Raw genomic sequence first — 72,089 nt, 5'->3', positions numbered from 1 at the left:
TGTAAAGTTAATGTCATTTTATATTTAGATAAAATTGGAGATGATGACACGTGACATTGCTAAAGACTAATGACACATTATTCATCTAGGCAGATTTGTGGAACCCCCATAAATTTCCATTTCTATGTCTGAGAGAATGTTGTCTATTTTCTACTTAGAAACCCAACAAAAAAGTCTCCATTTCATATGCATGGAAATAGTGCTTGATTTACCCAAAAGTAATTGGTTGGTCTTCCATTCATTTAAATGTACTCTTGTCAATAATTAGTACAGTAGTCATATAGTGGAATTACATGCAGATTTTGTTTCCATCTTTAAAACTTTATATATCTTTCCTGTCTTTTAAAAAAAATTCCATGCACATTAACCCAACTGTGAGTTTGTTAGCATGCAGGTGTGTAAAAACAATTTTGTCACACAACGTGTTATCAATACCTAAGTCTTACTTAATATACTGTGAATTAACTGTGCTAAAAAATATGGATGCAGGAAATAATGAGGGGACTTAAGTGTCTCTCACACTGGTTCTTAAATACTATTTCATAATTCATTTACTTTTTATCAGTTTTGATTTATGAACATAATGATGGCCACATTTTTTCCAAAGAAATTCCTTCTTTAATTGTTGATCAGATTTTACATTGATTAAATTCTATGATCTTGTTACCTCCAAATTATTCACTGTGCTATACAAAAGCAAATCAGAGTACATCTTTACCAGTATTAGGTGAATACTGATGCTTTTAAACACTGTTTAATATTTAGGTGGATATAATGTTTTTAAAACATAGCAAAAGACTTCTCTAAATGTATTAACATACATATAATGATATTTACCAGTTATTTTTGTTGTCAGAATGTTTATCAGTTTTTCTTTAAAAAAAATACCATTCACAAGTCCATTCCAGAATTTTCTTTTCCTCAGATCTCTCTAAGGTTTAGAATGAGTAAGAAGGTTGTAGAGACTGGTTATGACAAGAAGCATGTCTCTTATTGTACTCTTCCAATGTTTATCTGTACTCTTCTAATACTTTTTGAAAATAGAAAATAAAGCTACTTCGCTCTCAATTTATAAATATTCCTACCATTTTTTTGACAATTACCTGTGATTTGTGAAACATCTCACCGCTTTTGTAAATCACTATTTTAAGAGCCAACATATAATGTGAATAAAGGAATATTCACATTGAATTGCTTCTATGATGGTTATAGAAAGAAAACTAAGGAAGTGGAAATTGCACTCACCAGAGCATATTCAAGAACTTCTTCCCTCAATAAAAATGAATTGTCAGTGTGAGCAGCTCACACTTAACTCTAAGTCCTGATCTCTGCAAATCAGTCACATTTGAAAATGTGAACTGTAGAAAAAGAAATAAGTCCATTTCAATCCTTTTTTATTGGCCTCTAGAGATAAGGTTAGAAGATCTTCTTGGCACAAGCAGAGTTTCTGGGTGCAGTGGGTATTTGGTGTTCTTGATAAATACCTTGGGACCAAAACTTGCAATTATATTTACTGTGGAGTATTATCCTGGTGAAAATACCTAGTTACTTGAAATTTCATTGTACTTGTGCTTAATGGATCAAATTATTGAAAAATATTATAACATATGAATGAGCTAGTCATTAATTTAATTTTAGATAGATGATATTGTATTGTCTAATAAACATCCCCATTTTCTGAAACTGTGTAAATATCATTGGATGACTACTAATGATGCATCAAATTACTCCCTAATCTTAAACCACTGACAGGCAATCTATTTCCTTTTGAGTGTAGAAGAAACAAAGAGTCAATTATTTTTCTGGCCATATACACATTCATTTTATTTGCTTTTCCAGGTCCAACTGAAGGTTGTTTTTGGTTCAAATACCTTTCAAAAAGTGGAATACACATCTTTTTGAACAGTTTGCTGTCAAATAAAATGAAGTGAAAAAGTGCTGTTATGAGAAATATTCATCAGCTGGAAAGGAATTGAATTTCAGAGCAGGGCAACACTGGATGGAAGATATGACGGGTGGTTTTTAGTAATTTAGTGTGTGGTTTAGTTTATTTTTTTTTTTTTGGCTACCTTTAGCTTTTTTTTTTAAAGATTTATTTTATTTATTCAAGAACCAGGGTAAAGGCCAGATGCATGGGAGGGTGAGAGGATTTACCAGAGATAAAGTGGGGAACAGAACAGGCAAATTGATGACATACACTGCTCAGGGGAGCAGTGGTCGAGACGGGAGAGGTCTACTCTCCATGTGGGTTGCTCCCAGGCCTGCAGGGATTGAACTGGCACTGCAGAGGCTGTGGACAGCTTCACAGTACTGCCCTCAACTGCCTGTGCCACCAGGGAGGCCCCAGGTTATTTATTTTTTAATGTTCTCACATTATTGCTCATTTTTTAAATAATTTATTTTATATAATTCTTACATAATTTTTCATTTTTTTTGTACAATGTTTGATTTCTCCCCTCAGGTGTAGTTCCCATAATTCTTCCACCATATCACCTGTGACAAATCACCATAGTCCCCTGTGCTCTTCCCTCCCTTGTTTTTACCCCCCTCACACTCCCTCCACTGAAAATGTCTCAGATCTATGGTTTGTCTGTGATTTTTTGTCTTTTTTCCTGATCCTTTGTTAAGTTTCCCTATATTTCCCCTATAAGTGAGACCAGCTGATATATTCCTATTTCCTTCTGACTTACTTCACTGAGCATAAACCCTTCCATCTCCATCCATGTTGCCACAAATGGTATAACTTTGTCTTTTTTTGATTGCTGAGTAGTATTGCATTTTTCATACAAACAACACCTTTTTTAAAAAAATAAATTTTATTTTTATATTCCCCATACAATTGCAACCCCCTTATTTTGACCCCAATCCCTCCCCTCCCCGCCACCCACCTCACCAAAGAGTGTCTCTGGTTCATAGCTTTTTGTTGATTTTTATTTTCACTTTCTTATAGTTATTCATTTTCCTGGTCCCGTATTTAAATTTTCTAGATTCCTGCTATGAGTGAGACCATCCGGTATTTATCTTTTTCTTTCTGGCGTATTTCGCTGAGCATGATCCCTTCCAAATCCATGCACGTTGCTAAAACTTGCATGTGTTTATCTTTTTTGAATGCTGAGTAATATTCCATGGTGTATATGTACCACATCTTCTTGATCCAGTCATCTATTTTTGGGCATTTGGGGTGTTTCCAAAGCTTAGCTATTATAAACAGTGCTGCTATAAACATAGGGGTGCAGGTGTTGTTTGGAATTGATGTTTCTGTGTCCTTTGGTAAATACCTAGGAGTGGAATTGCTGGATCATATGGAAGCTCTATGTTTAGTAGGTCAAGAAATCTCCACACAGCTCTCCACAGTGGTTGGACCAGTTTGCACTCCCACCAGAAATGCAGGAGGGTTCCTTTGTCCCCACAGCCTCGCCAACATTTGTTGTTGCTAGATTTTTTAATATGTGCCATTCTCACTGGTGTAACATGGTATCTCATGGTAGTTTTGATTTGCATTTTCCTGATTACAAGTGACATTGAACATTTTTTCATATACCTGTTGGCCATTTGCATTTCCACTTCTGAGAAGTTTCTTTTTAGCTCTTCTGCCCATTTTTTGACAGGATTATTTTCTTTTTTGTTGTTGAGTCTCATCAGCTCTTTGCAGATTTTTATGATCAATCCTTTATCATTAGTGTTGGGTGCAAAAATGTTCTCCCAGTGGTTGGAGTTTCTCTTTGTTTTTGTTATTGTCTCTTTTGCTGTGCAGAAGCTCTTCAATTTGATGTAGTCCCAGCTGTTTATCTTTGCCTTCACTATCACTGCTTTGGGTGATGTGTCTGTAAAGATGTCTTTGATGTGCATATCACGTAGTGTTTTGCCTATATTTCCTTCGATATATTTTATATTTTCAGGTCTTATGTCTAGTTCTTTAATCCATTTTTGAGGTTTTTTTTGTGTATGGTGTGAGGTAGTGGTCAAGCTTCATTCTTTTGCATGCAGTGACCCAGTTTTCCCAGCACCATTTACTGCACAAACTTTCTTTGCTCCAATGCATAGTCTTTGCTCCTTTGTCAAAGATGAGTTGACCATAAATCTGCAGATTTATTTCTGAATTTTCTATTTTATTCCATTGGACTGTGTGTCTGTTCTTGTCCCAATACCATGCAGTTTTGATGATTATGGCTTTGTATTATAGTTTGAAGTCTGGGAGGGTGATGCCTCCATTCCCTTCTTTTTTTTTTCAGGAGAGCTTTGGCTATTCGGGGTTTTGGATGATTCCATATGAATTTCATCAATACTTTTTCTATTTCTTTGAAGAATGACATTGAATTTTTTTTTAAATAATAAATTTTATTTTTATATCCCCCCATACAATTGCAAACGCCCCATTCTGACACCAATCCTTCCCCTGCCGCCCCCCACCCCCCAAAAAGTGTCTCTGGTTCATAGTTTTCTGTTGTTTTTGATTTTCACTTTCTTATGTTCATTTTCCTGGTCCCATATTTAAGTTTTCTAGATTCCTGCTATGAGTGAGACCATCTGGTATTTTTCTTTATCTTTTTGGCTTATTTCGCTGAGCATGATCCCTTCCAGTGCCATCCATGTTGCTGCAAATTGCATGTGTTTATCTTTTTTGAATGCTGAGTAATATTCCATGGTATATATGTACCACATCTTCTTGATCCAGTCATCTATTTTTGGGCATTTGGGTTGTTTCCACAGCTTAGCTATTGTAAACAGTGCTGCTATAAACATAGGGGTGCAGGTGTTCTTTGGAATTGATGTTTCTGTGTCCTTTGGGTAAATACCTAGGAGTGGAATTGCTGGATCATATGGAAGCTCTATGTTTAGTAGGTCCAGAAATCTCCACACAGCTCTCCATAGTGGTTGGACCAGTTTGCACCCCCACCAACAGTGCAGAAGAGTTCCTTTTTCTCCACACCCTCGCCAACATTTGTTGTTGCTAGATTTTTTAATATGTGCCATTCTCACTGGTGTGAGATGGTATCTCATGGTAGTTTTGATTTGCATTTCCCTGATTACAAGTGATGTTGAACATTTTTTCATATGTCTGTTGGCCATTTGCATTTCCTCTTTTTAGCTCTTCTGCCCATTTTTTGACTGGATTATTTTCTTTGTTGTTGCTGAGTCTCATCAGCTCTTTGCAGATTTTTGTGATCAGTCCTTTATCATTAGTGTTGGGTGCAAAAATGTTCTCCCAGTTGGTGGGGTTTCTCTTTGTTTTTGTTATTGTCTCTTTTGCTGTGCAGAAGCTCTTTAATTTGATGTAGTCCCAGCTGTTTATCTTTGTCTTCACTATCACTGCTTTGGGTGATGTGTCTGTAAATATGTCTTTGCTATTCCAATCAAAATCTCAATGGCATTCTTCAAAGAAATAGAACAATTATTGATGAAATTCTTATGGAATCACCAAAAACCCCGAATAACCAAAGCTCTACTGAAAAAAAAAGAAGGAAATGGAGGCATCACACTCCCAGACTTCAAACTATACTACAAAGCCATAATCATCAAAACTGCATGGTATTGGAACAAGAACAGACATACAGACCAATGGAATCGAATAGAAAATCCAGAAATAAACCCACAGATTTATGGTCAACTAATCTTTGACAAAGGAGCAAAGACTATGCATTGGAGCAAAGAAAGTTTGTTCAATCAATGGTGCTGGGAAAACTGGGTCGCTACATGCAAAAGAATGAAGCTTGACCACTACCTCACACCATACACAAAAATCAACTCAAAATGGATTAAAGAACTAGACATAAGACCTGAAACCATAAAATACATAGAAGGAAATATAGGCAAAACACTACGGGATTTGCACATCAAAGACATTGAAATTTTTATTGGCATAGCATTGAATCTGTATATTGCTTTTGGTAGGATGGCCATTTTAATAATGTTAATTCTTCCAATCCATGAGCAGGCAATGTCTTTCCATTTCTCTGTGTCTTCTTCTATATCTTTTAACAGTGTTTTGTAGTTTTCTTTGTATAGCTCCTTTACATCTTTTGTTAGATTTATTCCCAAGTATTTGATTTTTTTTTGTTTTGATAATAACAGGGATTTTTTTTTTATTTCTTCTTCTTCAGATTTATTGTTTGTGTATAGGAAGGCTACTGACTTTTGCATGTTGATGTTGTATCCTGCCACTTTACTGAACTGATTGATGAGTTGAATTAGTTTTTCTGTGGAGTTTTTGGGGTTCTCTATGTATATTATCATATCATCTGCAAATAGTGATAGTTTGACTTCTTCTTTTCCTATTGAATTCCTTGTATGTCTTTCTTTTGTCTTATTGCTCTGGCTAGGACTTCCAGTATTATATTGAAAAGCAGTGGTGAGTGTGTACATCCTTGTCTTGGTCCAGATCTTAATGGAACTGCTTTCAGCTTTTCACCATTGAGAATGATACTGGCTATTGGCTTGTCATATATGGCCTTTATGATGTTGAGGTATGTTCCTTGTATCCTAAGAATTTCAAGGGCTTTTATCATGAATGGGTGTTGCACCTTGTCGAAAGCTTTCTCAGCATCTATTGATGTTATCATGTTTTTTTTAATTAATAAATTTTATTTTTATATTCCCCATACAATTGCAATCCACCCATTCTGACCCCAATCCTTCCCCTCCAGTCCCCCACCCCCCAAAAAGTGTCTCTGGTTCATAGTTTTTGTTGATTTTGATTTTCACTTTCTTATAGTTATTCATTTTCCTGGTCCCTTATTTAAGTTTTCTAGATTCCTGCTATGAGTGAGACCATCCGGTATTTTTCTTTTTCTTTTTGGCTTATTTCACTGAGCATGATCCCTGCCAGCACCATCCATGTTGCTGCAAATTGCATGTGTTTATCTTTTTTGAATGCTGAGTAATATTCCATGGTATATATGTACCACATCTTCTTGATCCAGTCATCTATTTTTGGGCATTTGGACTGTTTCCAAAGCTTAGCTATTGTAAATAGTGCTGCTATAAACATAGGGGTGCAGGTGTTCTTTGCAATTGATGTTTCTGTGTTCTTTGGGTAAATACCTAGGAGTGGAATTGCTGGATCCTGTGGAAGCTCTATGTTTAGTAGGTCCAGAAATCTCCACACAGCTCTCCATAGTGGTTGGACCAGTTTGCACTCCCACATATGGTTTTTATATTTCTTTTTGTTGATGTGTTGGATAACGTTGATTGATTTTCGGATGTTGAACCATCCTTGTGTCCCTGGAATGAATCCTACTTGGTCGTGGTGAATGAGCTTATGGATACATTGCTGGATTCTGGTAGCTAAAATTTTATTGAGGATTTTTGCATCAGTGTTCATTAGGGAGATTGGCCTGTAGTTTTCCTTTTTTGTGTTGTCCTTGTTCGGTTTTGGTATTAGTGTAATGTTGGCTTCATAGAACGTGTTTGGTATTGCCCCTTCCTTCTAAATTTTTTGGAAGAGTTTGTGAAGGATAGGCACTAATTCATCTCTGAATGTTTGGTAGAATTCATTTGTAAATCCATCAGGTCCTGGGCTTTTGTTTTTGGGGAGGTTTTTGATTACCATTTCAATTTTGCTGCTTGTAATTGGTCTGTTTAGGTGTTCTATTTCTTCTTTCTCTAGCTTTGGGTGATTGTAGAGTTGTAGGAATTTGTCCATCTCCTCTAGATTGTTGAACTTGTTTCCATATAACTGTTCATAGTAGTTACTGATTATTCTTTTGATTTCCGCTCTGTCCTTGTGATTTCTCCTCTTTCATTTATGATCCTGTTTATTTGTGCTTTCTCCCTTTTTCCCTTTCTGAGCCTGGCTAGGGGTTTGTCTATTTTATTGATTTTTTTGAAGAACTAGCTCTTGGTTTCATTGATATTTTGGATTTTTTTTTAGATTCAATTTCATTTATTTCTGCTTTGGTTTTATTATTTCTTTTTTTTTTAATTTTATTGTTATATTCCCCATACAATTGCAGCCCCCCCATTCTGACCCCAATCCCTCCCCTCCTGCCCCCCTAAAAGTGTCTCTGGTTCATAGTTTTTTGTTGATTTTGATTTTCACTTTCTTATAGTTATTCATTTTCCTGGTCCCTTATTTAAGTTTTCTAGATTCCTGCTATGAGTGAGACCATCCGGTATTTTTCTTTTTCTTTTTGGCTTATTTCGCTGAGCATGATCCCTTCCAGCGCCATCCATGTTGCTGCAAATTGCATGTGTTTATCTTTTTTGAATGCTGAGTAATATTCCATGGTATATATGTACCACATCTTCTTGATCCAGTCATCTATTTTTGGGCATTTGGGTTGTTTCCAAAGCTTAGCTATTGTAAACAGTGCTGCTATAAACATAGGGGTGCAGGTGCTCTTTGGAATGGATGTTTCTGTGTTCTTTGGGTAAATACCTAGGAGTGGAATTGCTGGATCATATGGAAGCTCTATGTTTAGTAGGTCCAGAAATCTCCACACAGCTTTCCACAGTGGTTGGACCAGTTTGCACTCCCACCAGCAGTGCAGAAGAGTTCCTTTTTCTCCACACCCTCGCCAACATTTGTTGTTGCTAGTTTTTTTAATATGTGCCATTCTCACTGGTGTAAGATGGTATCTCATGGTAGTTTTGATTTGCATTTCCCTGATGACAAGTGATGTTGAACATTTTTTCATATGCCTGTTGGGCATTTGTATTTCCTCTTCAGAGAAGTTTCTTTTTAGCTCTTCTGCCCATTTTTGACTGGATTATTTTCTTTGTTGTTGTTGAGTCTCATCAGCTCTTTGCAGATTTTTGTGATCAGTCCTTTATCATTAGTGTTGGGTGCAAAAATGTTCTCCCAGTTGGTGGGGTTTCTCTTTGTTTTTGTTATTGTCTCTTTTGCTGTGCAGAAGCTCTTTAATTTGATGTAGTCCCAGCTGTTTATCTTTGCCTTCACTATCACTGCTTTGGGTGATGTGTCTGTAAAGATGTCTTTGATGTGCAAATCACATAGTGTTTCGCCTATATTTCCTTCTATATATTTTATGGTTTCAGGTCTTATGTCTAGTTCTTTAATCCATTTTGAGTTGATTTTTGTGTATGGTGTGAGGTAGTGGTCAAGCTTCATTCTTTTTCATGTAGCGACCCAGTTTTCCCAGCACCATTGATTGAACAAACTTTCTTTGCTCCAATGCATATTCTTTGCACCTTTGTCAAAGATTAGTTGACCATAAATCTGTGGGTTTATTTCTGGATTTTCTATTCGATTCCATTGGTCTGTATGTCTGTTCTTGTTCCAATACCATGCAGTTTTGATGATTATGGCTTTGTAGTATAGTTTGAAGTCTGGGAGTCTGATGCCTCCATTCCCTTCTTTTTTTTTTCAGGAGCTTTGGCTATTCGGGGTTTTTTGTGATTCCATATGAATTTCATCAATAATTGTTCTATTTCTTTGAAGAATGACATTGAAATTTTGATTGGAATAGCATTGTATCTGTATATTGCTTTTGGAAGGATGGCCATTTTAATAATGTTTATTCTTCCAATCCATGAGCAGGGGATGTCTCTCCATTTCTTAGTGTCTTCTTCTATTTCTTTTAACAGTGTTTTATACTTTTCTTTGTATAGGTCCTTTACCTCTTTTGTTAGATTTATTCCCAAATATTTGATTTTTTTTGTTTCAATAACAAAAGGGATGGTTTTTTGATTTCTTCTTCTTCAGATTTATTGTTTGTGTATAGGAAAGCTACTGACTTTTGCGTGTTGATTTTGTATCCTGCCACTTTACTGAACTGATTGATGAGTTGAATTAGCTTTTCTGTGGAGTTTTTGGGGTTCTCTATGTATAATATCATATCGTCTGCAAATAGTGATTGTTTGACTTCTTCTTTTCCTATTTGGATTCCGTGGATGTCTTTCTCTTGTCTTATTGCCCTGGCTAGGACTTCCAGTATTATATTGAAAAGCAGTGGTGAGAGTGGACATCCTTGTCTTCTTCCAGATCTTAATGGAATTGCTTTCAGCTTTTCACCATTGAGAATGATACTGGCTGTTGGCTTGTCATAGATGGCCTTTATGATGTTGAGGTAGGTTCCTTGTATCCCAAGAATTTCAAGGGCTTTTATCATGAATGGGTGTTGCACTTTGTCAAAAGCTTTCTCAGCATCTTTTGATATTATCATATGGTTTTTATATTTCTTTTTGTTGATGTGTTGGATAACGTTGATTGATTTTCGGATGTTAAACCATCCTTGTGTCCCTGGAATGAATCCTACTTGGTCGTGGTGAATTATCTTATGGATACATTGTTGGATTCTGATAGCTAAAATTTTATTGAGGATTTTTGCATCAGTGTTCATTAGGGAGATTGTCCTGTAGTTTTCCTTTTTTGTGTTGTCCTTGTTCGGTTTTGGTATTAGTGTAATGTTGGCTTCATAAAACGTGTTTGGTATTGTCCCTTCCTTCTCAATTTTTTGGAAGAGTTTGTGAAGGATAGGCACTAATTCATCTCTGAATGTTTGGTAGAATTCATTTATAAATCCATCAGGTCCTGGGCTTTTGTTTTTGGGGAGGTTTTTGATTACCATTTCAATTTTGCTGCTTGTAATTGGTCTGTTTAGGTGTTCTATTTCTTCTTTATCTAGCTTTGGGTGATTGTAGAGTTGTAGGAATTTGTCCATCTCCTCTAGATTGTTAAACTTGTTTCCATATAACTATTCATAGTAGTGACTGATTATTCTTTTGATTTCTACTGTGTCCGTTGTGATTTCTCCTCTTTCATTGATGATCCTGTTTATTTGTGCTTTCTCCCTTTTTTCCTTTGTAGCCTGGCTAGGGGTTTGTCTATTTTATTGATTTTTTCAAAGAACCAGCTCTTGGTTTCATTGATCTTTTGTATTGTTTTTTTAGTTTCAATTTCATTTATTTCTGCTTTGGTTTTTATTATTTCTTTTCTTCTACTGGTTTTGGGGTTTTTTTGTTGTTCTTTTTCTAGATCTTTGAGCTTCGAGATTAGGTTGTTTTTTTGCGTTCTTTCTTGTTTCTTGATGTGAGCTTCTATTGCTATATATTTTCCTCTTATTACTGCTTTTGCTGCATCCCATACATTCAGGATATTGGTGTCCTCCTTGTGTTCAATTCAAAAATTTTTTTAATTTCTTCTTTGATCTCCTCATTAGTCCAATGGTCTTCCAGTAGTGTGGTTTTTAATCTCCATGAGGTAGGAAAGTTCCTTGCCTTCTTTTTATGGTTTATTTCTAGTTTGATGCCTTCATGGTCAGAAAAGATGGTTGATATTATTTCAATCTTGGTGTATCTGTTGATGTTTGTCTTGTGCCCCAGTATGTGATCGATCCTGGAGAATGATCCGTGTGCGCTTGAGAAAAATGTGTACTCCGTTTTTCTGGGGTTTAGTGTTCTATAGATGTCTGTTAAGCCCAATTGCTCTAGGTCCTTATTTAGAGCTTTGGTTTCTTTACTTATTTTTTGTCTTGTTGATCTATCCATTGTTGATAGTGGTGTGTTGAAGTCTCCCACTACGTATGTGTTTTCTCTGATGTCTGTTTTCAGAGAGGACAAGAGTTGTCTGATATATTTTGGTGCTCCTTCGTTTGGTGAGTATATGTTAATGAGTGTTATTTCTTCTTGAAGTATTGTCCCCTTGATCATAATGTAGTGACCATTGGGGTCTCTTTTTATCTTTTTGAGTTTGAAATCTGTTTTATCTGATATAAGTATAGCTGTTCCTGCTTTCTTTTTTGGTCCATTTGCTTGTAGGATTGTTTTCCATCCTTTAACTTTGAGCCTATTTTTATCTTTTGTAGCTAAATGTGTTTCCTGGAGACAGCAAAAGGTTGGGTTTTGTTTCTTAATCCAGGCTGCAACTCTGTGTCTTTTTATTGAAGAGTTTAGTCCATTTACATTTAGAGTTAATATTGATATGTTAACATCTGTATTTGCCATTGTGTTTGTCTTTCCTTTGATTTTATTTATTTATTCTTTTAATAACTTTTTTTTTTGGCCTTCTTTCATTGTTATTTATCCCTCTGAGGTTCTGGCTTTAGGACTCCCTGTAGCATTTTTTGGAGTGGGGGTTTAGTCGTAATGAAATTCCAAAGTTTCTGTTTGTCTGGGAAAGTCCTTATTCTTTCTTCATAGAGGAAGGTGAGCTTTGTGGGATGGAGTATTCTTAGTTGGCATCTGTTTTCTTGGAGTCTGTTGACTATGTCCCTCCACTCTCTCCTTGCCTGATTGGTTTTCCTTTGAATGTTATCTTTTTCTTCCCTCTTGTCAGCTTCATTATTTTTTCCTTGTCCTGTATTCTTGGGAGCTTTACTATTATGTGTATTGCCATATTTTACCTTTCGTTGTGGAAGTTTAGTGTTCTTCTTGCTTCTTGTATATCAATTTTCAGCTCCTTCTTCACGCTTGGGAAGTTCTCTTCAATTATCTCCTGGAATATTTTCTCTGTTCCTACATCTCTCTCCTCTCCTTCTGGGATTCCTATAACTCTTATATTTCCTTTTCTCATGGAGTCGGATAGTTCCCAAAGTCTTTCTTCAGTCTTATTCCTTCGTACTTCTCTTTCCTTTTCTGTTTTGGTTCTTTTCATTTCTGTGTCTTCAAGAGTACTTATTCGTCCTTCCATTTCATCTATTCTGATTTCATTGCTTTTCCCAGAGTTCTTTAGTGCCTCCATTAATTCTTTGATCTCCTGCATTTCTGTTACTTCCCTCTTTAGGGGCTCAGTTTCATTCTTCTGATGGTTGATTATTTTTCCCTTATCATTGTTTTCCTTTATGACTTCTGTCAGTTTTTTAATCATGGCAATTTTAAATTCTCTTTCTGGAAGGCTCAGAAGTTCTTCCAAGTTACTGTCATTGCAATTTGGGGGGCGGTTTTCTTTTTTTGGTGTGCTTTTTTCCTGAGGAGTTGCTAGGTTGAGTGTGGTTCTTCTGCTCCCTACTGTCTGTTTTCTAATTTGCCATATGCATTGGGACACTATTGCTGGGACTGGCCGGCATCTTGGGTGAACTTCTCTGCTCCCCTCTGGCTCCTCTGGGAGCCATCCGTGGGTTTCAAGCAGTCTTTACTGAAGAAATGTCCCTGTTCTAAAATGGCGATGCGGGACGCACTCCCTGTGCACCTGGTCTGCCCCGGCGGTGGGTTCCCATTCCCCCTCTGGGCTCTGACTGCAGGCCAAAAGGGGTCTGGCATGGGGGAACTTCCCAGCTCAGCTCTGGCTCCTCCGGGAGCCTTCTGCTGGTCTAAAATCACAAACCACACCTTCTTGATCCATTCATCTTTTTTAGGGTATTTAGGCTATTTCCATATCAGCAATTTAAATAGCACTGCAATAAACATAGGAGTGCAGGTTTCCCTTCAGATTAGTGTTTTATTGACCTTTGGGTATATCCCCAGGAGTGGAATGGCTGCATCATATGGTAGGTCCATTTTTAGTGTACTAAGTAACCATTGCAGAGATTTTATTGTGGCTGAACAGTTTATTCCCACCAGCGGTGTTCAGAGGGTTCCTTTATCTCCACATCCTTGCCAGTTATTTTAATATGGGCCATTATCACCTCTGTGAGTTGGTATTACTGTGTTTTTTATTTGCATTTCCCTGATTATAAGTGATATTGAACATTTTTTCATATATTTGTTGGGTATTTACATTTCTTCTTTTGAGAAATATTTTTTTAGCTCTTCTGGCCATTCTTTGACTGGGTTGTTTGCTATTTTGTTGAGTTGTATAAGCTCTTTGTAGATCTCTGGTTTAAGTCTCTTCTCAGTGATATGGTGTGGAATTATTTTCTCCCATCCCATGGGTGTCCCTTCATTTTGGTTACTGTCTCCTTTGCTGTACAGATTTTCACTTTGATGTAGTCCCAGCTGTTTTTCTTTTCTCTCACTTTCTTTGCATCTGAAGATGAGTCCTCAAATATATTTCTGAGTTGTATGTGATGGAGTGTTTTGTTTATGTTTTCTTCTATATATTTTATGGTTTCAGGTCTTACATGCAAGTCTCTTATCCATTTTGAGTTTGTTTCTGTGTATGGTGTGAGGGAGTTGTCTAGTTTCATTCTTTTGCGTGTAGCAGGTCACTTTTCCCAACCATTTATTGACAAGACTGTCATTTTTCCAGTGTATATTTTTTGCTCCTTTGTCATAGATTACCTGCCCATATATATGTGGCTCTCTCTGGATTTTCTTTTCTATTCCATTGGTTTATATGTCTGTTTTTGTTCCAGGACCATGCTGTTTTTGTTTTTATGGCTTTATATATAATATGAAATCTGGGAGTGTAATACCTTCATTTTTGCACCTTTTAGTCAAGAGAGCATTGACTATTGAGGTTTTTTTGTGTGATTCCATATGAATTTCAGTAATATTTGTTCTATTTCTTTGAAGAATGTCATTGAGATATTTAAAGGAATTATGTTGAATGTGTAAATTGTTTTTGATAGCCATATTGTTTAATCTTTATGTGTTTTTTGTCTGGCTAGTATAACTATAATAATTATTATGAAAATACATCATTGTTTCAAGGTTAAGCCCAAATTGAATATTTAACTGGCATCACTACATTATCACAAAATAGGTCTCTATGCCTTGCTATCATTTCACAAATGCAAGCTTTTCCATTTCTTTAAAATAGAAATGGTTTCTATGTAAACTATCATTTTAACACAATAATTCACCTACCAATCTATTGCACAATTGTGAACTCAGAATACCATGCAAAGGTATAATTTAATTCTTCCATTGTGCATATGTATCTGTGTTCCCAATTCAGAGAATAAATCTACTCTTTAGTTGATTTGAAAATTATTTGTAGATATATGATGGCATGGAACAACAAAAATATGTCTTTGAAATAATCACACTCTAAAAGTGTGTAGACTTGCAAACTGTTGACCTCATTTTAAAGGACATACAGATTAAAACTAAGAAAAACTGAAAAATTTAAGTCTCTTTCAATACATAATTGGCTATGGAAAATCATGTGGTTACTTTCCCATATCTGAAGGGTAGATATGGATTTGCAGGATTGTATCTGACTTTTCACATATTGAGAAAAGAAATATTAAAATTGCAAATAGCAAAGAACTCTAAAATATTTTCATAGCTGGATGATAGAGAACAACCACAACAACAACAACAACAAAAAAAAAACCTGAAAAAACCTAAACCAAAACTCACCTTAAAAATATGACTGGAGAACTAGGGCTACTAGAAGTAGTGAGAGGTAGAGATGGGCACTCACAGATTATTGTGGTATTTAAACATTCATCCCACATGAGTGACAATTAACCCATTGCAAAGAAATGATTTAATGAGATTTTTGCCATGTGGCCTCAGTAAATAGCTCACAGAGTATTTTGAGATTCATAGAGCCTTAGTGGTGCTCTACATGGTTGTTGGCTGCTGAGAATCTGGTTGTTCTCATCCATTCATAGATGTCAGGTGATAGCCCAACTCCAGGTAACTCAGGACAAACTGAGAAAAGAATCATGTTTTTTTTTTTTTCTTTCCATCATCCTGGCAGAAATGATCACTGAAGGGATTATGTTGACTTTGTTGAAATTGTGGCAGGTTTTTTCCCACATGATTTCATGGGATGAGATATTAATCTATTATATTTGAAGAAGTAACATTTATAGAGCTTTTGTGTGAGTATTTTTGTTATTTAGATAGCACATACTTATGACAATACTCTAATATGACAATTTTCTTTATGCTCATTTTCTTTATTGGCTTTAAAATTTTGATTGACTGTATTATGTTTGGTTAAACAAAGCTAACAATCAAGTGGTCACCCATCACCCTGGCCCCACCCAAAGAGCACAGTAGAGAATTACCATACAGCTGGGGCTGGTCCTGTAGAAATTCTTCCCAGGAAAAATTGTTTCCTGTGAAAAAAGCAATTTAGAAACTACTGCCTCTGGACAAATCAGTAACTTCAAAGACACACTACCTTCATGGGTATGGCAGGGCCAAAAATTCCCAGTGTCCCAAAGATAAAACCTTAAATAAGGAAAATCTTAACAACTGTTCCTTTTTTCCTCAATGCATTGAAGGCATCACATAAATACATGAGATCAAACACTATTCAGATCTTGAAATGTTATCATTACAAATTAGACAAAATCCTCTTCAGAGGATACAAGTTCAGGCAGCTTTTCTGGAATTATCTGGAGGTTGTTCCCAGCCTTGAGTCCTCAGTCTTCATTCTTTCATAAATTCAGTTAACATTTGCTTGTCTCAATTTATTTATGTCAACAGTTTTCCAAAAATATTTTGAATTTTTCTCCCAGTGTAGAAATTAACAGAGGTGCTTCAACAAAACAGGTCAGCTTTTGTCCTCTGGAAAACTTTTCTGAGAGCTGCCTTCATGGGTTTATTTCTCAAGCTGTAGATCATTGGGTTGAGTGTTGGGGGTACAACTGTGTACATAATAGTGAGAAAAAGGTCCAGTGCTCTTGGAGAGTCATAAGGTGGCCTGAAAAATTCAGAGGCACAAGTAGAAATAAATAAAGTGACGACAGTGAGGTGGGGAAGGCAAGTGGAAAAGGCCTTAGCTCTGCCCTCAGCAGATGGCATCCTCAGCACAGTAGAGAATATCTGTGTGTAGGACAGTCCAATGAAGATAATGCAAGGAAAGGCCATAAAAGCCAAAAAAGCAGTGACCCCAACCTCATTGATATAGTCATTGGAACAAGAGAGTTTCAGGAGCTGCGGGATGTCGCAGAAGAATTGGTGAATCTGGGAACCACAAAAGTGCATGGAGAAAGTGCCAGCTGTGTGCATGGCTCCAGAAATGACCCCACTGATCCAGACACCTAGGACTCCATGGACACATTTGCTGACATGCATGATGATTTCGTAGCGCAGTGGAAAGCAGATGGCCACATAACGATCATAAGACATCACTGTGAGCATGGACAGCTCAGCATTACCACAGAGAGTGAAAGCAAAGCACTGCACTATGCATTCCCACAGGGAAATGTAGCCACTGTGCGTGAAAGAGTTGTAAATGGACCTTGGCACAGTCACAGAAATGTAGCACAGATCCAGAAAGGAGAGATGTTTCAGAAAGAAATACATGGGTGAGTGGAGACTATTGTCCATGGAAGTTGCAGTGATAATGAGGATATTGCCGGTTAATGCCATCATGTATAAGACTAAGAATAGAGAAGCAAGGCCAAGTTCTAGCTCAGGCTTTGCTGAAAATCCCACCAAAAGAAAGCCACTCATAGTGAAATTAGCCATAGTCCTTCTTAATTTCCCAGTGATGTTGGCTATAAGACAAAAAATGATCCATGAAACAATTTCTGTGACTTAACCTATTAACCTTCCCTGTACTCAATCAAGTTTTGCAAGAGGCCAGTTGAAGAAATCACCACTTCAGCACAAATGTGAAATAGTTTTGAAATTCAATAATAATGTCAAACAATCTTAAAATACTTTGACTCAATTATGGAAATATGTATAACGAGTTTCTAAAATTTATCATAGCCCATTTCAAAGAAAATGAATGATGAATGTATATAATATAATTAATAATATATCTCTAAAATATATCCTTGTTAACGGAGCTGTGGAACATTGATGTTGGTTTACATTAAAATGTTTTATATAGTCCATGCTGAATTTTTCCTGAGGATTGACTAGATGAAATCAGGAGACTGAACAGCTGGTTGTGACAAGAATCATGGTCTTATTATGCCCTTTCTTTCTTATTTTTATATATTATTTTTGAACCCTTGTGAACATGGAATATGTGGTTATTTTGTTCTCATTAAAATATATGATCCATCTGAATATTTTAATGTTTCTATCCCATTTGAACAAGTTATTCATGATCTCTGATGTGGAAAGCGCCTCATATTTCTAAAGTCGCAATGATAAGAGTCAATAAATAATATGAACAAGGAATATCAGAGAGTGTCATCCCATCACACATTTACACTGAATTATTGCTAAGATGGTTACATAAAGAGAGGCATTGCTAGGAAGGCAGAAACTACTCTACAAAATATTTCTGAAAACTAAGAAGCCTATATGCTTCTCCCAGATTCCTCATATCCATTTATTCTCATAGCTCATTCAAAGTATTTCATATTTTACAAGTAAATACCAGTGGCTGGTTCTCTCATCCACTCAAAAGCAGTAACTTCTTGGCTTTCTAACTTGGCTTAACTTCTGGCTTTCTTCTTGGCTTTTTTTCCATGTAATCTATCTTTTGAGAATCTAAGAAAACTCACCAGAGCATATTCAACAGAAGGAGAAGCTGTCAGTGTGAGCAGCTGACATTTAGCTTAAAGTACTGTCTCTGAGTTCAGTCACATTTAGAAAAATCTGAAGGTGTAGGAAAAAAAAAGTCCATTTCAACCCTTGTTTGGCCTCTGGAGCTTAGACTATGAAATCTCTTTGGCACAAGCAGAGTGTTTTGTTGCTGTGGGTATTTGTCATTCTCAGTAAATACCTTGGGACCAAAACTTACAATTATATTCATTGATCTTACAGAGTATTTCCCTGTTGTTTGACTTAATCATCATACCTACTTACCTGAAACTTTTACTTATTACAAAAATATGTTCATAATAGATTAAAACCTTGAAGGGGGCATCTAAAACATGTGGGAAAGCATAAACCATAAATTCACTGACATCTCCCTTAGTGAGAACTTGAAACCAAAAATTACAAACAATAGAGAAACAAAAAGTTTATTGATATCAGCCTTAGAGATGACTCTGAGACTGGACTCCAACATAAAGGGAAACTGAACACATAATCAGACCAAAGAGCTTCTGCTCAGTGAAAGAAACCATTAGAAGAAAAAGACATCCTACTGAAAGGGAGAGGATATTTGCAAGCCATATGTCAGACAAAAGATTAATATCCAGGGTCTCCCTTGGTGGTACAGGCAGTTGAGCGCAGCGCTGTGAAGTTCTCTGCAGCCTCTGCAGCACCGGTTTGATCCCAACCAAACAGTGAGTGTCCCACATGGCGCAGCAGACCTCTCCTGTCTCGCCCGCTGCTCCCCTCAGCAGTATATTTTGTCAGTCTACCTGTTATGTTCCCTACTCTGTCTCTGGTGAATCCTCTCTCCCTCCCGCACATCTGGCCTGTACCCCAGTTCTTGTATAAATAAATAAATTAATTTAAAAAAAGAGATTAATATCCAAAACATATACACAACAAATACAATTCAAAATAAAAAAATCTTATAAAAAGAAAGCAAACATTGTAAAAAAATGAACAATGATATAAATATATATATATATAAATTATTTTAACAAAAGGCCAGATGATCTGAATAGGTTCTTTTTTTTTCTCAATAGTTTCTTGTCACACAAGACAGATCCAACAGTCTGATGAAAAGATGTACACCTCTGTTTTGTGGGGAACACATATCAAAGCTGCAATGACATCTCATCTCACACATCTGAGAAGCTATTATCCAAGAGACTGAAAACTACAGATGCTGGAGAAGAGGCAAGTAAAGAGAATCTTCATAAACTGGTACATTGATGCAACTACCATGGAGAATAGGATGCAGGATGTTTTCTCCAAAAATTAAAAATAGATCTACAGTATGATCCAGTAATTTCACTTTTGGTTTTCATTCAAATAGTATGAAATTTCTATTTTGAAAAGATACATGTACCTCTATGTTCATTATAGCACTGGTTACAACAACAGCAAAGTGGTAGAGATAACATAAATGTCTATCAAAGAATGAGGACTGAAAAAGATGTGGATATATATACAACAGAATATAACTCAGTCATGACCATCCAGGTGTTAACATGTTTCCTCCAAGAGATAAGTTTATATTGACAACAGTACCTTTGAATTGTATATAATACAAGACAAGAAGAGCTCTTATAACTGAGCCAAAGGAAAACAGAACATGAGACTGAGGTAAGTAAGGAGCTGATAGAGAGTATGGGGGAAAAAAGATGGGAAATGCTATAGTATTAGAAAGTTACAAAGCAAAAGTAGAATTAAACTGTCATTAGAAGTCATAAAAGAACAGAACCTCCACTGCAAAACCTACTGTTGGTGTGCAGAACACACACTAGAGAAGCTCACAGAACAGGAAGGAATTGGACAGAGAAAAAAGTAGTCAGAGAGTAGTGCTGGCTAAACCAGAGCTGGACTCAGAATATATGCATACTGATGTTTCTCAACAGATGAAAACAAAAAGATTTGCTTGAATATACAAAATAAGTACTCATTTGGGCAGAGAAAGAGCCAAGTCCTCATAATACAAAAAACTATCAGCTAATTATTTATCCTTCTCTCAATCTCTATCTCAGTTTCTCTCTCATTCATTCTCTGTCTCTCTCCGTCTCTCTCAGCACTACAGAATTCTTACTCTGTCAGGAATTATTTTAAGAAATGGATCCACATATATCTCTTGAACCACTATCTTCATAGTCTATCTACCTTTTTGTTACAGTTTTCAAGGGTAAGACTGAAATTACATGCTAAACTTAAGTATATAATTAAATTTAGTGTTAGTAGTATTCAGATCATAGCACCAGGAGTTTCACTTTCCAAATTCATGTCCTAGTTTCTCACTTTAATAGCTAGGTGGATCTTGCACTAACTGCTTACCTCTTTCTAGTTTAGATTCTTTGTGTAAAATAATGGGAAATATTAATAACATAATTTAAAAATTATTAAAAAGAATTAATTATAATCTTTAAGTATGTAGCAATATTCCTTACCATTATTAAGCCCTTATTCAAGGTTACCTTTTTATCATATTATTATCATAACTATTTATACATAAGTCACTATGATTCCAATATTTCAATTAGAAAGATTGTGACCCAATTTATTATTAACCACTGCCAACCAAGGATCATTAGCTTAGAGTACCTAGTCAGCATTAAAACATTAAGTATTAAAGCATGAAAGGAAAAATGCAAATGCTTTACTGACAGGTAATGGTGTGTGACTAGAAATCAAAAGAACCTATAAAGTTTTGTAATTTGTAAGCTAGTTAAGTGGTCCTTGAAAAAGTAAAATGAGTAATTCCACATGATCCAGTTATCCCATTTAACCAAAATATGCAAAAACACAAATCCAAAGGGATGTGCACTACCATCCTTATTTCAGTGTTATTAACAGTTGCTGAGACCTGGAAACAACCTCAGTCCCCAGGGGAAGACAATTGGCAAAGAAGATGAGGTCGATGCACATGATAAATCCCTCAGGTATAAATGGCTGGAAACCTGCCCATATCACAACCTTGTGGACCTTAGATTATTATGTTTAATGAAGTAAGTCAGAGATAGACAAACACCAGACGATTTCCTACGTGTGTTATATACAGAGAAAACAAAGACATGAACTAAATAAAACAAAAATAAACTTTAGGAGTAACTAGTGGTTAGCAGAAGGGAAGGGGAAAGAGGGGAAGGTGAATCAGGTAAAATGTGTCAATTATGCGGAGGACAGAATCAGAGCTCTAGTGCTGACCTTAATGTAGTATATACACAAGTTGATTTTTAATGGCGTACACCTGAAATATTTATAATATTATAATGCAGTATTATTACCATTAAAGAAGTGGATTTTAATATTTTTTAAAAAAAATATGTGCAAAGCCATTACACTAAAAACCATATATTATGGAGGAAAGAATTTTTAAAGACATAAGTAAGTACAAAAAATCTTGGTCATGTGGGAGACATGATCTTTTCATTTTCCTGCTCAATCTATAAATTTAATGTAATTTCAGTCCATATTTCAGCAAGTATATTTTGCAATGGGTAAACATTTTAAAGCTTATAAGGATATAGAAAGAATCAGGAAAAGCATAGACAATCCGGAAGAATAGAGTAGGAAACTTAGTCTTTAATATACCAACCTACTGTGAAACTACAGTTATTAACAGCTTCATATTATAAGCATGAACAAATAACGTCATCTGAGCAGATTAGAATCCCACACCTATAACATCGTTTGACATAACACAGGTGAAATGCATCAGAAAACAACAGTTCTCCATAATACTGTGTCAGTGGGATAGCTCTTTGAATAAAATGAACCTACACTTTATGCAAAAATAATTTTAAAAAGGATCATTGAATGTGAAGAATAAAGCAGTAACCATTTACTGTAACTATTAATTGTCTGTTATTTATAGTTTCAATAGGATATTCTATTTTTTAATTCATTTTACATATTGCCCAAATTTTGATTTGTTTCTGATTTCTGAAGATTTTTTCTTTATTAATTTGGGGGGGCATATTTTTTTCAATATTGCCTATTGACAGTGACTTCAAAGCATGGGAAAACAGATCAAGTAGAATAACTTTTAACATTAATAATTTTTATACATTAGTCCTTTCTGTTCTATCACTTATTATTCACTCTCTCATATTTTATCACTTTGTTTTATTTTTTTATTTGATGGAATCATATTTTTGTGTTAGAAAAACTATCAGTTCACTGATTCTATTTTTTATGTACTGATTAATTTCTACATTGATATTCAAATTTTGAACACTTCCCATTATACTCATATAAGTACTTTCTACCTATTTTTCAATATAACTATTCTGGGGGTAGCATATTATTCTTTTAATAATAATTGTACTTCTTTGAGTTATTTATCATTTAGAAACATGTATTTCTGAGATGCTCACAGATCTTGTATTATTTAAATGTCCCGCCCACATAGTAGCAATTAATGCATTGATCTTAACAGACAAATAAATGGTATAATGAGGGTTTTGCAGATTGTCCTGGACACTTTGATGTTGACAGACCTTATGGAGCTCTGAATGGCCAATGGGTGCTGACAGTCAGGTGGTTCTCATCAGTATAAAGATATCATGTGAAATCCCAATACCAGTGCAACTCAGGAAAAAATGGAAAAGAACTTCATATTCACTGTTGTCCATCATTCAGACAGAGATGGGATGAAATTGTCTACTGCTTTAAATTTATGGAAATTTCCTTTTCTCATGCCTGACTGTGGAAATTTTAATCTACTATGTTTGCAAGTACACTGTTTAAAAGCTGTATTTGTGTATGTGTGGCTATTTCTGTTATTCAGATATCCCGTATTTTTGATAACTTCTCCACATGAGTGCTTTCCCTATACTCATGTCTCTATTTAACTTAAATTCTTGCTTGGTTACTTTACACTGGTTAACCAATTTAGCAATTAAATGGTCCCAATTAAATGGCACAAGTCTAGAGTTAAGATGCATCTGCCTTGGTCTGTGCCAGGAAAAATGCTCATTAGGGGTGGTGGGGGTGGGGGTATGGGGAATTCCACTATATACAAAGAATTATAGAAACTGCTGCTTCTGTGAAAATTCGTAAATTCAAACAATAACAGACTTCAAGTTTTACCGCATCGCTAAAACTCCCAGCCCAGAAAATAAAGCTCTCAATAGGGTAAATGTTTACAACCTTCTTGTCTTCCTCAGTGCACAGAGAATGTCAGCTACATACACCAGATAACAGCCCACAACTCTGAAATATTTCCCTTGCATATTGCATACAATCCTCATTGAGAAGCTCAACATTCAGGTAACTTATCCAGAACTATCTGAAAGTTGTTACTGGACTGTCTTCAGCCTTGATCTTTCATAAACTCAATTTTCTCTTGTCTCAATTTATATGTCAACAGCTTTCCCAATATATGTCGAACTTTTCTCCTCACCAACTATCAACAAATGAGCCTCAACAGAAGAGTCAGGCTTGTCTTCTCTGGAAAACCTTTCTTAGAGCTGCCTTCATGGTTTGATTTCTCAGGCTATAGATCATTGGGTTGAGAGTTGGGGGCACAACTGTGTACATAATAGTGAGAAAAATGTCCAGAGTACTTGCAGTTTCAGAAGGAGGCTTTAGATACTCAAAGGAGCCAGTGGAAATAAATAATATAACAACAGCGAGGTGTGGAAGGCAGGTAGAAAAAGCCTTAGCTCTGCCCTCAGTAGATGGCATTCTCAGCACAGTAGAGAATATATGTGTGTAGGTCACTCTAATGAAGACGATGCAAAGAAATGCCTTAAGAGACAAAAAAGCACTGACCCCAACCTCGCTGATAAACTCATTAGAACAAGAGAGTTTCAGGAGCTGGGGGATGTCACAGAAGAACTGGTGAATGACATGGGATCCACAGAAGTGCATGGAGAAAGTGGCAGCTGTGTGCATGGTTCCGGTTATGACCCCACTGATCCAGATGCCTAGGACTCCATGGACACATTTGCTGACATCCATGATGACTTCATAGTGCAGTGGAAAGCAGATGGCCACATAACGATCATAAGACATCACTGTGAGCATGGACAGCTCAGCATTACCACAGAGAGTGAAAGCAAAGCACTGCACTATGCATTCCCAGAGGGAAATGTAGCCACTGTGCATGAAAGAGTTGTAAATGGACCTTGGCACAGTCACGGAAATGTAGCACAGATACAAAAAGGAGAGATGTTTCAGAAAGAAATACATGGGTGAGTGGAGACTATTGTCCATGGAAGTTACAGTGATAATGAGGATATCGCCAGTTACTGCCACCAGGTACAAGACTAAGAACAGGGAAGCATGGACGAGTTCTAGTTCAGGCTTCGCTGAAAATCTCACCAGAAGAAAGTCACTCATAGTGAAATTAGCCATAGTCCTTCTTAATTTCCCAGTGATGTTGGCTATAAGACAAAAAAGGATCCATGAAACAATTTCTGTGACTTAACCTACTAAACTCCCTGTACTCAATCAAGTTTTGCAAGAGACCATTTGAAGAAATCATCACTTCATCTCAAAACTGAAGCTGTTCTGAATATCAATAAGAACATCAAGCAATTTTAAAATACTTTGACTCAGTTGTGGAAACATGTGTAATGAATTTCTAAATTTTAGTATTGACCATTTCAATCAAAGAAAATGAATGATGATGGATGTATATAATAAAATTAACAATATATCTCTAAAATATATATATTTTTTAATATATTTATACAAGAACTGGGGTACAGGCCAGATGCACAGGAGGATGAGAGGATTCACCAGAGACAGAGCGGGGAACAGATCAGGCAGACTGATGAAATACACGACTGAGGGGAGCAGCGGTCCAGACAGGAGAGGTCTGCTGCACCATGTGGGATTCTCACCAGCTGGCAGGGATTGAATCCACACTGCAGAGGCTACAGACAGCTTCAAAGTATGGTGCTCTACACCTGCACCACCAGGGAGACCCTAAAAAATATAATTGTTAATGGAACTGTAGGCATTGCTGTTGGTTTATATTAAAATGTTTTATACAGTCCATGCAGAATTTTCCCTGAGGATTGATTAGAAGAAGTCAGGAGACTGAGCAGTTGGTTCTGACAAAAATCCTTGTCTCATTAGGCCCTTTCAATCAAATATTTATATATTATTTGTGATCCTTTGTGAATATTGAATATGTGGCTATTTGGCTTTCTTTAAAATATTTGATCCATCACAATATTTTAATGTCTCGGGGCCTCCCCAGTGATGCAAGTGGTTATGAACCGCACTATGAAGAAAACCACAGCCTCTGCAGCACAGGTTCGATCCCCGGCCAGCCAGGGAGCAACCCACATGGCAAGGCAGACCTCTCCTGCCTTGCTCACTGCTGCCCTCAGCAGTGTGTTTCAGTCAGTGTGTTTCAGTCAGTCTGTGTGTTTCAGTCAGTCTGTTTCAGTCAGTCTGTTCCCTACTCTGTCTCTGGTGGAATCCTCTCACCCCCCCGCATCTCTGTCCTTTACCCCAGCCACTATGATAAGAGTCAATGAATAACAGGACTACAAGGAATATCAGAGATTATCATCCCATTACACATTCACACTAAATTATTCCTGAGATGGTTATATAAAGAAATACATTGTGCAAAAATGAAAAATGATGTAAGAGTTATATAAAATAATATACTAAAAAAAGAAAGAAAGGTATTGCTAGGAAAATGGGAACTGCACTCCACAAAATGTTTCTGGAAAGTAGGGCGTGTTTATGTCTTTCCCAGACACATCATATTCATTTATTCTCATAGCTCATACATAGTATTTCCTATTTTACAAATAAATACCAGTGACTAGTTCTCTCATCCACTCAAAAGCAGTAACCTCTGGGCTTTCTATTTTTCTGCATAATCTATCTTTTTAGATTCTAAGGAAACTCGCCAGAGTATAGTCTCAAACTGTTTCCTTCAACTGAAGAAGATGTCAGTGTTAGCAGCTGAAAATTAGTTCGAAGTCCTGTCTCTGAATTGAGTCACATTTGAAAAAATCTGAAGGTGTAGAAAAAATTAGTCCATTTCAACCCTTCTTTGGCCTCTGGAGGTTAGACTATGAAATCTCTTTGGCACAGGCAGAGTGTCTTGTTGCTGTGGGTTATTTGTTATTCTCAGTAAATACCTTTTGACCAAAACTTGCAATTAAATTCACTGATCCTACAGAGTATTTTTCTGTTGTTTGAAGTAATGATTACACCTACTTACCTGAAATTTTGACTTATAATAAAAGTATGTTTATAATAGATTAAAAACTTGAATGAAATACCTAAAACATGGGAAAAAGCATACACCATAAACTCATTGACATATACTTTAGTGATAATTTGAAACTATAAAATACATGGGGAAAGAGAGACAAAAAGTTTATTGATATCAGCCTTAGAGATGACTCTGAGGATTGTTCTCCAACATAAAGGGAAACTAAAACAAAAACAATCAAACTAAAGAGCTTCTGCTCTTAGTCAAAGGAACCATTGGAAGGAAAGGGCATCCTACTGAATGGGAGAGGATATTTGCAAACCACCTATGAGACAAGAGATTAATATCCAAACATATTCTCAAGTAATACAGTTCAAAATTTAAAAAAAAAAACCCTACAGAAAATTGCCAGATGATCTGATTAGGCTTGTGTCACACAGGAGAGATCCAACGGTCCAATGAAAAGATGTGCATCTCTGTTTTGAGGGGAAGGTATATTAAAGCCACAATGACATCTTAGCTCACACTTGTGAGAAGCTATTATCCAGGAGACAGGAAACAACAGGTGATGGAGAAGAGACTCCTTGGTTTCCACATGATGTGTCTAACAGCAAGGAGATATTCAGCAGGAGAAACCAGTACAAAAGACACTCATTTGTGTGGAAACACCAGGCTGGGAGAGCCTTTGCTCAGTCAAGGTATAAATGGAAAAAAAAAAAAAAAAAGAAAGGGCATGAAAAGATTTTGCAGCTCAAAACAAGGAAAGGATTATAGTCCTGACCATCCAGGTTTTCAAATATTTCCTCCAAGAGATAACTTATATGGACATACTGGCTTTGTATGTCCAAATAACACAGAAGAACTGGCCTCCCTGGTGGCGCAGCAGGTTGAGCGTTGTGCTGTAAAGCTGTTCGCAGCCTCTGAAGTGCTGGTTCAATCCCGGCCGGCCAGGGAGAAACCCACATGGCATGACAGAACTCTCCTGCCTTGCCCGCTGCTCCCCTCAGCAGTGTCTTTGGTCTGTCTGCCTGTTCTTTCCCCTCTCTGTCTCTGGTGAATTTTCTCACCTTCCCAGGCCTCTGACCTGTACCCCAGTTCTTATATAAAGAAATAAAACTTTAAATAATAAATAAATAAATAAATAAATAAATAAATAAATAAATAAATAAAAAGTAAAGTATGGTAAAAAACAAAAACAAATAACACAAAAGAAGGAGGGCACTTATCCAGGAAAAGAGGAAAAGGACACAAGACTGAGGTAGGAAAGGAGCCGGTAGAAAGTCAAAAAAGGAAAGGAAATAAAACTGTTATAAGAATTAAAAAGCAAAAGCAGAATTATTAGAAGTCATAAAAGAACAAAAGTTGAAAGAACAGAACCTCCACTGCAGAACCACCTTTGGTGGGCAGAACACACATGAGAGAAGTTTCACAGAACAGGAAAGAAATGGACAGAGAAAAAAGTAGAGTAGCGCTGGCTAAATCAGAGCTGGACTCAGAATATATGCATAACTGATGTTTCTCAATAGATGAAAACAAAAAATCTTGCTTGAATATGCAAAATAAGTACTCATTTGGGCAGAGAAAGATCCAAGTCCTCATAATACAAAGAACTCATCAGCTAATTAATTATCCTTCTCTCAATTTCTGTCTCATTGTCTCTCTCTCTCTTTCCTCTCTCTTCCTATCCTTTCTCCTCCACTTCCCACCCTCCCCCACTCTCTCACTCTCTCTTGCTCTCATAGCCCTACAGAATTCTTACTCTGTCAGGTATCCTTTTAAGAAATGTAACCACATGTATCTCTTGAACCACTGTCCTCATATTCTAGCTCAAGAGTTAGATAAGACTGAAATTACAATGATTTAAACTAAATTTAAGTCTGTAATTAAGTATAGGGTTAGGGCTAATATTCAGCTCACAGCACCTGGAGCTTCGCTTTCCGAATTCATATCCTACTTCCTCACTTTAATAGCTATGTGGCTTGTCCACAAACTGCTTCCCTCTTTCTAGTACAGATTCTTCATGTAAAATAATGGGACAATATTGATAACATACTTTAATGTATTATTTAAAAGAATTAATTATAAACTTTATTTAAGTGTGTAGCAATATTACTGACCTTTGTTAAGCCGCTATTCAAGATTAGCTTTTTATCACATGACTGCCATAGCTATTTATATAAAAGTAACTATGATTCAAATGTTTCAGTTAGAAAAGATTGTGACTAGTTTAATATTAACTACTTCTATCCAAAGAGCATTAGCCTAGAATACCCAGTCAGCAATAAAACATTAAGTATTAAAGCATAAAAGGAAAAATGCATACCCTTTACTGACAGGTAATGGTGTGTGAATAGAAATCAAAAGAATCTATAAAGTTCTGGGCCTCCCTGGTAGTGCAGGGGTTAAAGACATCACTGTCAAGCTATCACCAGCCACTGCAGCCCAAGTTTGATCCACAGCCATCCAGGGAGCTACCCACATGGCACAGTAGACTTCTCCTGCCTTGCCTGCTGCTCCCCTAAGCAGTGTATTTAAGTAGATTTGCCTGTTCTGCTCCCCACTCTCTCTGGTCAATCCTCTCACACCCTTAACCTCTGGCTTTGATCTCAGTTCTTACATTCATAAATAAATAAATCTTTTTTTTAAAAAAATGAAACTATAAAGTATGGATGTTATAAGTAAATTAAGTGAGCCATTGAATAAGTTTAAGGAACAAAAATTGATTAGATATCTAAACACTAGCTAGCAATAAAAGGTAGATTAATTTTAAATGCAAGTGAGAATAACGTGAAATATGTGGAAACAAATATTTTTGAAAAATGTACTGTAGAAGAAAACAGACTATGCACCTTGTCATCAGCATTAGAAATATATATGAGGACTCAGATCCAATGGTGACTGAAGGAGAAACAAAGATAAAGAAATGCAGCAACATGACATGACTTGTAACTTACAAAGAAACTATATTTAGAAAAAAGTCTTTCCACTGGATGAGAGAAGATATTTTCACCTCATTTGCCAAAAAGAGTTAATATGTACAATGTAAATTACTCAAAACATTCAAATATAAAATATTGACAACCCAATTAATAAAAGGGAGAGGATCTGAATAGTAACTTCTCCTAAGAAGACAAACAGTTGGCCAATACTTTCATTAAAAGTGGATCATCATATGATATCAGTAAGGAAATGCTCTAAAGTAAGGAAAAACTCTAAATGTAAGGAAAAACTCTAAAATGTTACAACATTTAAGGGGTAAATGTGGTCTCCTAGAGATGTAATGAGGTCCTATAACTCTTCAGGTAGAGGTTTCATGACAGCTACATAGAAGTTAAACACATATTTTTAATTTAGGTTAGATCTTGCTCATAGTGAAATCTAAAATTTTCTCTAACACTTTATGTATAAGTTTATAGTAATATAAAAATTATTAATATGAGGGCCTCCCTGGTGGTGCAAGGGGTTAAAACGCAAGCTATGAAGCTATCCGCAGCCACTGCAGCACGAGTTTGATCCCCGGCCAGGGAGCAACCCACATAGAGCAGCAGACTTCTTCTTTCTCACCCACCTGTTCCCCTCAGCAGTGTACTTAGTCAATCTGTCTATTGTGTTCCCCACTCTGTCTCTGGTGAATCCTCTCACCCTCCCGCACATCTGGCCTATACCCCGGTTTTTAAATAAATAAATAAATCTTAAAAAAATAAAAAAAGATAGTATCTGCTAACTGCAGATATATGAATTTTTCTTTAAATTTGAATACTTTGATGGTTGGGGTGTGTGTGTGTATCCTCTCAATGAATTGATCTCTATCATTATTTAAAAATGTTTTTGGCTTCTAATGCGTTTTTTATGTAACGTCCCTTTTACTTCACGCAAATATCACTACCTATGTTGTCTTTTGTTTTACATATGCATAGAATATAATTTTCCATCTTTTTTGTTTCACACTATGAGAGTCCTGGAATCTAAAGTAAGTGTTTTGCATAAAGCAAAGGTTGGACATTGTTTTTAATCAAAATTTATTGAGGGCCTCCCCTGGTGGCACAGGTGGTTGATCACCATTACTGTGAAGCTGTCTGCAACGTCTGCAGCAAGGGTTCAATCCTGGCCGGCCAGCAAGGGTCCCACATGGTTCGCCAGGCCACTCCTGTCATGCCCGCTGCTCCCCTCAGCAGTGTATTTCATCAGTTTGCCTGTTCTGTTACCTGCTCTGACTCTGGTGAGTCCTCTCACCCTCCCACGAATCTGGCCTGTACCCCGGTTCTTCTATAAATAAATAAATCTTTAAAAAAAGATGTTATCTGTATACATAAGAGAATATATTCAACTATAAAAAAAATTAACTCTTGCAATTTGAACAGCATGGATGGAACTTGAGGCGATTTTGCTAAGTGCAACATCAGAAAGAGAAAGACAGAAAAACAGAAACATAATATGTGGACAATAGAGAACAAAATGTAAAAGGAATTGACAAATATAAACCAAAACCAAGCCCAGATATATCATTGGAGAATTGGAGGGAGGATGGGGATGGGACTGACAGATTATTGTGTTATTTAAACATTCCTCCCATGTAAGCGACAATTATTTCAATGCAACTTAAGTCACAAAGAAATGATATAATGAGTTTTTTTACAGAGTGACCTCAGTCTATTGCTCATGGAGGACTTTGAGGCACACAATGGGTGTTTAACAGGTGCTGAGAGCCGGCTGTTTCCACCCACATGCTGCTGTGTTGTAGTAGCCCAACTCCAGTGTAACAGGATAAACTGAGAAAAGAACCTCATGTTTACTATTTTCCATCATGCTGATAGAAATGATCCCTGAAGGAATTACACTAGCTGCTTTAAAATTATGGCAATTTTTTCAATCTGGTTTCATGGGGTGAGATTTTAACCTATTGCATTTGAAGCAGTAATGCTTATAGCACTGTTTTGTGAATATTTTTTACTCGATACGCTATACTTACAACAACTGTCTGATATGATGAATTTCCATAAGCTCATTTCTTCATGAGCTTTGAATATTTGCTTGATTGTGATATGTTTGGTTCACCAAAGCTGACAATTAAGTGTGTACCCTCCTCCCTCATCCCACCTAAATGGCACATGTCAAGAATGAACATGCAGTGGCCTCGTACGGAAGAAAGTGTCCCAGGAAAATACTTCCTGTGAATAAAGTGATTTATTCACAGGAACATGTAGCTGAAACTACAGTCTCAAGACAACTCAGTAACTTCAAGGAAACACAGCACTGATGTTTATGGCAGGACTGAAACTCCCAGTTCCCTACAAATGAATCTTTAAATAGGGAAAATTTAAAAAAACTTTCCCGGTATTCCTCAATGTATAGAGGATTTATCATGTAAATGCATACATCAGGAACCTATCCATACCTTGAAAGGTTTCCCTGCAAATAAAAAATAGTCATCTTTTCTAGAGGTTGCTACTGAGCTTCAGTACTCATCTTGATTCTCTCATAAACTCAATTATTTGCACTTGTATCACAAAGTGCTCCAATATATTTTTAACTTTTCTCAAACAAGAATTAACAGATGTGCATCAACAAAATAGGTCAGCTTTTCTCCTCTGGAAAACCTTCTGAGAGCTGCCTTCATGGGTTTATTTCTCAGGCTATCGATCATTGGGTTGAGTGTTGGGAGCACAACAGTGTACATAATAGTGAGCAAAATGTCCAGTGCACTTGGAGAGTCAGAAGGTGGCTTGAGAAACTCAAAGCCACTGGTTGAAATACACAATATGATGACAGCGAGGTGGGGAAAGCAAGTGGAAAAGGCCTTAGCTCTACACTCACCAGATGGCATCCTCAGCACAATAGAGAATATCTGTGTATAGGACACTCCAATGAAGATAATGCAAGGAAAGGACATAAGAACCAAAGACACTGACCCCAACCTCGCTAATATACTCATTAGAACAAGAGAATTTCAAGAGCTGGGGGATGTCACAGAAGAACAGGTGAATGGCACGGGAACCACAGAAGTGCATGGAGAAAGTGCCAGCTGTGTGCATGGTTGCAGAAATGACCCCAGTGATCCAGACACCTAGGACTCCACAGACAGTTGCGGACATCCATGATGATTTCACAGCACAGTGGAACGCAGATGGCCACATAGCGATCATAAGACATCACTGTGAGCATGAATACCTCAGCAAAAGCACAGAGAATGAAAACAAAACACTGCACTATGCATTCCCAGAAGGAAATGTAACCACTGTGCATGAAAGAGTTGTAAATGGACCTTGGCACAGTCACGGAAATGTAGGACACATCCAGGAAGGACAGATATTTCAGGAGCTATACATGGGTGAGTGGAGGCTACTGTCCATGGAAGTTGCGATGATAATGAGGAGATTGCCAGTTACTGCCATGGTATATAAGACTAAGAACAGAGAAGCATGGACGAGTTCTATCTCAGGCTTGTCTGAAAATCCCATCAGAAAAAACCCACTCATAGTGAAATTAGCCATATTTCTTTTTAATTTCTCAGTGATGTTGGCTAGAAGAAAAAAAAGGATCCATTGGCACAATTACTGTGACTTAACCTACTAAACTCCCCAGACTCAATCAAGTTTGGCAAGAAGCCAGTTGAAATCACCACTTCATCTCAAACATGAAGTGGTTCTGAATATCAGTAATAATTCAAGCAATTTTCAAATACTTTGACTCAGTTGTGGAAACATCTGTAATGAATTTCTAAATTTTAGTATTGCCCATTTCAATCAAAGAAAATGAACAATGAATGTTTATAATAAATTAATAACTCTAAAAAATACAATTGCTAATGGAGCTTTGGAACACCAATGTTGGTTTACATTAAAATGTTTTATAAAAACCATGCAGAATTTTCCCTGAGGACTGATTAGAATAAATCTGGGGGTCCTCCCTGGTGGCAAGGTGGTTGAGCACAGTGTTGTGAAGCTGACTGCAGCCTCTGTAGTGCTGGTTCGATCCCCACCCATGGCAGAGCAACCCAGATGGCTTGACAAACCTCTCCTGTCTCACCCGAGGCTCCCCTCGGCAGTGCATGTCAGTCATTCTGCCTGTTCTGTTCCCCTCTCTGTCTCTGGTGAATCCTTTCACCCTCCCACACATCTTGCCTGTACCTGGTTCTTGTATTAATACAAAATACATCTTTGAAAAAAAAAAAAAGATGACGAAATCAAGAGGCTGAACTACTGATTGTGACAAGAGGCATGGATTACAATGCCCTTTCAATCAAATATTTATATATTACTTGTGATACATTGTAAAGATGGAGTATGTGGTTATTTGGCTCTCATTAAAATATTTTATTTATTTATTTATTTATTATTATAAATTTTATTTTTATATTCCCCATACAATTGCGGCCCCCCTATTTTGACCCCAATCCCTCCCCTCCCCGCCCCCCACCACCCATAGAGTGTCTCTGGTTCATAGTTGTTTGTTGATTTTGATTTTTACTTTCTTATAGTTATTCTTTTTCCTGGCCCCTTATTTAAATTTTCTAGATTCCTGCTATGAGTGAGACCATCGGTATTTTCCTTTTTCTTTCTGGCTTTTTTATCCATCTCAGTATTTTAATGTCTCTAGCCCACTTTGACAAGTTATCTATGATCTCTGACCTGGAAAGCACCTCATATCTCTATAAGTCAGTATGATAAAAGTCAATGAATAATATGAACACAAGGAATATCAGAGTGTGCCATCCCATCACACATTCACACTGAATTATTGCTGAGATGGTTACATAAAGAAAGGCATTGCTAGGAAGGTGGGAACTACACTCATCAAAATGTTTCTGGAAAGGAAGGAGAATTTATGTTCTCTCCCAGATTCGTAATATCTATTTATTCTCATAGTTCATACATAATATTTCATATTTTACAAGTAAGTACCAGTGACTGGTTCTCTCATCCACTCAAAACCAGCACCTTCTGGGCTTTCAATTTTTCTGTGAAATCTATCGTTTTAAATTCTAAGGAAACTCACCAGAGCATAGTCACAAACTGTTTCCCTCAACTGAAGTGTCAGTGTGAGCAACTGACACTTAGCTCAAAGTCTGTCTCTGTATTCAGTCACATTTAGAAAAATCTGAATGTGTAGAAAAAAATAAGTCCATTTCAACCCTTCTTTGGCCTCTGGAGGTTAGACTATCTCTTTGGCACAAGCAGAGTGTGTTGGTGCTGTGGGTATTCGTCATTCTTGGTAAATACCTTGGGACCAAAATTTGCAATTACATTCATTGATCCTACAGAGTATTTTTCTATTGTTTGAAGTAATTATTATACCTATTTACATGAAAATTTTACTTATTACAAAAATATGTTCATAATAGAAAAAAAAAAGCTTGAAGAGAATACCTAAAACAAGGCAGAAAATATAGACCCTAAATTCACTGACTTATACCTTAGTGATAATCTGAAACCATAAAATACATTGGGAAAAAGAGACAAAAAGTTTATTGAAATAGGCCTTAGGTTCTCCCTGGTGACACAGGTGGTTGAGCACGGTGCTGTGAAGTTGTCCACAGACTCTGCATTGCGAGTTCGATCCCTGTCGGCCACGAGACACCCACATGGTGCGGCAGACCTCTCCTGTCTCGCCCCACTGCTCCCCTCAGCAGTGTTCCAATCAGTCTGTCTGTTCTGTTCCCTGTTCTTTCTCACATGAATCTTCTCACCCTCCTGCACATCTAGCCTGTGTCCCAGTTCTTGTATGCATAAATAAATAAATCTTTTAAAAAAAAAAGGAAAAGAAAAGGAAAGAAATAGGCCTTAAAGATGACTCTGAGGATTGGACTCCAAAATAAAGGGAAATTAAAACAAAATCAATGAAACTGAAGAGCTTCTGCTCTGTCAAAGGAACCATTAGAAGGAAAATGCATACTACTAAATGGAGGGGACATCTGCAAGCCATATGTCAGACAAGAGATTAATATCCAAAAACATATACTCAACTAATACAATTCAAAATTTAAAAAAATCTAAAAAGAAAGAAAACATCGTTTCAAAAAATGAACAATGATGTAAAATATATATAAATAAAATATTTTTAAAAATATCCAGATGATTTGAATAGGCTCCTGTCACACAAGACAGATCTAACAGTCTGATGAAAGATGTGCATCTCTGTTTTGTGGGGAAGGCGTATCCAAGACACAGTGACATCTAATTTCACACCTGTGAGAAGCTATTACCCAGGAGACAGGAAGCAACAGGTGCTGGAGAAGAGGTGAGAAAAGAGAAAAGTCATACCCTGGTATATTGATGCAATTACCATGGAGAACAGAATGAATTTTTCTCCAAGTTAAAAATAGATCTATAGTATGATCCGGTATTTCCATGCTTGGTTTTCATTCAAATAATATGAAACTATTATTTTGAAAAGATACATGCACCTCTATGCTCATTATAGCACTACTTACAATAGCAAAGAGGGTGCCTATCAAAGAATGAGGACTGAAGCAGATGTGTTTATATATACAACAGAATATTACTCAGTCATTATGAATGAAAGTCCTCTCATTGCAACAAGAGACATTGACCTTGAGGGAATTATGCTACATGAAATAAGTTAGAAAGACAAAGATCAGTAAAAAAAAAAATTCTAAATATGCTGTAAACCCTCCATTAGAAGAAAACAAAAATATGAGCTTTGACAAATTATCCTGCATTATACTGAAAAGTTAGTATATGTTCATTTAACAAGAATATCCAAAACTATTTTTACTCTGAAATCTAATCACTCAGTCTTACTAGCTTTGTGTTACTAAAGATGGTTGTTAAGATTAACTGAAAATGCACAAGATAAAACTTTTGAATATAATTTTATACCTTTCTTCTACATCATAACTAATAAAATTAAGTTAGTCTTTTAGAAAGCTAAACAATTGAGCTGGAGCTACCTTATTGAATTCTTAGGATTATAAATTTATCTGACTTGTGGTAACATACTTTTGGTAACATACTTTTGTGGTAACATACTTTTTCTATCTGAGAGATAGAAAAAATGTGTGAAGCAAAGGACTCTCATGTTCAAATCAAAAGGTTGGGAACAGACCAGGATAAGATGCTCACACTTCAAACAGTATAATAGAAAAAAAAGTGTATTAAAGGATGAGCATTAGAGGACTCTCAGTTTGGGGAAAGGGATTGTTATTTTCAGCTCACAGGATTTGGGACCAAAACCAAACAAGGACAACACAATAAAAGAAAACTGAAGGCCAATTTTGCTAATGAACACAGATGCAATAATCCTCAATAAAATTTTAGCTATCAGAATCCAACAATGTATCCATAAGATAATTCACCGTGACCAAGTAGGATTTATTCCAGGGACACAAGGATGGCTCAACATCCAAAAATCAATCAATGTAATCCAACACATCAACAAAACAAAATATTAAAACAACCTTATAATATCAATAGATGCTGAGAAATCTTTCGACAAAGTACAACACCCATTTATGATAAAGGCCCTTGAAATCCTTGGGTTGCAAGGAACATACCTCAACATCATAAAGGCCATATATGACAAGCCAACAGAGAGTATCATTCTCAATGGTGAAAAGCTGAAAGCATTTCCATTAAGATCTGGAACAGGACAAGGATGTACACTCTCACCACTGCTTTTCAATATAATACTGGAAGTCCTAGCCAGAGCAATAAGACAAGAGAAAGACATACAAGGAATCCAAATAGGCAAGGAAGCAGTCAAACTATCATTATTCACAGATGATATGATAATACACATAGAGAACCCCAAAAACTTCACAGAAAAACTAATTCAACTAATCAGTTTAGTAAAGTGGCAGGATACAAAATCAACACACAAAAATCAGTAGCCTTTCTATACACAAACAATAAATCTGAAGAAGAAGAAATCAAGAAAACCATCCCTTTTATTATTGAAACAAAAAAATCAAATACTTGGGAATAAACCTAACAATAGAGGTAAAGGAGAAAGAAAACGATGAAACACTGTTAAAAGAACTAGAAGAAGACACAAAGAAATGAAAGACATCCCCTGCTCAGGGATCTGAAGACAAAGGAACAAAGAATATGCCCTGGAGCCAAGAAAGTTTGTTCAACAAATGGTGCTGGGGAAACTAGGTCACTACATGCAAAAGAATGAAACTTGACTACTACCTCACACCATGCACAAAAACCAATTCAAAATGGATTAAAGAACTAGACATAAGACCTGAAACCATAAAATATATAGAAGGAAATACAGGAGAAACACTACATGACATGCACCTCAAAGACATCTTTACAAACACATCACCCAAAGCAATGATAGTGAAGGCAAAGATAAACAGCTGGGATTACATCAAATTAAAGAGCTTCTGCACAGCAAAAGAGACAATAACCAAAACAAAGAGAAACCCCACCCACTGGGAGAACATTTTTGCACACAACACTAATGATAAAGGATTAATCACAAAAATCTGCAAAGAGCTGATGAGACTCAACAAAAACAAAGAAAATAATCCAGTCAAAAAATGGGCAGAAGAGCTAAAAAGAAACTTCTCCCATCTGACTGATTAGCTGAAATGCTAAAGTGAGTGCAATTGGAACCTCATGGCCAAGCAAGGTTTACCGAAGTTAAGATCTTTATGTCCTTTCTGATAAATTGATCCTCCATATTCTGTCCCATCATTGAAATTAGTGTGTATCCGGAAGTCCCAGTCTTGTGAACCACTGCAAAATTGTTCCTGGCCACCTTTGGTTGGGCACTATCAAAGGTCATTTTGTGCCTAGCACGACTGCCATCAGAACCAAAGACCCTTGAGCCATGGGCTGCAGGTCCAGCCAAGTCAAATCAACACCACAACCAAGCTGTATTATATTCCCTCCTGTAAGAAGACTTGATTTTACCACTTCTTTCCTGGGTTTTTGGGGAAAAGGAGGTCTAAAAGATTAGTTTCAAGCCCTGACAAATATTGTCTTTGATTGCAGTTTCTCTTCTCAGAGTGTTATCGGTGTTCCATTTTTCTGAGAAAGTCAGACCATACACACATCATTTATATTTGGTCTCCAAGGTCCCAGTAGCACTGCCTGGGTCTGTATCAGATGAGCCAGGTGTTGAGAATCCCACACCACTGCACGACTGTTTTCCCATCCAGTTCTACCAACCCCAAGCCAAAGCCTTGGTTAAAAATATCTCTGGCAGTTCTTCTCAGGTCAGTGAACAATGGAGGAATACACTCTGGTGCACAGCTTTGTCTGTAGGTGTCCATGGTGTGGTTGTGGGAGGAGGTGTCTATGGTCTCTGGGTGGGGATGCTAGAAGCTGAGCTCGCTGGGCTAGCTTGAGGTCATGCTGCAGCTGCCCTGGCTGAAGGGTGAAGTCTTTACCTTATTTTTTTAAACTTATTTTTGTTTAAATGCTTTTATCAAAAATATTTTGTACTATCTACATTTGTGTACCTATGTGTTTTTAAGGGCATGTTTCACAATTATCCTTTTTCCATCAACTTTAAGAGATATAAAATTTGGTGGAAAAATCTGTCAGCTGTTGAAAAATTGATAAAATTATTTAGCTTCTCTCTATATTGAAATCCTATCTGACCCTACATCACCCTCCAAGCACATAATTACTTGTAAGAAACATCATAACCCACCTGTCAGAGAGGAGACAAAATATAGTCTGCTTATTTTCCTGACCTACTGCCTCACTTTTATCCATTATTTTTGTATCATGATTTCTATTATAATGGGCAAAAATCACTCATATTTTATTTCATACTGAACATTTAAATCAAACAGCATACTTATCCTCTTTTCCTACTACTTCTACTAGCATAATTTTATAAGACAAAATGGAAGCTTTTCTTTTCTTTAAGAAAATTATCTTAAAAGAAAATTACCTTTAACAGTAGTTATCAAAAGACAGGGATGGCCATATGAAAATGTTTAGTGAGACATAAGTGATAATACAAAAGAATGCTTGTTTTTAGGGAAATGTCTTTTACTAACATCCACTTTTTCTTCTCTGTGAAACTTCACTAATGTAATAAAACCCATCTAAGAGCTTACCTCAGACATTATAAATAAATAGTAGTGATGGTAACACCCTCAAATGAATTCCTTGTGTCCTTTTTTCTTTTTCACCTTAACAGACCAATGGAAGAAAACAATGAAACATTTGGGGAGAACTTCATTTTTCTTGGGTTCTCAGACCAGCTGCAGTTGGAGGTCATCCTTTTTGTGGTAGTTTTGATATCCTATCTTCTGAACCTCATGGGCAACACAGCCATCATCCTGGTCTCCTACCTAGACTTCAAACTTCACACACCCATGTATTTCTTCCTCACAAATCTTTCCTTTCTTACCTCTGCTTCACTACCAGCATTGTCCCTCAATTATTGTGGAATTTGAAGGGACCAGCTAAGACCATCACCTGGATGGGCTGTGTGATCCAACTCTTCGTATCCCTCTCACTGGGGCCCACTGAGTGTGTTCTGCTTACCATCATGGCATTTGACCTTTATGTGGCTGACACGACTATCATGCACCCATCGTTTTGCAAGTCCTTAGCAGGAATAGCGTGGCTAAGTGGAGTTGGAAACACACTCATCCAAGGGACCATCACCCTCCAGCTTCTTCGATGTGGACATCACATATGCACCACTTCTTATGTGAAGTGCCGGCCATGATCAAGTTGGCCTGTGTTGACATCCATGCAAACGAAGTGCAGCTTTTTGTGGCCACATTGGTTCTCCTCCTTCTTCCTGTGTCACTGATATTGGTTTCCTATGGATTCAATGTTCAAGTACTGATAAAAATTAAATCAGTCCAAGCTTGGCACAAGGCCCTAGGGACCTGCAGTTCCCACCTCATTGTGGTATCCCTCTTCTTTGGGACTAGCTCAGCCATGTATATCCAACCAAAGAGATCATATGGCTATGTCCAGGGAAAGTTCCTTACCCTCCTTTATACTGTGGCAGATCCCACCCTCAACCCTCTTATACGTACTTTAAGGAACAAGGATGTGAAAGGAGCCCTGAGGTGATTGTTGAGAAGAGAACAAAATTCCTAAGTAAAAAAGAAAAAGGAAGCAGTGACTTTCTGGGCTAGAAAGTTATTATTAAGGAGCCCAAATATTAAATACTCCAAACTCTAGATTATACTATACAGGTTGCTTACCTCTCTGTCTATATTTATGTACAGTATGGCTGACATGGTCTGGAAAATACAAGTTGAATCTTGGACTTGTAAACGCATGACACCTCATGTGTGTGTGATAAATATTCAACACTCATGAAATGTCTTTTTTTTTTATTTATACAATAGCTGGAGTACAGGCCAGAGGTGCTGGAGGATGAGAGGATTCACCAGAGACAGAGCGGGGAGCAAAACAGGCAGAGGAACAAAAGACACTGCTGAGGGGAGCATCAGGCAAGGCAGGAGAGGTCTGCTGCGCCATGTGGGTTTCTCCCTGCCGGTGGGGAATTGAATCCGTGCTGCAGAGCCTGCAGACAGCTTCACAGCACTGTGCTCAACCCACTGTGCCACCAGGGAGGCCCACTCATGAAATGTCTTTGAAGGGATGAAGTACATACTCAGATGGGAGATTTTTGACCTATTGTGTAATCAGGTTTGGGATCTCTAGAGTGTTAATATATCCAAAGTGTCAAGATTTCACTCAAAATTCAAATCAACACAAGGCAAATAGCCACAATATGAATTTATTTAGGGATGGGTGTCCTGCATTACAATAATAAAAACATACAATGAAATTAACAACAAAACAGGGTAATGAACCTAGGCAGTTTGTGAGATTGGTGCAGAGTGTGTGGGACAGTTTCAAGAACCTTCTGTGTGGGATGGTGATGGGGAAGAGGAGGATGTGGTGGAGGGTGAGTTTGGGGGCGATCACCACATCTCTGGGCAAGAGTCCCTGGTGGCTTTTGCCAAACTCTGGAAAAGACTTCATGGCTACAGGCATGGAGTTCATAAGCATCTCAAATTGCTTGATTTTGGTGCCTGGACTTATGGTATCTCTCTTTGGTATGTTATATTAATTTTGATTGTGGCAGGGACTTTCCACACAGCCAGGTCTGTATCTGTCCTTGCACTTCTTGTTTTTTATCCTTGTTTTTCAGCATCTTTATAACCAAGTGGTTGAGAACTTAAGTAACTATCATGATTGCCCTTACCTTTCATCAGTCAGGATCCTCAAAACATCACAGCGTCCACACAATACATATGCATTTTTGCATATGGTTAGGGAATTATAATAGTGTTTAATATTGAAACAGGAAATTGAAAAGCATATATCAGGGTGTGGAAATCACAGTAGTATTTCCTTTGTAAAAGTGCCCTAGTGTAATATAAATGAAAATGTGTTGTACACACACATGATTTCAGTTCTTTCAAGAAGCAAACACAAAAAATTTTGAAAATGTGTCTTTTTGTAGTAAAGACCAGATCTATGAATCTATTCAAAATGTTATTAAGAAAAAAAATATTTATTTTTAAAAAGAAAAACAAGGCCTCCCTGTTGGTGCAAGGGGCTAAGCACAGCACTGTGAAGCTACCCGCAGCCACTGCAGCACGAGTTCGATGTGAGTAGCCAGGGAGCTACCCACATGGCACAGCAGAACTCTCCTGTCTCGCCCGCTGCTCCCCTCAGCAGTGTATTTCAGTCAGTCTGCTTGTTCGGCTCCCCACTCTCTCTGGTGAATCCTCTCACCCTCCCCGCACCTTTGGCTTACACCCCAGTTCTTGTATGCACAAAATATATCTTAAAAAAAATAAAATCTTGGAAGAAGGATTATTCTAAGAGAAAAAGAGGTTCCCTTCATCCTAAAGAAAAGTACAAAGGATGACTAGGATTATGGATTATTTTATAGGTGGCAGGCGAAAGTCAACGAAGTCTCCTTTTGGGGCCACTGTTTTATCTTGGTAGTTAGAACCCAAGAGAACCTGCTTGGGACAATGTGGGATACAGGGTGGGTGTATTTAAGAATTTGTTGAATACGTTCCATGGAGATGGGAAAGACAAACACCAGGAGACATGTAGACAGACATCTGGGCAGAACTGAGAATCTACTTAAAATTTTAAAAGATCAATGATTTGTTAATGGCATATTTCAACATACTTGATGTGTATCTCCAGGAATACTTGCATGCCTATAGTATTGAGGAGATGGCCCTCAACCGCCAGGCAGGTGGTTTTCCAAGGGAGATGTAATGAAAAGACAGGGGAAAGAACATTTAGCTGTGATGAAAATAATTTAAACTTATGAGCCAACAGGATATATGCAGAATATTTATGTTTAATACATAGTATATTAGTGATGGGAATTGAACCTTGACAATGACAGAAATGAGACAGCAACTCAATGGTGGGAAGTAATGAGGGCAGAGGTTAAACACCCCTGTGGTTTGCCTTAGAGATAAACAGCAATGAAAGGTCAGAGGAGCAAAGATTTTCTTTCAGAATGATCTCCTGGGACAATTCTGTGGATACTACAGAGCCCAGTACTAATTGCCACTTAGGAGAACCATGTCTCTGGGAAGTTTTCAGATTCAGTGTCCTCTGTCCTCTCCAGTCTCCCCAGATGAGCTGATCCTCAGGGATCTTCACTCCAGTAACAGCCCTACAAGCACTATGTGCACCTCAGCCACTGACTCCTCATTTCAAGGTAACAACCGGAGCCCGATGGGTCCAAGTTCTTTTCTATGTCAAGGTGATGATCTGTGTGCAAAGGAAGGTGGCAAACTTACTCTCTCTTGCCTTTCTCACTTGTATGCATGCCTTGGCTTCCCATCTGCATCATGCCTATGCTTCTTAATATTCAATGGTGAATTCAGACTCAGGTTTAATGTGATTACCTCTGAATGGGTGGTCATATGATACACTATGTCATTCAATTCTACATCATGTGGAATACAAGCTTTCTGCAAGCTTAAATAAGATAATAGATTTTCTTATAAATAAGGAATTTGTTCAATAATGTGAACTGATTATTCATGGCATTTCTGTTGAGATAGTGTGCAAGTATGGGAGGTGGGCAACAGAAACACAAGGGAAATTCTTCTTGGACTGGGAAGGTAAAGTAGAACATGAAGCAGGACTAAAGAGATCAGCACATCTGGATTTTATCTTATTCATTTGATAGAAAATATGACTTTTTTCCCCATTGATGAAGCAAATGAGAATTGACCTTGAATGAGTGAATGGGAGGATGACAACTGTGTGTGTTTGTGTGCATGGATGTGTATGCCTGTAGTTGTGAGTGCATTTACTAGAATTAGGAGAAATATTTGTAAACTGGTTTGCTCCTTAATGGTCCTTTTATACTCTCATTTACTATTATGTTTGTCTTTCACTATTTCAAGAGAATATTCATTTTCTTGGTGCTGATATATTGAATGTCCAGACCCCTGATCTCATTTTATTTCCATGAACTTGTAAGTGTCATTCAAAAAAGTTAAAATATTAGGTATAATCATTTGATTACATCCTTTGATTACAATCATGAGAACAGCTTAATTTATTTTACCTTCTTGGTTAATTTGCAAAACAAGTAATAAAATAAATTCTATTTTGCAGTTGTCTGCTAGGGAAACATATTGAGACCTGAGTGACTTTATTGATGATGTGTAGAAAGTGCGTGTTTGTCCCAACATGAAATAAAGTGATGGTCTTAGGAATGTGTTTTGTATGAGTGAATAAATTGACTATTTAACACATTAATTGCTTATAACTGGAGCTTCAGAAAAGCTAGTTCTCTACTAGAAGAAGAAATTCTAGTAAGTATGCTGTACCTTGAGACAGCCTCGTTCATTCACTTACAATCCTCCTTTCCCTGATTCTCATTCCTCCATTCAGATTCAAACTTTATATTCATTATAGGGCCTTAAAACCTGTGTCCTTTCTATTTTACCACACAGAAGGAGGTAATGAGCTCATTTTCTGCATTTGTCACAGGAAATTGCAACCTGATGCGCTGTCCATCCTGATGGACTAAACTATTTAACTAATCCCTAAGGGAAATATTCTTTTGAGATTATGTGCATAGTCATTCAACATTTAGAAGTGAATGCTACTATTACTACTTTCTAGGGTAAATATTTCACAAAAATAACTATCATCTCTAGAAGCTGTCATTTATGTAACATGAATTCTTGAAAAAAAATGTCAGCTCAAGCTTATTTTTAGAGAACTGAAAAGTTACAATTGTCAGTAAATCTGTACTCTCATTACTTTGTTTCTTGCCATTTAAATTTAAATATTTGTCATAGCTATAAACTAAATTGAATGTATTTTTATTTGTCTGACTTTTTTTCCTTTTTCCTTCTTTATTTTTTTCAGTGATATATTTTATCTTAGTTTCTTCCTGATTATCTGTAAGAAGGTTCTTCTTTCCTGATTAGCCTTCCTGTGCCTCTCTTTCCAGAGTCCTGTCATTCATGTCATTGTCTGAAGCTTCAGCAGGATGGTAGCCAGTGTGCCCCGATGTGGCTGCAATTTCACTCAACTCGTTCTTTTTTCCAAAATTTATTTATTTATGCATACAAGAAATGGGGTACAGGCCAGAGGTGTGGTGGGTGAGAGCATTCATGAAAGACAGTTGGGAGCGAAACAGGCAGATCTATTGAAATACGCTGCTGAGGGGAACAGTGGGTGAGACAGGACAGGTCTGCTGTGCCATGTGGGTCACCCCCCCTGGCCGGGATCAAACTTGTGCTACAGTAGCTGCAGATTGCTTCATAGTGCTGATGCTTAACCCCTTGTACCGGGAGGGAGGCCCTTCTCTCAGTTCTTTCAAAGAGTTCTTTGAAAAGGCTGATATTGTGATCAGTGTCCAATCAGATACTCTTTCTAAGCTCCTCTAATACTTTCTGTCTCTGAACAGATAATGGGCATCACCAATAGCAGTGCCAAGGAGGACTTCATCCTGGTGGGCTTCTCTGACCAGCCCCACCTGGAAAAGATACTCTTCGTTGTAGTTTTGGTGTCCTATCTGTTGACCCTGGTGGGAAATACCCTCATTATTTTGGTCTCCTCCATCGACCCTAAACTCAAAACACCTATGTACTTCTTCCTAAGTCACCTCTCCCTAGTAGATATCTGCCTTACCACCAGTATTGTCCCCCAGCTGCTGTGGAACCTCAGGGGACCAGCCAAAACCATCACACTCCTGGGCTGTGTGGTCCAGCTCTATGTGTCCCTGGCAACGGGCTCTGCTGAGTGTGTTCTGCTGGTGGTCATGGCATTTGACCGCTATGCTGCTGTATGCAAACCTCTGCACTATATCACTGTGATGAACCCCAGGGTGTGCAGGGTTTTGACAGGGATTGCGTGGCTGTGTGGAATAGGAAACTGTCTCATCCAGTGTACTGTCACACTCCAGCTGCCTCGCTGTGGACACCGGCGGATCTATAATTTCATCTGTGAGGTTCCCTCAATGATTAAACTTGCCTGCGTGGACATCCATGCCAATGAAGTCCAAGTGTTCATTGCTTCATTAGTCTTGCTCCTCTTGCCCTTGTCATTGATACTGATGTCTTATGGATTAATAGTCAGGGCAGTTGTAAGGATCAAGTCAGCCCAGGCTTGGCGCAAAGTCCTGGGGACATGTGGATCCCACTTGACAGTAGTGTCTCTCTTCTATGGCACTGCTCTAGTGATCTATGGCCAGCCTAACAGCTCTTTTGCCCATACTCATGGAAAATTTATCTCCCTGTTTTATACAGTAGTGACCCCAACCCTCAATCCCCTCATCTACACACTGAGGAATAAAGATGTGAAAGGAGCGCTGGGGAGACTATTTTACAGAGACAAGGGCTCATAACAAGGAGGCAGTGCGCACAGTGGCCAAGTTTTGTGACAAAATGAAACTGAAGGTCGCCTTGGGTATTCCTCTGCTGAGGAGCTTTACAGTTCTATGAGGAATGGATGCCATCTTTACAGTCTGCATCATTGCCTGTTGCTTGACCTGAGAACTTTCTGTCCTCTCTGGTCTCTTTCCCAGGCTTCATCTGGATCCTGTCTCCAAACTCTTTAAATTCCATTGTTGATATCATTGTGCTTCTTGCCTTCCTTCCTGTTCTGTATTTTTTTAACCTCCCTATTTTTAATCACTCCTTCCTTTTTCTTATTATTGTCTTCTTTTTTTGCTTTGTTCTCTTTCCCTTTTATTCTTATTTTTCCTTCCTTTGCCCTTCTTTATTTTCTTACTTCATTTTCCTTTTTTTTTAATTTTATTTTTATATCCCCCATACAATATTGCAACTCCCTTATTTTCCCCACTTCCCCCCTCCCCATAATGTGTCTCTGTTCATAGCAGGAATCTAGAAAACCTAAATAAGGGATCAGGAAAAAGACTAACTATAAGAAAGAAAAAATGAAAATCAACAAACAACTATGAACCAGAGATACTCCATTTTCCTTTAACTCTTCCTTTATTTACTTAACCTTTTATTGACTTTTTCCTGTACCTTTGTATTATGTGCTTCTACCATTTATCCCCTTCCCCAAAAAATAACAAAAATTTGTAAAAAAAAAAATTATTAATCCCTAAATGTACCAGTTATCAAACACAAAGTTTTCATTTGCTTAGAGGGGTAGAGAGAAGTGATTTCACCAGAGAATTGAGAACTGAATTTATCTCAACAACAACCTTTTGGAGATTGTGAAAGTTTTATTAAACTTTCTATTTTTGTGTATCCAGCTTTTCTTAGGAAAAGAAGGAATGCATTTTATTCTTATGTTGAGCAAAAGATTGAATAGGTCTTACAGTTAAAATAGCTGGCAGGAAGTAATCTGTAAATATCAACTAGCATCTTTCCTTCTTTCTAATTCTCTGCTCAGAGGAGTTCTCCTTAATCCATGCTTATTACTTTTAACTGTAAAATTACAAAATCTTAATCAGTAATTTCTTATCCATTACACTTAGATCTGAATGAAATTATAATCACCTGAAAATAGGGGAAAATAAGTCAATCACTTTTTTGGCCTTTATGATATGGAAAATCAAGTGATTTACTTTTTCACTAACTTAGAGAAAGCATGACACACTTGCTTGAATGCTGATAATAGCATTGAAGTATCTAAAATTGTCTTAATCATTTGCAGAGCTGTAGATCATTACTTAGTATCTCTGACCCTTAGTTTCTCTTTCTCAGTTTCTGAAATGATGAGGACATCAAGGATTTTTTTATGAGTATTTTAGGTGTCAGAAGGCTTAAGGACAGTAAATATCTGTCATCATTCGCAAACTCTGTTGGTAATAAGCATAGTGTCAGACTGCATGAACTAGATGGCAAATGTATTTATTGTTCTAGGAATACATTATGTGGGTAGTCAATAGTCATTATTACTTCTCTCCTAGGCTCACCTGTGAAAATCAAATGAGTTCAGCTTTTGACATCTGAAGGAATATGTTGGTTGTTTGATTTAAATATATTTTGTCATAGACCAAGCAATTGTAATTAGTCTACTGTGATCTAAGGATTTGACTTAACTGATACGATGATTGTGATTCAATTATAACACTTAGTCTTGCTTTGGAATATGTAGTTTTACATTCCTACAGTTTGGAGAAAAAGTATTCCTCACACAAATTCTAAGGAAAGATATCCTTATCCAAACAGTATGTGGCATCCTCCCATTAGTCATAATGTTTACCTCCCAATCTACAATCTGGATTCATCTACTACAGAAATATCAGATGCATGCTGAATGGTAAGTCCCCTTTTAGACCTGGATCAACCTAATCCCTTACTCACCTGTACAATTATCCAAATTTTTTAAATTCAGTTTTGATAACTACAACTCTTTCTATTATCCTCACAGTTACCTTTTCTCATTCTGACATCATTTTTACTAAATTCCTTGTAATGAAACTCAGCCAATAATACATTTATATGGATAAAATAGACCTGTGATCTCTGCCCTTCAGAATTTTCCTTGTGCACAAAGAACATTGATTAGCATTTCAATGACTTTTCATTATATGCACAGTCAATAACTTATGCTCACTCTATGTTTATAACTTTGAAGAATTAGACAATACTAGCACTTTCCAAAAATAATAGGTAATTGTCCCGTGAAATAAATTTCATGATCAATGACACAATTAACAAACCAATTTAAATTCAGAATAGGTGAAAAATTAAACAAAAGGCCATGTATACTGATGTCTATGTGTTTGAGAATTTCATACTAAAGGCAGATCTCTTGATGACTCAGCAGTTCTGTGAATGAAGAGATCAAACCACAAATGTATGTGGAGTAAAGAAAATTATTGTCCAAGTAAGGATCTCTGGAATGTGTCAAGGCAGAGGGCATCACTGGCTTCCAATGACGTTTATCAGCAATAAAAAAAATATATTATACTTTCATACTATACAACACTTTGTTAAATAAAATACTATTTTATTTAAAGCATGGTTTTTCAAGTTCACATTTTCCCACTGTTTTAATGTTATTGCCATAAAACTAAGTGATTTATTTAAAAGAGCAAGGGAGTTTCCAGTGCATAGCAAATTGAACAAAGTGCTTATTTCCCTTCCTTTCTAAAGTCCATATAAATTATGTTAAATATAAGATCAAATTATTGACAGGGAAAATTGAACTGCAAAAGAACTGAGTAGAGAAGAGATCAAAAACTTTTGGAAGCAAAAAATGGAAGGGAGTGAATGACTTACACAAGCAAAGAGGAAACATCTGTTTTCAGAAGATTGGGAGACAGAAGAAGGAGGTGAGAATAAAAATATTTGTTCTGCCCCATTTTGGAGCAGTAAATGAAGCTTAACAAAAGCAAGCATTATGTTATGTCAGAAGGCAGGTTGTGAATGAGACTGAAGTCAGAACAATTTGAAAATCTGCCTCAACAAAGAGCTGAGTGCCCAGTGGATTCTGGTAGAAGACAATGGGTTGATTGGTGGTGAGTGAGGAGTCGTAACACACATTTGAAGAGGGAAGGATATGTATCTCCAAAGCATGTACAGTGTTGTAAATCAATGTTACTGCAAATAAAAAGTTATATTTTGTTTTTCTCAAAAAATGTATGTCAAAATTTGATAGTTCCTGGCCCACACAAGCAGAAAGGCTTCTTTCTGATAACAAACTGGATAAAGGAGTATTCACCCTTAGAAGGCTAATACCTAGAGCCTTCTGACCGCCACACCAAGAAAGAGTGTGATTTGGTGGCAGGTCTTTCAGGTGCTGAAAACTTTCAGGGCTTCCTTTCTTGCAATTACTCCCCATTCTATCCCACAGCAATGGCAGCCAGCCTTATAACTCTAGGCAGGAAAATGGAAGTGCTGTCTATGGAGAATGTAGACCTCTACAAACACAAAAGTGACTGTAACCTGAGGGTTCCCGGTAAGTGCCTTGATCTTCCTGTCGCCATCTTGTCAATAAGCTCTGCCAAGAGCACGGCATTCCTGGTGAGCTTTTGGTGAAGGTGTTAAAGAGCCACCCCTATATGAAATGGGTTGCGTGACTGTGGGTCCTCACCCACGTGCTTAAAAGGGACTTATTAATGCTCAACTACAGGCACACACAAAAGGTTAATAAAAGGTTTATTTACAAAAGAAGTGGAAATGAAGAAATGAGTAACTCAGGGAGAAAAAGAGGGAGATAAATTCCTGAATGCTGGGCCCCCCCGGTGGCTTAGCGGTTGAGCGCTGGGCTGCGAAGCTGCCCGCAGCCTCTGCAATGTTGGTTCAATCCCCCGCTGCTCCCTGTACACTGGAGGAGGGTCCCACATGGCGCGCAGACCTCTCCTGCTGCCCGCTGCTCCCCTCAGCAGTGTCCTTCGGTCCTTCTGCCTGCTCTGCTCCCCGCTCTGGCTCTGGTGAATTCTCTCACCCTCCCGCGCTTCTGACTATACCCAGTGCTTGTATAAATAAATAAAAAAAATTCCTGAATGCGTCCTATCCATTCTGCGGACCTGGAATCACAACGACCTGCTGTGAGCTGGTGAAAAGCCAAGTGCCCAAGAGAGCAACCCCAGTCCACTTTTCTCTTTCTGGTATCTCTCTCTCTCTCTTTCTCTCAATCTCTCTCTCTCTCTCCCCCCTTTCTCCTCACTTTCCATCCTCCACCCACTCTCTCTCATTCTCCCTCACTCTATCTCATAACCCTACAGAATTCTTACTCTGTCAGGTATCATTCTAAGAAATGGAAGCAAATGTATCTCTTGTACCACTGTCCTCATATTCTAGTTTCCTTTTTGTTTCAAGATTTCAAGAGTTAGATAAGACAGAAATTACAATGATTTAAACTAAATTTAAGTCTATAATTAAGTATAGGGTTAGGGCTAATATTCAGCTCATAACACCTGGAGCTTCATTTTCCAAATGCATATCCTACTTCCTCACTTTAATGGCTATGTGGCTTGTCCACAAACTGCTTCCCTCTTTATAGTATAGATTCTTCATGTAAAATAATGGGACAATATTGATAACATACTTTAACGTATTATTTAAAAGAATTAATTATAAACTTTATTTAAGTGTGTAGCAATATTCTTTTTTTTTTTATAAATTTTATTGTTATATTCCCCATACAATTGCAGCCCCCCCATTCTGACCCCAATCCCTCCCCTCCCACCCCCGCCCCCCTAAAAGTGTCTCTGGTTCATAGTTTTTTGTTGATTTTGATTTTCACTTTCTTATATTCATTTTCCTGGTCCCTTATTTAAGTTTTCTAGATTCTTGCTATGAGTGAGACCATCCAGTATTTTTCTTTTTCTTTTTGGCTTATTTCGCTGAGCATGATCCCTTCCAGCGCCATCCATGTTGCTGCAAATTGCATGTGTTTATCTTTTTTGAATGCTGAGTAATATTCCATGGTATATATGTACCACATCTTCTTGATCCAGTCAATATTCTTGACCTTCATTAAGCCGCTATTCAAGATTAGCTTTTTATCACATGACTGTCATAGCTATTTATATATAAGTATCTATGACTCAAATGTTTCAGTTAGAAAAGATTGTGACTAGTTTAATATTAACTACTTTTATCCAAAGAGCATTAGCCTACAATACCCAGTCAGCAATAAAACATTAAGAATTAAAACATAAAAGGAAGAACGCAAACCCTTTACTGACAGGTAATGGTGTGTGAATAGAAATCAAAAGAATCTATAAAGTTCTGGGCCTTCCTGGTAGTGCAGGAGTTAAAGACAGCACTGTCAAGCTATCACCAGCCACTGTAGCACAAGTTTGATCCACAGCCAGCCAGGGAGCAACCCACATAGACTTCTCCTGCTGCTCCCCTAAGCAGTGTATTTCAGTAGATCTGCCTGTTCTGCTCCCCACTCTCTTGGTGAATCCTCTCACACCCTGAACCTCTGGCTTACACCCCAGAGGTATGCATAAATAAATAAATCTTTTTTTAAAAAAATAATCTATAAAGTACAGCTGTTGTAAGTAAACTAAGTGAGCCATTGAATAAGTTCAAGGAACAAAAATTGATTAGCTGTCTAATTACTGGCTAGCAATAAAAGGTAGATTATTTTTTAAATGCAAGTGAGAATAACATGAAAAATGTGGAAACAAATTTTTTTGAAAAATATACAGTAGAAGAAAACAGACTATGCACCTTGTCATCAGCATTAGAAATATATATGACGATTCAGATCCAATGGTGACTAAAGAAGAAACAAAGATAAAGAAATGCAACAACATGACACTAAGACTTGTAACATGCAAGAAACTATATTGAGAAAAAAGTCTTTCCACTGGATGAGAGAAGATATTTACACCTCATTTGCCAAAAAGGGTTAATATGCACAATGTGAATTACTCAAAACATTCAAATATAAAATATTGACAACCCAGTTAATAAAAGGGAGAGGATCTGAATAGTGACTTCTCCTAAGAAGACAAACAGTTGGCCAATACTCTCATTAAAAGTTGATCATCATCTGATATCAGTAAGGAAATGCAAGGAAAAACTCTAAAATGTTACAACATTTAAGGAGTAAATGTGGTGTCCTAGAGATGTGATGAGGTCCTATAACTCTTCAGGTAGAGGTTTCATGACAGCTACATAGGAGTTAAACACATATTTTTAATTTGGGATAGGTCTTGGTCATAGTGAAATCTAAAATTTTCTCTAACACTTTATCTATGAGTTTATAGTAATATCAAAATTATTAATAAGGGGGCCTCCCTGGTGGTGCAAGGTGTTAAAATGCAACCTATGAAGCTATCTGCAGCCACTGCAGCACCAGTTCGATCCCTGACCAGGGAGCAACCCACATAGCGCAGCAGACCTCTCCTCTCTCACCTGCTGCGCCCCTCAGCAGTGTACTTAGTCAATCTGCCTGTTATGTTCCCCATTCTGTCTCTGGTGAATCCTCTCACCCCCCACACCTCTGGCCTGTACCCCAGCTCTTATGTGCATAAATAAATAAATCTTTAAAAATATTAATATGAAAGATAACAAAATCCAAGGTACCTTTGCTTTGGACAAAGAGATTGTGATGTTCAAAAAGATGAATCTCCTTTCAATTTAAAAATTGAAGGGGGCAGTTACCTTTTCATGTTTCCCTGAATGAGAGATGGCTACATATATGGCCTTTATTACATTACGTGGCCTTTATTACTACACCTAATTGTTAGAACTTTTATCCTGAAAGGATATTGAACTTTGCTAAATGTTTTGTCTAACTACTGAAATGATCATGATTTTTATCATTTTTGTTGTTTGTTCAACTTGATTACTCAATATTGACCTGTGAAATTTTCTTTCCTTGGTAATTTAGTCTTACCATCACGTACATTTCTAGGAAAAGATCTGTTTCCACAAGGTATTAAATTTGTTGTCATATCAATGTTTATAGTGGTTTCTTGTAATCTTTTGTATTGGTGGCATCAGTTGTAATGTCTTGTCATCATTTCTGGTTTTGCTTAAGATCTATTTTTGTTAGTCTAGCTAAAGTTTTTTTTTTTCAATTTTGCTTATCTTTTCAAATAACCGGTTCTTCCTATTTCTGATAATTCTCTTTCTCTAGGCTCTTTTATTTCTTTTATTCTGTTCCTTATTTCATTCCTTCTTCTAAATTTGAACTTAGGTTGTTTTTCTTGGCTAGTCTCTGACCTATAAAATTGGGATGTTTGTTAAATAGGTATAAGTTTCTTCTGGAGCTAGTGTTACATGCCATAACTTTTAGTATGCTATGTGTACATTTTCATTTGTACCAAGACACATTTTTATTTCTCTCTTGATTTCATCTTTTACTTATTGATTGTGAGAACTGTGTTGTTTAGTTTCCAGTGTTGTAAAGTTTTCTTTTTATGTATTTCTAATACCATAACATGGTGGTCAGAAAAGATATTCTACATTGACATGGTTTCTATCATCTTCTATCTGTTAATACTTGTTTTTTTGACCTAATATATTATTATCCAGGAGAATGTTCCTTGTGCACTGGAGAAAAATGTGTTCTTCTCTGTTGGTTGGAAAGTTTGTGTATGTTTCTTTGGTCTACAATGTAGTTCAACTCAATATTTCATTACTGATTGTTGTTTATGTAAACTATCCATTTTTGAAATTGTGTTATATAAACCACCTTTAATTATTGTGTTGCTGTCTTTCTAACTACAGATATATGAAAATTTACTTTAAATTTGAATGCTTTGATGTTTGGTGTGTGTGTGTGTGTGTATCCTCTTGATGAATTGATCTCTATCATTATTTAAAAATGTTTTTGGCTTTTCATGCATTTTTATGTAATATCCTTTTTACTTCATGCAGATATTGCTACCTATGTTGTCCTTTGTTTACCATTTGCATAGAATATAAATTTCCATCTTTTTTGTTTCACACTATGAGAGTCCCAGAATCTAAAGCAAATGCTTTGCAGACAGCAAAAGTTGGGTATAGCTTTTAATAAAAATTTATTGAATATAACTTTGAGTATGACTGTGTAAGTTTAAGGTGTACAATGTCTTGATTTGACACACAATTTCTAAAATGATAATCACTGTAGTATTTTCTGATACACATATCATGTCACATAGTTCCTATATAGTTTTGTCATGAGATTTGTTTTTCTATTAGCAACTTTCAAGAATAGAGTAATATATTATTAACCATAATAAAATTCTGTTGATTGGATTCCCAAACCTGGTAAGCTTATCATCAGAAGTCGGTTCCTTTTGAGTTGGTCCTTATCTTTAATCCATTTAGTGGTAACAGATTTCTCAACAGAGAGTGTCAAAATAGAGCTGTATTTTGATAAAACTTAGTTTATTTACATTTTAAGTTATCATTAATGTGTAAAGATTTCTAATACCACAGTAAGAGTTGTTTTCTCAGTTTTTTTCCTTGCTCAATTAAAACATACTACCATAGAAGGAAAATAACATTTACACATCTTACACATGAAAAGATGCTAATGTCTAAGATCTCAAAAGAACTCATACAACTCTCATCAAAAGGAAAACAAATATCCCAATCAAAAATGTACAGAAGTAAATAACACATCTCAAAGAAATATAGATGACCAAAAGGAATACCAAAAAGTGATCAACATCACTATTATTCAGGGAAATGCAAATCAAATCATTGAATACCAACTCACTCTCATAAAAAAGATCCATTTAAAAAAATTAGACGTCACAAATATTGATGAGGATAGGCAGAAAAACAAACCCTTACATACCAAGGATGAGGATATAGATTGGTCTAGTCCCTATGGAACCCTACAGAGTCCTCAAATACTGAAGAAAAATTTACTCAATGATCCATTATTTCCACTCCTAGGTATCTACCCAGAGATTACAAAACCACTAATTTGAAGGGATATACACACCCCTTTCTAACTACAGTACAATTTACATTAATCAAGTTATGTAAACAGCAAATCACTGTTTTAAAAAAATGTTATGGGGGGGGGCTCCTGGTGACACAGGCTGTTGAGCGCCACACTGTGAAGCTGTCCGCAGCTTCTGCAGTGCGGGTTCGATCCTGGCCAGCCAGCAAGAATCCCACATGGTGCAGCAGACCTCTCCTGCCTCATCTGCTGCTCCCTTTAGCAGTGTATTTTGTCAGTCTGCCTGTTCTGTTCCCCGCTCTGTCTCTGGTGAATCCTCTCACCCCCCCCATGCATCTGGCCTGTACCCCAGTTCTTGTATGAATAAATAAATCCTTTTTAAAGGTTTGTTATCTGTATAAAGAAGATGTTATCTGTATACATGACAGAATATACTCGACTATAAAAAAAAGAAATCTTGCAATTTGAACAGCATGGATGGAACTTGAAGGGATTATGCTAAGTGCAACATTAGAGAGAGAAAGACAGAAAAACAGATGATTCCACTAATGTGTGGAAAATAGAGAACAAAATATAAAAGGAATTGACAAATCTAAATCAAAACCAAGCCCAGATACATCATTGGAGAATTGAAGCTACTAGAGATGGAAGGAGGATGGGATGGGACTAATAGATTATTGTGCTATTTAAACATCCCTCCCATGTAAATGACAATTATTTCAATGCAATTTAAGTCACAAAGAAATGGTATAATGAGATTTTTGCAGAGTGACCTCAGTCTATTGCTCATGGAGGACTTTGAGGCACACAGCTGGTGTTAAGCAGGTGCTGAGAGCCGGACTGTTTCCCTCTACATGCAGCTGTGATGTAGTAGCCCAACTCCAGTGTAACAGGATAAACTGAGAAAAGAACCACATGTTTACTGTTTTTCATCATGCTAATAGAAATGATCCCTGAAGGAATTACACTAGCTGCTTTAAAATTATGGCCATTTTTTCAATCTGGTTTCATGGGGTAAGATTTTAACCTATTGCATTTGAAGCAGTAATGCTTATAGCACTGCTGTGTGAATATTTTTTACTTGATACGCTATACTTACAACTGTCTGAGATGATGAATTTCCATATACTCATTTCTTCATGAGCTTTGAATATTTGATTGATTGTGTTATGTTTGGTTCACCAAAGCTGACAATTAAGTGTGTACCCTCCTCCCTCATCCCACCTAAATGGCACATGTCAAGAATGAGGATGCAGTGGCTGCATACAGAAGAAAGAGTCCCAGGAAAATGCTTCCTATAAATAAAGTGATATATTCATGTTCCTGTGAATAAATCACTTTATTCACAGGGACATGCAGCTGAAACTGCAGTCTCAAGACAACTCATTAACTTCAAGAAAACACAGCACTGATTTTTATGGCAGGACTGAAACTCCCAGTTCCCTACAGATGAATCATTAAATAGGGAAAATTTTAAAATCCTTCCCAGTATTCCTCAATGTATAGAGGATATATCACATAAATACATAAAACAGGAACCTATCCATATCTTGAAAGATTTCCCTGCAAATAATAAAATTCCTCTTCAAAAACTGAGAGATTAGTCATCTTTTCTAGAAGTTGCTCCTGAGCTTCAGTATTCGCCTTGATTCTCTCATATGCTCAATTATTTGCACTTGTATCACAAAGTGTTCCAATATATTTTTACTTTTCCCAAACAAGAATTAACAGATGTGCCTCAACAAAATAGGTCAGATTTTCTCCTCTGGAAAACCTTTCAGAGAGCTGCCTTCATGGGTTTATTTCTCAGGCTATAGATCATTGGGTTGAGAGTTGGGGGCACAACAGTGTACATAATAGTGAGCAAAATGTCCAGTGCACTTGGAGAGTCAGAAGGTGGCTTGAGAAACTCAAAGCCACTGGTTGAAATAAACAAAATGACGACAGCGAAGTGGAGAAGGCAAGTAGAAAAGGCCTTAGCTCTGCCCTCGGCAGATCGCATCCTCAGCACTGTAGAGAGTATCTGTGCAGAGGACACCCCAATGAGTATAACGCAAGGAAGGGACATAAAAACCAAAAAGACACTGACCCTAACCTTGCTAATATACTGATTAGAACAAGAGAGTTTCAGGAGCTGGGGGATGTCACAGAAGAACTGGTGAATGACACGGGAACCACAGAAGTGCATGGAGAAAGTGCCAGCTGTGTGCATGGTTGCAGAAATGACCCCAGGGATCCAGACACCTAGGACTCCACAGACACAGTTGCGGACATCCATGATGATTTCACAGCACAGTGGAACGCAGATGGCCACATAGCGATATAAGACATCACTGTGAGCATGAATACCTCAGCAAAAGCACAGAGAATGAAAACAAAACACTGCACTATGCATTCCCATAGGGAAATGTAACTACTGTGCATGAAAGAGTTGTAAATGGACCTTGGCACAGTCACGGAAATGTAGGACACATCCAGGAAGGACAGATGTTTCAGGAAGAAATACATGGGTGAGTGGAGACTATTTCCCATGGACGTTGAGATGATAATGAGGAGATTGCCAGTTACCGCCATGGTATATAAGACTAAGAACAGAGAAGCATGGACGAGTTCTAGCTCAGGCTTGTCTGAAAATCCCATCAGAAAAAACCCACTCATAGTGAAATTAGCCGTATTTCTTTTTAATTTCTCAGTGATGTTGGTTAGAAGAAAAAAAGGAACCATTGACACAATACTGTGACTTAACCTACTAAATTCCCCACACTCAATCAAGGTTGGCAAGAAGCCAGTTGAAATCACCACTTCATCTCAAACATGAAGTGGTTCTGAATATCAATAATAATTCAAGCAATTTTAACATACTTTGACTCAGTTGTGGAAACATGTGTAATGAATTTCTAAATTTTAGTAATGCCCATTTCAATCAAAGAAAATGAATGATGAATGTATATAATAAATTAATAACTCTAAAAAAAACAATGGCTAATGGAGCTTTGGAATAGCAATGTTGGTTTATATTAAAAAGTTATATATATATATATATATATATATATATATATATAAATACCGGATGGTCTCACTCATAGCAGGAATTTAGAAAACTTAAATATGGAACAAGGAAAATGAATAACTATAAGAAAGTGAAAATTAAAATCAACAAAAAACTATGAACCAAAGACACTCTATGGGGGGTAGAGGGCGGGAGGGGAGGGATTGGGGTCAAAATAAGGGGGTTGCAATTGTATGGGGAATATAAAAATAAAATTTATTATTAAAAAAAAGTTTTATACAGTCCATGCAGAATATTCCCTGAGGATTGATTAGAAGATATCTGGAGGGGCTTCCCTGTTGGTGCCCACTGTAAAGTGCAACATTGTGAAGCTGTCTGCAGCCTCTGCACTGCCAATTGGATCCCCACAGGCTGTGGAGCAAAACACATGATGCTGCAAATGTCTCTGGCAAACACCCGCGGCTCCTCTCAGCAGTGTATTTCGGTCATTCTACCTGTTCTGTTCCCCACTCTGTCTCTGGTGAATCCTCTCACCCTCCCACACATCTGACCTGTACCCTGGTTCTTGTATTAATACAAAATAAATCTTTAAAAAAAAATAAAAAGACAATAAAATCCAGAGGCTGAACAACTGATTGTGACGAGAAGCATGGATCATAATGCCCTTTCAATCAAATATTTATACATTACTTGTGATACATTGTAAAGATGGAGTATGTGGTTTTTTATATCTCATTAAAATATTTCATCAAGCTCAATAATTTAATGTCTCTAGCCCACTTTGACAAGTTATCTATGATCTCTGATGTGGAAAGCACCTCATATCTCTATAAGTCACTATGATACAAGTCAATGAATAACATGAACACAAGGAATATCAGAGTGTGCCATCCCATCACACATTCACACTGAATTATTGCTGAGATGGTTACATAAAGAAAGGCATTGCTAGGAAGGTGGGAACTACACTCTACAAAATGTTTCTGGAAAGGAAGGAGCATTTATGTTCTCTCCCAGATTCATAATATCTATTTAATCTCATAGTTCATATATAATATTTCATATTTTACAAGTAAATACCAGTGACTGGTTCTCTCATCCACTCAAAACCAGCAACTTCTGGGCTTTCAATTTTTTCTGTGAAATCTATCGTTTTAGATTCTAAGGAAACTCACCAGAGCATAGTCACAAACTGTTTCCCTCAATTGAAGTGTCAGTGTGAGCAACTGACACTTAGCTCAAAGTCTGTCTCTATTTTCAGTCACATTTAGAAAAATCTGAATGTGTAGAAAAAATAGGTCCATTTCAACCCTTCTTTGGCCTCTGGAGGTTAAACTATCTCTTTGGCACAAGCAGAGTGTGTTGGTGCTGTTGGTATTCGTCATTCTCGGTAAATACCTTGGTACCAAAATTTGCAATTACATTCATTGATCCTACAGAATATTTTTCTATTGTTTGAAGTAATTATTACACCTATTTACATGAAATTTTTACTTATTACAAAAATACCTAGAACAAGGCAGAAAATATAGACCCTAAACTCACTGACTTATACCTTAGTGATAACTGAAACCATAAAATACATTGGGAAAGAGAGACAAAAAGTTTATTGAAATAGGCCTTAGTTTCTCCCTGGTGGCACAGGTGGTTGAGCACAGTGCTGTGAAGCTGTTCGCAGCCTCTGCATTGCGAGTTCGATCCCTGCCAGCCGTGAGACACCCACATGGCATGGCAGACCTCTCCTGTCTCGCCCCACTGCTCCCCTCAGCAGTGTTCCAATCAGTCTGCCTGTTCTGTTCCCCGCTCTGTCTCACGTGAATCCTCTCACCCTCCTGCACATCTGGCCTGTGCCCCGGTTCTTGTATGCATGAATAAATAAATCTTTTTAAAGAAGGAAAAGAAGGGCCTCCCTTGGTGTTGCAGCAGTTGAGCACTGGGCTGCAAATCTGCCCACAGCTTCTGCAGCGCCAATTCAATCCCTGGCCACCGGTGAGTGTCCCACATGGCGCGCAGACCTCTCCTGCCACCCACTACTCCCCTCAGCGGTGCATTTCATCAGTCTGCCTGTTCTGTTCCCCGCTCTAACTCTGGTGAATCCTCTTACCCTCCTGTGCTTCTGACTGAACCCAGTGCTTGTATAAATAAATAAAGAAATTTAAAAAAAAAGGAAAAGAAAAGGAAAAAATAGGCCTTAAAGATGACTCTGAGGATTGGACTCCAACATAAAGGGAAATTAAAACAAATCAATGAAACTGAAGAGCTTCTGCTCCATCAAAGGAACCATTAGAAGGAAAATGCATCCTACTGAATGGGAGGGGACATCTGAAAACCATATGTCAGACAAGAGATTAATATCCAAAACATATACTCAACTAATACAACTCAAAATTAAAAAACATACAAAAAGAAAGAAAACATTGTTTCAAAAACTGAACAATGATGTAAAATAATATATAAATAAATTATTTTTGAAACTAGCCAGATGATTTGAATAGGCTCTTGTCACACAAGACAGATCCAACAGTCTGATGAAAAGATGTGCCTCTCTGTTTTGTGAGGAAGGCATATTGAAGACACAGTGACATCTCATTCATACCTGTGAGAAGCTATTATCCCGGAGACAGGAAACAACAGGTGCTGGAGAAGAGGTGAGAAAAGAGAAACAACATACCCTGGTATATTGATGCAATTACCGTGAAGAACAGAATGAATTTTACTCCAAATTAAAAATAGATCTATAGGGCCTACCCTGGTGGTGCAGTGGTTGAGCACTGGGCTGTGAAGCTGCCCACAGCCTCCGCACAAGTTCTATCCGTGGCCGCTAGGTGAGGATCCCACATGGCGCAACAGACCTCTCCTGCTGCGTCCACTGCTCCCCTCAGCAGTGCATTTTGTCAGTCTGTGTGTTCTGTTCCTCGCTCTGGCTCTGGTGAATTCTCTCAGCCTCCTGTGCTTCTGACTGTACCCAGTGCTTGTATAAACAAATAAATAAATCTTTTTAAAAAATAAAAATAAAATAAAAATAGATCTATAGTGTGATTCAGTATTTCCATGCTTGGTTTTCATTCAAATAATATGAAATTATTATTTTGAAATGATACATGCACCTCTATGTTCATTATAGCACTACTTACAATAGCAAAGAGGTTGCCAATCAAAGAATAAGGACTGAAGCAGATGTGTTTATATACACAACAGAATATTACTCAGTCATTAAGAATGAAATTCCTCTCATTGCAACTGACCTTGGGGGAATTATACTACATGAAATAAGTCAGAAAGAAAAAGATCAGTAAAAAATGAATTCTAAATATGCTGGAAACCCTCCATTAGAAGAAAAAAAAATATGAGGTTTGAAAAATTATCATGCATTATATTGAAAAGTTAGTATTTGTTCATTTAACAAGAATATCCAAAGACTGCCTAAAAGCAGCAGAAGGCTCCCAGAGGAGCTAGAGGTGAGCTGGGAAGACCGCTCATGCCAGGCCCCATCTGGCCTGCAGTCCCAGCCAAGAGTGGGAGCAGGAACCCACCACCGGGGCAGACCGGATGCGCAGGGAGTGAGTTCCACATCGCCATTTTAGAACAGGGGCATTTCTCCAGTAAAGACTGCGTGAAACAAGGATAAGACTCCCGGAGCAGCCAGAGGTGAGCTGGGAAGTTCACCCATGCCAGGCCCCTTCTGGCCTACAGTCCGAGCCCAGAGGGGGAACAGGAACCCATCACAGGGGCAGACCAGGCATGCAGGGGAGCGTGACCCTGTATAGGCATTTTAACAGGGACCTTTCTTCAGTAAAGACTGCTTGAAACCCACAGATGGCTCCCAGAGGAGCCAGAGGGGAGCAGAGAAGTTCACCAAAGACGCCGGCCAGTCCAAGCAACACAGTGTCCCAATGCATAAGGCAAATTAGAAAACAGACAGTACAAAGTAGAAGAACCACATGCAACCCAGCAACTACTCAGGAAAAAAGCACGCGACAAAAAGAAAACCACACCCCAGATTGCAACGACAGTAACTTGGAAGAACTTCTGAGCCTTCCAGAAAGAGAATTTAAAATCGCCATGATTAAAAAAACTGAGAGAAGTCATAAAGAAAAACAATGATAAGGGAAAAATTATCAATGATCAGAAGAATCAAATAGAGCCCCAAAAGAGGGAAGAAGTCAAAGAATTAATTGAGGTGCTAAAGAACTCTGGGAAAAGCAATGAAATGAGAATAGATGAATGGAAGAACGAATAAGGACTCTTGAAGACACAGAAATAAAAGGAAACAAATCAGAAAAGGAAAGAGAAGTGCGAAGAAAAAAGACAGAAGAAAGACTTTGGGAACAATCGATCTCCATGAGGAAAGGAAATATAAGAGTTATAGGAATCCCAAAAGGAGAGGAGAGAGATGTAGGAACAGAGAAAATATTCAAGGAGATAATTGAAGAGAACTTCCCAAACGCGAAGAATGAACTGAAAATTGATATACAAGAAGCAAGAAGAACACCAAACTTCCACGATGAAAGGAAAAATACAGCAAGACACATAATAGTAAAGCTCCCAAGAATCCAGGACAAGGAAAAAATAAAGAAGCTGACAAGAGGGAAGAAACAGATAACATTCAAAGGAAAACCAATCAGGCTGACATCAGACTTCTCCGAAGAAACACTACGGGCAAGGAGAGAGTGGAGGGACATAGTCAACAGACTCCAAGAAAACAGATGCCAACCAAGAATACCTATCCCGCAAAGCTCTCCTACCTCTATGAAGAAAGAATAAGGACCTTCCCAGACAAACAGAAACTCTGGAATTTCATTACGACTAAACCCCCACTCCAAAAAATACTACAAGAGTCCTAAAGCCAGAACCTCAGAGGGATAAATAACAATGAAAGAAGGCCAAAAAAAAAGTTATTAAACGAATAAATGAATAAAATCAAAGGAAAGACAAACACAATGGCAAATACAGATGCAAACATATCAATATTAACTCTAAATGTAAATGGACTAAACTCTTCAATGAAAAGACATAGAGTTGCAGCCTGGATTAAGAAACAAAAACCAACCTTTTTCTGTCTCCAGGAAACACATTTAGCTACAAAAGATAAAAATAGACTCAAAGTTAAAGGATGGAAAACAATCCTACAAGCAAATGGACCAAAAAAGAAAGCAGGAACAGCTATACTTATATCAGATAAAACAGATTTAAACTCAAAAAGATAAAAAGGGACCCCAGCGGTCACTCCATTATGATCAAGGGGACAATACTTCAAGAAGAAATAACACTCATTAACATATATTCACCAAACGAAGGAACACCAAAATACATCAGACAACTGTTGTCCTCTCTGAAAACAGACATCAGAGAAAACACATACATAGTGGGAGACATCACCACACCACTATCAACAATGGATAGATCAATGAGAAAAATAATAAGTAAAGACACTAAAGCTCTAAATAAGGACCTAGAGCGCTTGGGCTTAACAGACATCAATAGAACACTAAACTCAAAAATACCAGAGTACACATTTTTCTCAAGCACAAACGGATCATTCTCTAGGATCGATCACATACTGGGACACAAGACAAACATCAACAGATACACCAAGATCAAAATCATACCAACCTACGTTCTGACCATGAAGGCATCAAACTAGAAAAAAACCATAAAGAGAAGGCAAGGAACTCTCCCACCTCATGGAGATTGAAAACCACACTACTGGAAGATCACTGGACCAATGAGGAGATCAAAGAAGAAATTAAAAATTTCTTTGAATTGAATGACAAGGAGGACACCAATTTCCTCAATGTATGGGATACATCAAAAGCAGTAATAAGAGGAAAATATATAGCAATAGAGGCTCACATCAAGAAACAAGAAAGAACTCAAAGAAACAATCTAATCTCAAAGCTCAAAGATCTAGAAAAAGAACAACAAAAAAAAACCCAATAGTAGAAAAGAAATAATAAAAACCAAAGCAGAAATAAATGAAATTGAAACTAAAAAAACAATCCAAAAGATCAATGAAACCAAGAGGTAGTTCTTCGAAAAAATCAATAAAATAGACAAACCCCTAGTCAGGCGCACAAAGGAAAAAAGGGAGAAAGCACAAATAAATAGGATCATAAATGAAAGAGGAGCAATCACAACAGACACAGCAGAAATCAAAAGAATAATCAGTAACTACTACGAACAGCTATATGGAAACAAGTTCAACAATCTAGAGGAGATGGACAAATTCCTACAACTCTACAATCACCCAAAGCTAGATAAAGAAGAAATAGAACACCTAAGCAGACCAATTACAAGCAGCGAAATTGAAATGGTATTCAAAAACCTCCCGAAAAAACAATAGCCCAGGACGTGATGGATTTACAAATGAATTCTACCAAACATTAAGAGACAAATTAGAGTCTATCCTTCACAAACTCTTCCAAAAAATTGAGAAGGAAGGGACAATACCAAACACGTTCTATGAAGCCAACATTACACTAATACCAAAACCGAACAAGGACAACACAAAAAAGGAAAACTACTGGCCACTAATGAACACTGATGCAAAAATCCTCAATAAAATTTTAGCTACCAGAATCCAACAATGTATCCATAAGATAATTCACCACGACCAAGTAGGATTCATGCCAGGGACACAAGGATGGTTCAACATCTGAAAATCAATCAACGTTATCCAACACATCAACAAAAAGAAATATAAAAACCATATGATAATATCAATAGATGCCGAGAAAGCTTTTGACAAAGTGCAACACCTGTTCATGATAAAAGCACTTGAAATTCTTGGGATACAAGGAACATACCTCAACATAATAAAGGCCATATATGACAAGCCAACAGCGAGTATCATTCTCAGTGGTGAAAAGCTGAAAGCATGTCCATTAAGATCTGGAACAAGACAAGGATGTACACTCTCACCACCGCTTTTCAATATGATACAGGAAGTCCTAGCCAGAGCAATAAGACAAGAGAAAGACATACAAGGAATCCAAATAGGAAAAGCGGAAGTCAAACTATCACTATTTGCAGATGATATGATAATATACATAGAGAACCCCAAAAACTCCACAGAAAACTAATTCAACTCATCAATCAGTTCAGTAAAGTGGCAGGATACAAAATCAACACGCAAAAGTCTTAGCCTTCCTATACACAAACAATAAATCTGAAGAAGAAGAAATCAAAAAACCATCCCTTTTATTATCGAAACAAAAAAAATCAAATACTTGGGAAAAAATCTAACAAAGGAGGTAAAGGACCTATACAAAGAAAACTATAAAACATTGTTAAAAGAAATAGGAGAAGACACAAAGAAATGGAAAGACATCCCCTGCTCATGGATTGGAAGAATAAACATTATTATAATGGCCATCCTACCAAAAGCAATATACAGATTCAATGCTATTCCAATAAAAATTTAATGTCATTCTTCAAAGAAATAGAACAATTATTGATGAAATTCATATGGATTCACCAAAAAACCAAAGCTCTCCTGAAAAAAAAAAAGAAGGGAATGGAGGCATCACCCTCCCAGACTTCAAACTATACTGCAAAGCCATAATCATCAAAACTGCATGGTATTGGAACAAGAACAGACACACAATCCAATGGAATCGAATAGAAAATCCAGAAATAAACCCACAGATTTATGGTCAACTAATCTTTGACAAAGGAGCAAAGACTATGCATTGGAGCAAAGAAAGTTTGTTCAATCAATGGTGCTGGGAAAACTGGGTTGCTACATGCAAAAGAATGAAGCTTGACCACTACCTCACACCATACACAAAAATCAACTCAAAATGGATTAAAGAACTAGACATAAGACCTGAAAACATAAAATATATAGAAGGAAATATAGGCGAAACACTACGTGATATGCACATCAAAGACATCTTTACAGACACATCACCCAAAGCAGTGATAGTGAAGGCAAAGATAAACAGCTGGGACTACATCAAATTAAAGAGCTTCTGCACAGCAAAAGAGACAATAACAAAAGCAAAGAGAATCCCCACCAACTGGGAGAACATTTTTGCACACAACACTAATGATAAAGGACTGATCACAAAAATCTGCAAAGAGCTGATGAGACTCAACAACAACAAAGAAAATAATCCAATCAAAAAATGGGCAGAAGAGCTAAAAAGAAACTTCTCTGAAGAGGAAATGCGAATGGCCAACAGGCATATGAAAAAATGTTCAACATCACTTGTAATCAGGGAAATGCAAATCAAAACTACCATGAGATACCATCTTACACCAGTGAGAATGGCACATAGTAAAAAAACTAGCAACAACAAATATTGGCGAGGATGTAGAGAAAAAGGAACTCTCCTGCACTTTTTGTGGGAGTGCAAACTGGTCCAACCACTATAGAGAGCTGTGTGGAGATTTCTGGACCTACTAAACATAGAGCTTCCATATGATCCAGCAATTGCACTCCTAGGTATTTACCCAAAGACACAGAAACATCAATTCCAAAGAGCACCTGCACCCCTATGTTTATAACAGCACTGTTTATAATAGCTAAGCTTTGGAAACAACCCAAATGCCCAAAAATAGGTGACTGGATCAAGAAGATGTGGTACATATATACCATGGAATATTACTCAGAATTCAAAAAAAGATAAACACATGCAATTTGCAGCAACATGGATGAAGCTGGAAAGGATCATGCTCAGCGAAATAAGCCAGAAAGAAAAAGAAAAATACCGGATGGTCTCACTCATAGCAGGAATCTAGAAAACTTAAATAAGGGACCAGGAAAATGAATAACTATAAGAAAGTGAAAATCAAAATCAACAAAAACTATGAATCAGAGACACTCAATGGGGGGTGGGGGTGGCGAGGATAGGGATTGGGGTCAAAATAAGGGGTTTGCAATTGTATGGGGAATATAAAAATAAAATTTATTTTAAAAAAATAACAAGAATATCCAATACTAGCTTTGTTTTACTAAAGATGTTTGCTAAGATTAACTGAAAATGCACAAGATGAAATTTCTGAGTATAATTTTATGTCTTTATTCTACTTCATAACTAATAAAATTAAGCTAGTCTTTTGGAAAGGTAAACAGTTGAGCTGGAGCTACCTTGTTAAATTCTTAGGGTTATAAATTAATCTGACTTGTGGTAAGATAATTTTGAAGAACATTAACAATTATGTCTAAATTCATAGAACATATCTATAAAATATTTGTATGTGTGGAAGATTATATGGAACACTCTGAGAGACAGAAAAATATGTGTGAAGCTTGGGACTCTCAGTGTTCAAATCAATAGGTTGGGAACAGACCAGGATAAAATGCTCACGCTTCAAACAGTATAATGGGAAAAAAGTACACTTAAGAATCAGCATTAGAGGACTCTCGGTTTGGGGAAAGGGATTGTTATTTTCAACTCACAGGATTTGGGACCAAATGAACGCAGTTCCCTTCATTAGTTGGGGGAGAAAACAAGAGAAAAAGTGTCATTTCAGTGAAATGCAATCTAGATTAACTAAATTATTTCATTCTTTTCCAATATCTGCCTGGCCAAAATGTGAAAAACCAGGTGTAGGAATGTTGTCACTGAAAATACAGAAAGCTTGTCAATCACTTGAGAGAAACTGCAGGGAATATTGGCAGCACCTGGATCCATCCTGAAGGAAAAGTCAGGGTGCTTCCCGGTGACCCTTCCAAGAAGGTGGAAGGAAAGTGGGAATTACAGCAAATCCTGGAAGAATTCTAGGTCTCTTCCCCAAAGGAGAGAAAGGCAAAGGAGAAATATTTCCTAGTTAGGGGAAAAGGAAAATAAGGATGATTGACAGACAGACAGGAGCACAGCACACCTGCTGCTGCTGTAGGTAAAGGCGCCACCTGGGAAGCTGCTCCCTGTATCCAAGCCTCAGACAAAGTATATACTTTACTTAAGTGTCTAGCAATATTCCTTACTTTTGTTAAGCCCTTATTCAAAATTAGCTTTTTATCAAATGACTGTCATTGCTATTTATACATAAGTAACTATGATTCAAATGTTTACACAGCTAATGTTTATGGCAAGACTAAAACTCCCAGTTCCCTAAAGATGAAATATTAAATAGGGAAAATATTAACAACTTTCCCTGTTTTCCTCAAGGCATAGAGGACAACACAGAAATACATGAGACAGGAACACATCCATCTCTCGAAATTTCTGTGAAAATAATAAAATTTCTCTGCAGAAGCTGAGATTGGTCACCTTTCCTGGAGGTTGTTCCTAAGATTTATTACTCAGTCTTGATTCTTTCATAAACTCAGTTGTTTTCACTTCTATCACAAAGTGCTCCAATATATTTTTAACTTTTCCCCAAAAAGAATTAAACATGTACCTCAACAAAATAGGTTATGTTTTCTCCTCTGGAAAACCTTACTGAGAGCTTCCTTCATGGGTTTATTCCTCAAGCTATAGATAAATGGGTTGAGTGTTGGAGGCACAACTGTGTACATAATAGTGAGCAAAATGTCCAGTGCACTTGAAGAGTCAGAAGGTGGCTTGAGAAACTCAAAGGCACTGGTTGAAATAAACAAAATGACGACAGCCAGGTGGGGAAGGCAAGTAGAAAAGGCCTTAGCTCTGCCCTCAGCAGATGGCATCCTCAGCACAGTAGAGAATATCTGTATGTAGGACAGTCCAATGAAGATAATGCAAGGAAAGGTCATAAGAGCCAAAAAAGCAGTGACCCCAACCTCATTGATATGGTCATTTGAACAAGAGAGTTTCAGGAGCTGGGGGATGTCGCAGAAGAATTGATGAATCTGGGAACCACAAAAGTGCATGGAGAAAGTGCCAGCTGTGTGCATGGCTCCAGAAATGACCCCACTGATCCAGACACCTAGGACTCCCTGGACACATTTGCTGACATTCATGATGATTTCGTAGCGCAGTGGAAGGCAGATGGCCACATAGCGATCATAAGACATCACTGTCAGCATGGACATCTCAGCCACAGCACAGAGAGAGAAAATAAAACACTGTATTATGCATTCCCCAAGAGAAATGTAGCCACTATGCATAAAAGAGTTGCAAATGGACCTTGACACAGTCACAGAAATGTAGCACAGATCCAAAAAGGAGAGATGTTTCAGGAAGAAATACATGGGTGAGTGAAGGCTATTGTTCATGGAAGTTGCAACGATAATGAAGATATTGCCAGTTACTGCCACCATGTATAAGACTAAGAACAGAGAAGCAAATATGATTTCCTGCTCAGGCTTGGCAGAAAATCCCATCAGAAGAAACCCATTCATAGTAAAATTAGCCATAGTCTTTAATTTCCTGGTGATGATGGCTGTAAGAGAAAAGGAACCATTGGAAAGAAAATTTCTATCCCTTAACTACTAACCTACCTAGGATTCAATCAAGTTTGGCAGGAAGCCATTTGAGGAAATGACCACTTCACCACAAATGTGAAGTAGTTCTGTATGCAATAATCATATCAGGAAATTTTAATATACTTTACTGAGTCATGGAAACAGGGGTAAGGAAGATTCTAAATTATAGTGTTGTCCATCTCAATCAAAGCAAATAAAAAATGAATGTATCAAAAAATGAATAAGATAACTGTAATAATTTTTTTATTAACAGAGCAGTGGAAATTCAATGTTGATTTATTTTAAAAAGTTTTGTACATTCCATACACTCACTTAAAAATATTTCATAGTTACCTATTCTTTCTCATGAATCATTCTACCTATTCATAATTCATCCTATATGCAATGGATTTATAATTGCAAGTTAATTTTATTTTACATATGAGAAGAAAAACTCCTTATGCTTTTCCTCTAGCTGTATATTTTCTCATTAAATGAAATTATGAAAGACAAAATTACAGAACATATGTAATAACTGTGATATATAAATAAGCTTTATCTGCCACAAAAAAAGATAATAAAACATCATCTGAAAACTGGTAATTTCCCAAAGGAAATGGTAAACTGTACACCTTTTCCAGTGTGTTTTTATGAGAAAATAACAAAACCAATGTGCACATGAAAAAATCATCTACTATAATTCTTAATTAAATATAATATTGAATAACTATGAATTATTATTTCTGTAACCAACAAGTTAGTTAAGATGCTAAAGCAAAATACTCAGCATTGTTAATGATGAAGAAAGACATCTGGGGGTATCATACATCTGACTGTATGTGAATCATCATGTACAATGTACAATGTTGTAAGCCAATTAATACTCTTAATAATATTAAGTATGATGCATGTTTCACATGAATAAAGAAAGGTTTAAACTATGCAAGCAGTATGGTTAAATTTGTGCATTCTCACTGGAAAAGAACAAATTATTTTGCAGAAAGCTTTGAAACAGGCAGTAAATCACGTAACTGTAAATCTAGATGACAGTTTAATTAAGTCATTTGAATTATTTGTTTTCAGAAAACTATGTTCTTTTATAGTTAGTGCTACTTCAAAAAATATTGAAAAATCCTAAAAATATAATTGAGTATATTCAAGATAATATTTTTGTTCATCTTCAGAATGATCTGTATGAAGTGTTTTTTAAAAATGGATCTGATCACTATTTGGGTGACAGAAAAGTAAGATATTTAATGTTTATGTTCTGAAGATATGTAAATACACAGGAATGGAATAAACAGAGAATAAAGAGTATAAGGAAATAAAACTCCTAACCACCATAATATTTCTAAATGGTGAGGGAATGATTGTGTTTACTACAGGTTTATATATTTGTTGGCCAAGACTCATACAAAATTGATTCTCCTTTTAGTATTTCTGTCTGAAATCCATTGATGTACCTATAATAATTACTTGAAGCTGAGGGTAATGGATGCTTCTAGATTCTGTAGTGCACTAAGTAATTTCATTGTGAAATTGTTTAAATCTGTGATGGATAGAAAAGACTTGGCACTGATTATGGAATTCCTCGCACTCATCAAGTAAAACTTATTTTAAAAGTGATTCAGTCTTACTGTGTGTATGTGTGTGTGCATGTCTTTGCATGTATGCATGTGTATGTGTGGATGGGTTACACTGCAGTGCTAAAATATATTAAATTAAACCAAGTAAAATTATATTTAGACAATATAGAAGAGAGACTTGAAAGATGACACCTAACAATTGTAGAGTCAATAATGGCACATTTGCTCATCAGGCATCATCTGTTGCAACTGAAACTAAACAGGTGATGTTTCTGGAGCACCCAAGAACTTCTATTTCTAGGTATCTGGAGAAGGTTGCTATTTTTCTTCTTGGAATCCAGCAAAAAATAGTGTTTTCCATATGCATGAAAATACTGCATGATTTACCCAGAAAAATTTTGTTTGGTATTTCCATTAATTTAAATCTACTATTGTTTATAATTTATACTGCAGTCATAGAGTGAATTTAAATGCAATTGTTGTTTTCATCCTGAAAACTATATATATTTTTGTTTTTTAATTATTATTTATTTTTGCATAGAAGAACTGGGGTGTAGGCCAGAGGTATTGGGGGAGAGAGGATTCACCAGAGACAGAGGTGGGAGCAGAAGAGGTGGATTCACTGAAATACATTCCTGAGGGGAACAATGGGCTAGACAGGAGAGTTCTGTTGTTCCATACATGGGTCAACTCCCTGGTCAGGGATTGAACTCATGCCATCGAGGTGATAGTGCTGAGATTTAAACCCTAGGCCACCAGGGTGACCCTGTATATCTTTTCTGCCTCTTGAAAAAAAACTGTATTTTAACATTACATGTATGTGACTATATATTTATGTACAATTTATATGTTAAAACAATTGTCTGTGTGTTTTGAGTTTATAAAAAGAACTGTCACATTCTGTATTATAAATATCTATCTAGTGGTTAATATACTGTCACCATAACTGTCTGTGGTAATAAGATGCAGCAAA

General features: G+C 37.1%; 5 protein-coding genes and 2 pseudogenes across 7 annotated transcripts; 2 read left to right on the top strand and 5 right to left on the bottom strand.

Moving 5' to 3' along the window:
• Positions 1-16,187: 16,187 nt before the first annotated feature.
• On the bottom strand, positions 16,188-17,214 carry LOC311167483 (olfactory receptor 14J1-like; the record flags this gene model as incomplete). The annotated part of the gene is made up of 1 exon (XM_084228503.1): positions 16,188-17,214. The coding sequence occupies one exon, from the start codon at positions 17,212-17,214 to the stop codon at positions 16,282-16,284; it is 933 nt and encodes a 310-aa protein (XP_084084629.1). The 3' UTR covers positions 16,188-16,281.
• Positions 17,215-23,673: 6,459 nt separating this feature from the next.
• LOC311188353 (olfactory receptor 14J1-like) lies at positions 23,674-24,597 on the bottom strand (the record flags this gene model as incomplete). The annotated part of the gene is made up of 1 exon (XM_084259456.1): positions 23,674-24,597. One exon carries the CDS (start codon positions 24,595-24,597, stop codon positions 23,674-23,676), a length of 924 nt encoding a protein of 307 aa, XP_084115582.1.
• A 13,417-nt stretch (positions 24,598-38,014) lies between these two features.
• LOC311188352 (non-selective voltage-gated ion channel VDAC2-like) lies at positions 38,015-38,675 on the bottom strand (annotated as a pseudogene). Its single transcript has one exon. The product of its transcript is annotated as a non-selective voltage-gated ion channel VDAC2-like (transcript).
• An 885-nt stretch (positions 38,676-39,560) lies between these two features.
• On the top strand, positions 39,561-40,476 carry LOC311167490 (olfactory receptor 2G3-like; annotated as a pseudogene). The gene has a single exon. The product of its transcript is annotated as an olfactory receptor 2G3-like (transcript).
• Positions 40,477-45,307: 4,831 nt separating this feature from the next.
• Positions 45,308-46,243, top strand: LOC311167471 (olfactory receptor 2G3-like; the record flags this gene model as incomplete). Its single annotated transcript, XM_084228491.1, has 1 exon — positions 45,308-46,243. One exon carries the CDS (start codon positions 45,308-45,310, stop codon positions 46,241-46,243), a length of 936 nt encoding a protein of 311 aa, XP_084084617.1.
• A 10,722-nt stretch (positions 46,244-56,965) lies between these two features.
• On the bottom strand, positions 56,966-57,762 carry LOC311188351 (olfactory receptor 14J1-like; the record flags this gene model as incomplete). Its single annotated transcript, XM_084259455.1, has 2 exons — positions 56,966-57,521; positions 57,632-57,762. 2 exons carry the CDS (start codon positions 57,760-57,762, stop codon positions 56,966-56,968), a joined length of 687 nt encoding a protein of 228 aa, XP_084115581.1.
• A 10,787-nt stretch (positions 57,763-68,549) lies between these two features.
• LOC311188350 (olfactory receptor 14J1-like) lies at positions 68,550-69,482 on the bottom strand (the record flags this gene model as incomplete). Its single annotated transcript, XM_084259454.1, has 1 exon — positions 68,550-69,482. One exon carries the CDS (start codon positions 69,480-69,482, stop codon positions 68,550-68,552), a length of 933 nt encoding a protein of 310 aa, XP_084115580.1.
• Positions 69,483-72,089: the final 2,607 nt, after the last annotated feature.

The sequence above is a fragment of the Talpa europaea genome (assembly GCF_964194135.1).
Source record: "Talpa europaea genome assembly, chromosome: 2".
NCBI classification, from domain to species: domain Eukaryota; kingdom Metazoa; phylum Chordata; class Mammalia; order Eulipotyphla; family Talpidae; genus Talpa; species Talpa europaea.
Note: the sequence above shows the minus strand (reverse complement) of the source record. Positions and strands in the feature narration are given on the sequence as shown.